This window comes from Vigna unguiculata, chromosome 1 (genome assembly GCF_004118075.2).
Source record: "Vigna unguiculata cultivar IT97K-499-35 chromosome 1, ASM411807v1, whole genome shotgun sequence".
Lineage (NCBI taxonomy): Eukaryota > Viridiplantae > Streptophyta > Magnoliopsida > Fabales > Fabaceae > Vigna > Vigna unguiculata.
The window spans coordinates 17,232,622-17,304,710 of NC_040279.1; the positions used below are offsets into that span (position 1 = coordinate 17,232,622).

The following is a 72,089-nucleotide window of genomic DNA, read 5'->3' on the forward strand; positions in this document are numbered from 1 at the left end:
CTAAACAAATTAACAATCAAGAATAAGTATCCGTTACCGAGGATTGACGATCTACTAGGTCAGTTGAAAGGGGCGGGAATATTCTCTAAGATAGACTTGCGATCTGGGTATCATCAGATCTTGGTGAAGCCGGAGGATGTACAAAAGACGGCTTTCAGGTCGAGGTATGGCCACTACGAATATGTAGTGATGCCATTCGGAGTAACGAATGCACCAGCCATATTCATGGACTACATGAATAGAATCTTTCGACCTTGGTTAGATAAGTTTGTCGTCGTTTTCATAGATGACATACTTATTTACTCAAAGACTAGGGAAGAGCATGTTGATCATTTGAGGGTAGTATTGAAGATACTCAGAGATCATCAGTTGTATGGGAAATTGTCCAAGTGCGAGTTTTGGCTGGACGAGATACAATTCCTTGGGCATGTCATATCAGCCAAAGGCATTGCGGTGGATCCGGCTAAGATCGAGACGGTCCTTAAGTGGGAGAGGCCTAAGACGGTGACTGAGGTGAGGAGTTTCCTAGGTCTGGCAGGATATTACAGGAGGTTTGTGGAGGGGTTCTCAAAGAAAGTGAATCCATTGACACAGCTCACAAGAAAAGATCAGCCCTTCTCATGGACTGAAAAGTGTGAGGAGTGTTTTGAGAACATGAAGAGGTGTCTGACTACCGCCCCGGTGTTAGTGATTCCTGATTCGGAGAAAATGTTTGAGGTGTATTGTGATGCGTCTTATCAGGGGCTGGGGTGTGTGTTGATGCAGGACAAGAGACCGGTCGCATATGCTTCTCGTCAGTTGAAAGTACACGAGAAAAATTACCCGACTCACGACTTGGAGCTAGCAGCTATTGTATTTGCTCTTAAGTCTTGGAGACACTACTTGTACGGGTCTCAGTTCCAAGTTTTCAGCGATCACAAAAGCCTGAAATACTTGTTCGACCAGAAAGAGTTAAATATGAGACAGCGCAGGTGGATGGAGTACCTGAAAGACTACGATTTTGAATTGCTTTATCACCCGGGCAAGGCAAATGTCGTAGCTGATGCATTGAGTCGTAAGAAGATGCATGTCTCCTGCATGATGGTAAAGGAGTTGGAGCTAATTGAAAAACTCCGAGACATGAACTTGGGAATGCAATTTGGTCAAGGGGTCATACGGTGCAGTATGTTGAAGGTTACTAATGACTTCTTGAATGAGATATGTGTGGCTCAGGGGCATGATATGGAGTTACAACAATTTAAAGGATGGTTGGGTACTGATAAAGGAAAGGATTACCAGATGGGGGAAAACGGTATTCTACGTTTCAGAGGTAGGGTGTGCGTGCCTGGAGGACCCATGTTCAGGAGGGAAATTCTAAAGGAAGGTCATCAAAGTCGTCTTAGCATACATCCTGGTATGACTAAGATGTACAAGGATTTGAAAGAGTCCTTTTGGTGGAACAGAATGAAATCTGACGTGGTCGACTTTGTTGCTCAATGTTTGGTATGTCAAAAGGCCAAAATTGAACATCAAAGGCTGGGAGGTACCCTACAACCATTGGAAATACCTCAGTGGAAGTGGGACAGTATCTCCATGGATTTTGTGACACACTTGCCGAAATCGATCAGAGGTCATGACTCGGTCTGGGTAATTGTGGACAGATTGACTAAGTGTTCGCACTTCTTACCTATAAATCAGAAATGGTCGATGGATAGACTAGCAGAAACTTATGTACGAGAAGTAGTGAGGTTACATGGGGTGCCAGAAAGCATAGTGTCGGATCGGGATCCGAGGTTCATCTCACGGTTTTGGTAATCCTTGCAAGCAGCCTTGGGAACCCAATTGAGGATGAGTTCAGCGTATCATCCCCAGACGGATGGTCAGTCTGAGTGTACTATACAATCATTGGAAGATTTGTTGCGGTCATGTGTGTTAGACCATCTAGGAAACTGGAACGATGTGTTACCTTTGGTGGAATTCACATATAATAATAGTTATCATGCTAGTATTGGAATGGCACCGTACGAAGCATTATATGGTCGTAGGTGTAGAACACCACTGTGTTGGTATCAGGATGGGGAAGCCCTTATGCTTGGTCCCGAGTTTCTGCAGCAGACAACTGGAAAAGTTAAATTAATCCAGGATCGGATGAGAGCCACACAGAGTCGGCAAAAGTCCTATGCTGATAAAAGAAGGCGGCCATTGGAGTTTGATGAAGGTGATCATGTGTTCCTACGGGTTACCCCAACCACGGGAGTTGGAAGGGTTCTAAAATCGAGGAAGTTGACACTGCGGTTTATAGGACCCTATCAGATTACGCGGAGAATTGGGCCGGCAGCCTACGAAATTGCCTTGCCACCTCATCTAGCGAACTTGCACAACGTATTCCATGTTTCTCAGTTGAGGAAATACGTTGCAAGTCCAGACCATGTATTAGAGGCTGATGATGTACAAGTGCGGGAAGATTTGACCATACCAGCTGGATCGGTTCGCATCCTGGACTCTCAAGTCAAACATCTGAGGGGTAAGAAGATAAATACGGTGAAGGTGCTTTGGGATGAGGCAACTCAGGAGATGACCTGGGAGATGGAGGATCGCATGAAGTTATCCTATCCACATCTGTTTCCTGGTAAGTCTTATTTTCGAGGACGAAAACTTTTGAAGGTGGGGGAAATGTAAGACCCGGGAAAAAAATTAAATAATTAATTAAGTAATTAAGTGGATAAATGTGGGTAAGGGGAACCTTTAAAGTAATAAATGCGGAGTGTATGACATGGAAAAGTACTAGCTCATGTGATTGAGAGTACTTCGATTGTGTGAAAGGACTTGGGTTCGAGTCCTATGTATGTTATTTTTTTTTTGTGTTATTAAATTTGTATTATTTTTGTGTATATTAAAACGTGTTGTGGGTTTTATGATTATTGAATTGTATTGGTTAGTATGAAATATGAATTGGTTGCATTGGTTAGGCATTGAGTTGGCTTGTGCATGGATGTGGGTTCAAACCTTGGGAGACCCAAAGGAAACTTCATTTTTGCCATTTTAGGTTTTGATTTGAAGTTGAAGGGTTAAGGAAAAGCCTAGCAGAAGTATCAGTTAGGGGAAGCTGGAAAGCAAGCCAATTAGTGAGTTTGAATGGTCATTTTCCCCTCTTAATGCAGTTTTTCGTTTAAGGTTTTAACTCACCATTAAAACACCACTAAAGAGCCTAATTGTGAGGGAAAAGAAAGTTTTCTGCAGAGGGTATTGTGAGGTAGACAGAGAGTGCGAAATTCAGTGAGGAACTAAGAGTGTGGGTGGATCAGTGGGGGCTGAATTGAGAGAAGGCTAGGGAGATCAATTGGAGTTCAAGGAAAGAAGTAGAAGAATATCGGGGAAAGCTTTAATCCAGGTTAGGGGAGTTGTTTTGCTTGTATATATATCTATATATATATATATATGTATATGTCGATCGTGTTTTTCTGGACTATATGAAATGTGTAAATTGATGATCCACTGTTATTTTCTGCGTTTTCTGGAAAAATTCCAGAAACCGCCTGGCGGGGTTGAAGGACCGCCAGGCTGCTCATGCCACCAGCGCTTGTTTTCTGGGTTTTGATATGCACCGCCTGGCGGCTAAGGGTAGCCCGCCAGGCGACACGAACTGGGTTACCCAGTTTCTTTTGATTCTTGGTATTTTTGTGGTGTGCGAGGTTCGGGGAGAATCTGGTGATTTGAATATAACTGATTTGATGGATTGTTGATTTTAAAATTTATAATTGGTGGATTAATACGTGAACTATAATGGAATTGGGAATTTAGGGTTTATGAGGAATTAGAATTGGAAAACATGGTTGATCGCGATGGTGAGTTTTGTTGATTGAAAATAGACAATTAATGTGATTAGGATATGAATGTTGATTGTTGTGTGGAGGTGGAGATATGTTAGAATTAATGCAAAAGGAATTTGGGTTAGTGGTGAACACTGTGAATGCTGGAAAATGTGGCAGTGTGCAAAACTGGTATGAACCGCCTGGCGGCACTTGGGTGACCGCCAGGCGACGCATCAGAGGGGAGAACGTCTTGGTGATGTTGCTGAAAAATGTGTTATGGAGAGACATAGGGGGGGATTTCTGGAAGATTTGGGTTAAAAGTCAGTAAATCTCTTTTCATGAATTAAGTGAACACACTAACATAGGAGGACTAAGGATTTATTTGTGGTATGACTTAGGTGCAAGTGCAATTAGAGAAGAGTACTGCAAACTGTACTTTGTATTGTGGTGAGTGATGAGCTTACTAGTTACACCATAGGGCATGCTCTTGTACTGTATTATGCGAGGCATATCGAGATGAGAGGATTGAGATTCGGGTTTAGCTAATTGTACATATTACATTCTGGTTTGATTTTTCGTCTTGTAAAGTTAAGAATGAATGAGTGATGGAAATATTATGTAAATGTGGGTCTACTAAGACCTGTAAAAAGTGCCAAAAACCAGTAGCATTGCGCTACTGGTATAGCGCCTGGAGCCGCGAGGTGAACCGCCTGGCGGTAGAGTGAAAGACAAGTGGCAGTGGCCACTGTTAGCGCTAGGCGCCTGGCGGCAGGGTGGTGTCCGCCAGGCGGTGACGGAGAATTTCGGGTCCAATCTGGGCCGCAGCGCCTGGCGGTGGGAGTGTTACCGCTGGGCAGTTTTCTGCCAGTATCCGCCTAGCGGTGTCTAAGCGGTACCAGGCGGTTTGTGTGGCTGTACAATTATCTTCTTTTGCTTGATTAGTGAACTCAAAGGACTAAGTTCACTTCTTTTATGCTTGGGTTGAAGGACTAAGTCCAATAGAGGTCTGGGACGTGCTTGAGTGGTGGAACGCATGATGGGCATGGAACTAGATGAGTTCCCGTTGGCTACTATTGGGCGAGGAGTCCTTAGTATGGTGATTGCATGCGTTGTGCGCACGATGGGCAAGGAACTGTGATGTTCCCGTCAGCTACTATCGGGCGAGGAGTCCATAGTATGGTGATTGCGTGTGTGCTAGGGTCCAAGTTGTGTAAGCTTGGATGTGTTACTACAGGCGAGGAGTCTGTAGGGTTGGACTATGAGCAGGATTGGCTCGTAGGGTTGGACCACGAAAGGGATAGTTTCGTGGAAGCACAGTGAAAGTCCCAAGACCTAGTTTCATGCATGAGACTCAGGAAGGAATCTGAGATCGTGGTGAATAACTTGTACTTAACATGTATCTGTAAATTTTTATTGGGATGGGTATCATATTTAATTTGTTTAATATGCATAACTCACCCTATCTGTGTGTGCATGGCGATGATCGGATGATTCGTTATCCGATAGCAGATGACTTGACAGGTGAGCCGGGAGACGCTTGAGATCAGAGAGAGGGATGATTTGGGCTTTTGAAGATTTAAACTTTCTGATGTATTTATGTTTTGGACATTAGCCGTTTTGGCTTTTATGAGTTGTAATGTTTTTGAATTGTGAACGGTTACAATGTTTTGATAGTACGACTTTAATTTCCCGCGTTTTTGGAATCTGCGTATATAAATGAGGAAAATTTTTATATTGTCGTATTTAGTCTCATTTATTTAATTGTTTGTGATATTTTGAAAGTAATATTCCTTAGGGATGTTACAGGCCTGACCCACCTTAGTCATCTAGCCCGTTTCCAAATTTATCATGAACTCAAAACATAATTAAGTCTAAAAAAAATATGGTTAAAATAAAATTTTATCCCGCAAGAAATTCAGTTATTTTATCTAAACAATAAATTGATGTGTATGGTATTTTAAATTCTTTATCCAAACAAGTTATTTAGAAAATGATGGGAATTTAATTGCAAGCAATTCAAATACAATGCATTTCAACTTCTCAGCATTGTTGAAATGCTTATTCCAAACACAACGTTAGTGTTGTTGAATCTGGTACACATACTGATTCATGACTTGGATATGATTTTTTGGTCTGATGTATGAATTATGAAAAGCAATATTGAAGCAACAGATGTTCCCCACTAGCACACAATGTCTCATTCTTTTCTTTCCACTCTCTTTCATTGAAGCAAGTATTCATCTAAACAAAATTACATCTAGTATTTTTAACGCATGCATATTTGACAAGTTATGAAATGTGGGGGCCTTGGAGGTTTTATATTCTGATATTTTATACAATAAACAATGTTACTAATTATGATTTTTTTTATGTTAGGTATCTGATCAAGGGAGGTCAAGATTGATAGTTGAAGAATTTTATTAGACTTTCATTATGTCAGACTTTATAATTATAAGAACAAAGATATTGTAATATTTCACTAGTTTGAACGTTTAAATTTTATTATTTACCTTGAACTTATAGATAATGTTTCTTGTTTTCATGAATGTTATATCTAGTTATAAACAAATGTCCAAATATTAGAATTTTTGTTTTCTATATCATATGTTTTAGGAATTATATGCATTCAAACAGTGTAACAAATAAAATTAAGGGAATTTGAAAAATAAGTAAAAACATCAATAAATAATAAATTGCATTGCAGGGATAAAAAAACATTGAAAAAGGACTTCTAGTACTGTCATATAGTATAAAGGGTTTAAACTATTGACAATTAGGAGAGGTTTGCAAAACTCTCGCAAAGTATTAGGGGTTTCAGAATTGTCGGTAAATAATACGTGTTCCAAAACCGTCGGTAAATACCAGAGATTCTAAACTACTTGTAAATACTAGAGGTTCCAAACTGCCAGTAAATGCCAGGGGTTCTGAACTGCCGGTAAATACCAGGGGTTCTGAACCACCGGTAAATACTAGGGGTTCTGAACCGCCGGTAAGTATTGCTTTACCAAGGATTAGTCAAAACCACCAGTAATTTGTTAACAATGCTGGTTTTTCTAAGGGAAAAGCAAATCGCGAGTAACTCTTTTAGCGGGGGTTAAAACCCGTAGAAATGCCAAAAATAACCCTTGTTAAAAATATTTTTTGTTGTAGTGGTTACTAATAAATAATTTTAATTAACCATACAATATAAAATGTAATAGTATAAATCTTATTTTAGAATGTGTTTAGAAAGATACATTCAAAAGAAAAATTTTTATTACCCAATAAAATTATTTTTATGGTAAAAATACTACAAGAAAATTCTTAAATAATAACCAATTTTAGTGACCAAAAATAGTTTTAGAGATCAATTTAGAGAATAATTTTCTAATTAGAGACCAATGTAAAGACCAACAAATTTAAAGATCAATTCATAATAGAAAGTATTTTAGTTACCAATAATTTTTAATTTATAAATTAGTATCTAAATTGATCATTGTATATAATGAATAATTATTTTTTATTTATGGGTCATGTTAACCAGTGCCCTAAGGACATTGTTTAAGGTGTAATCAATGAATATTGAATGTTGTAAAAATTTATAATTAAGCATAATATTAAATGAATTATGAACCTAATAATTAGGAGAATGTTAAATCGTGCTCGTACTGGTTAAGAAATAATTAATGTTAATTGATTTCATCATTTTTACATTAAAAGTTGGAATAATTAACTCCATTAATTAAAATAATATAAATACATATAACATATTTTATAAAGATAAATATATTCTTTGAAATTTTTAAGCCATAACTCTATGATACAAAAGTATTTTGAAAATTTTAAGGTATCTACTAAAAGGTAAGAAAAAAAATACCTCTATGACATATTACTAACTTTATGTATTTATAATTAATAATTTCAGATATTGAAACATTGTTTATTACTATAATATAAGAGATTTTGTTAAAGTTAAGAGGAATGTTACAAAAGGTTATTGAAAAGTCAAATAAAGGAAAATCAATGAAGTCTCAAATTGATAATTTAATTATTTTTCTTTTTGTTAACTTTTTAGATGTTTAATACTATTTTTTGTATTAATTTAAACCTTTTTATGTTTAATTATATTTTAATTTTTAGCAACATTAAAATATAATTATTAAATAAAATATTAAACACAATTGTATAATACTTATCAATGTTTTTGTCTTCTAAATAAAATAAAGCTGCATTAATAATTGATATGTTAGATTTAATTTAATATAATAATTAACTATGAACTTTTGTTAGATTCAATTATAATTATAAGTGTAATTATATTTTATGTAGAGAACAAAAATGTTCATAAGTCTTATATATTTGTGAATTGTAACTGATAATTTATTTTATGAATACAACAAAAGTCAAAAAAATAATTACACCATAAAATAATTATATTTTAATGTTATTAAAAATTAACATATAATTAAACGTAAAATAAATAATTAACAAAAAATAAAATATTTTTTATTTTTTAATATAAACAATATTATGTTAATTATTTTTTATCTTTTTTATTAACAAAAATAAACAATATTTTATTTTGTTTAATTCAATGTTCATTAATTACACCTTAAAAAGTATCTTTAAGACATACTTAATCTTCTTTCTTATTTTTAGTCATTAAAATTAATTATTATTTATAAATTTTCATTTTGTGAAATATTTTATTAATTAAATATTAATTAGTTTATTAAATATTTATAATTAATGTATATGTCCGTTAAACAGTAGTAAATATTTTCTTATTCAATAAATGTTATTCCTTTATTAATAAATTGTTATATTATAATAGATGTCATTAATACGTTTACTTGTTCTAATTAATGCAAGTCACTTTTACTTGGTCTTGGATTGACAAGAGTTTAAGGTCATTTGTATTATATAATGAAGTTGATTTGGTAGCAATTTTTCCATGTATTGTAAGCAAGATGAAAGTGAGCATTAGAAGAGTATTAGTGTGGATAAGTTTTGGAGTGAGTATATTGGAAGGTGTGGGTGGTGTAGGCGATGATAGGAAGCCAAAAAGGTGGGCTGTTCTTGTTGCTGGTTCACAAGGTTATGGAAATTATAGGCACCAGGCTGATGTGTGCCATGCCTACCAAATACTAAAGAAAGGTGGTCTTAAAGATGAAAACATCATCGTTTTCATGTACGATGATATTGCCTACAATCCTCTAAACCCAAGGCCTGGCATCATAATCAACAAACCAAATGGTCCTGATGTCTATCGAGGAGTTCCCAAGGTATGCATCTCTTTCCATCGTCAACTACTTGCAAATTTTAGGTATCATTACTTTTACATTTCCTACATTTTAAATATGGATCTATGATGTTTTTTCACTTTAAAAAAAAATTAAATATGTTTTTATCACTTAATTTTAAATAAAAATAAAAATTAATTCCTTTTTAAAAGTATGTCCCAATTTAGTTTTTTTAGCTTTATAATTGTGTGAATTTAGTCTTTTTAACTAAATTTTGTTAAATTTATTTATAGTTTCAAATCAATCTCATGAGAACATTTGAGTATTTTACACAGATCAACATTACCTAAGAAACTATCATGAAATGCGTTTAAAATATCAAATAAATTTAACATTTGGTTAGAAGGACTAAATGTACGTAGTTCTAACGTTAGGAGACTAAATTGGGTCAAAATCTTGGAGAGAAACTAATTCTAAGTTTTTGTGTAAGTTAAGGGACCAAAAATATATTTAACCAAAAATTTATAACCAAAAAATTTATAACTCACTTTTTTCATTTAAAATATTTATAACCAAACATTTATAGTGAATACTAAATTTAAAATATTTTATAAATTTAAAATTTCTAATAATGTTTCTAAAATTAATTACATATTAACGTTTATCATCGTTTCAATAAATACGCATGATAATATATTTTTTCATATTATTTAATATATTTGTTTGTATATTTTGATAAAACAAGTATGATTTAACTATCCAGATTATTGAACACCAGTATAAACACAGGCATAATAGCGTATGTGTGTATGATTTTTTAAATATGTGTGATATTATATTATTAGGTAATGATATTGTAACATTATTAACAGTGGCAGATCTTGACTAATAATGTTGGGGGAGCCAAAACAATATACTCAAAATTCAAAATTTATATATTTAATTATTGTCATTAACACAATAAAAATGTATAAATAATTTAGTATAATCGTGTATCTACAAAAGAAATCACATATATACAAAGAATTGTCCTTTGTTTTTCAGATTTTTGAACTCATCCATAATTGAGTCAAAACTAAAATTTTTAACTATTTCTTTTTCAATGTAAAGATAAACATGTTTCAAAATATTAATATAAAACATGTTTCTCTAATAGAACAATATGATTATTTGTATCATGATTCAGGATACATAAAGCTAAGATATTGAATTTGTATTGATTTCATCTTCACCAATAGCTTTCTTTTTATCACTTTTAAGAAATAAATCTATTTTTTTATTCTTCATCAATATACCTATTTCTTTTTTAAGTTTAAGATTAAAAAATAATTTATCATAATTTAATTAAAAAAATAAAAATTAAGTTACTAAAAGAAAAAAATCAATGACAATCAATTCCCATTAAAAGCTGATTATGAAAAAACACATAGTACAGTCATTTTTTTTTTCCTATAATCATAAAAAATAAATACAAGGCTCATGAGGTAAAAAATAATATTAACTATTAAACAAATATTTCACTATCAAGTAATGCGAGAGAGTTACCTTTTATCTTCACAAATGAAAGAGAACAAATGATAAATGAAAGAAAAAAGAATAAGTTTGTATTTAACTGTTTTTTTTTTCTCAAAACGAAAAGAAAACATATGAAAATGTGAAATCAATATAACTTGTGAAAAAATGAAAAATACAATGAAAAAGAAAATAAAAAATATCTTAATAAATATTTTTATTATTTATTACATTTGATTTTATATTTTAATATTTATTAACATTAAATATTATGCCTTATAAAATAAATAAAAATATATCTCATTTAATTTTTATCAATTTTTATATGTTATATATAATAAAAAAATTAAAAAATTGAAAATAATTAATATATATAATATAAAAAATTAAAAATTGTGAGGGAGGGGAGGGGGGCCATGGCCACCCCTGCCCCAATGATCCTCCGCCACTGATTATTAAATTAAATTATAAAATAAAATTATATTTATTAAAAATAAAGTAAAATATATGAAAAAAAATAAGAGAATAAAGATTGATAAATAGGAAAAGAAAAGTAGAGATCGACGGCTTTATAAAAAATGTATAAAAATAACGATCAATTTTTAAAAATTTAATAAATAATTACATTTTAAAGGGTAAAATTGAAATTTTGAATTGTGAAAAAAAAAAAGAGAAAATTTTCGTTATATATTGTAATAAATAAATATTTAATCTATTGGTGTAACACTTGTGAATTACAATGAATTACAGCTAAAAAAACTTGACTTCCAAAATCATATATAATATAAACCAGAGGAACTAAAAGCTTATTGAAGTGGAATGTGAAAATTATCTAGATTTCCACTTAAATGATTTATTTTTAAATATTAAGAGATAATCTTCACCTTTTAATTAGGATTACACTGGAGCAGCTGCAACTGCAGAGAACTTCTTCGCTGTGATTAGAGGTAACCGTAGTGCTCTCTCTGGAGGCAGTGGCAAGGTTTTGAAGAGTAGTGGAAGGGACACCGTATTCATTTATTTTACGGACCATGGCAGTCCAGGTTTCGTGAGTAAGTTTCTTCATACATTTAACACGTTTTTTATGTTACTTTTTTATTGGTTATCATTTAAATAGAAATTAATGTCTCTCCTAGTATTGTGTCGGCTGCTGGTTGGACACACATACATTGGTTATGTCTGTTTTGAAACCAAAATATTTAAGTTTGCAAATAATATCTGATCAGGCATGCCAGTGGGGCCACCCGTAGCGGCCCACGAGTTCGTGGAAGTGTTAAAGAAGAAGCATGCCGCTAAATCATACAAAAAGATGGTGAGTTTTAGTCCTATAGTTAAATTTACACACAAAAAAAAAAAAGTTGATGTCTCTGATATAGATATTTAAACTGATGCATGAATTTATGAAAGGTAATATACTTGGAAGCATGCGAATCTGGGAGCATGTTTGATGGGATTCTTCCGAATAACTTGAACATATATGTGACAACAGCTGCCAACCCACATGAAAATAGTTATGCGTTTTATTGTCCTAATGGCAAACCTCCTGCACCCCCTAACTATACTACTTGTTTAGGAGATGCCTACAGCATTGCATGGATGGAAGACTGGTAATTTATTACTTATATTTGCTCAATTTATACACCTCTCAGCTGCTGTTTTAATTTTCTTTTTATTTGCACTATTTTAATGCTTGTTTCCAAGCTTTGCATCTTTACCCATTATTCATATATTAATGGCCTTGATCGTTTGAATTTCTTTGTGGAGCAGTGACAAAAGTAATATGTGGAAAGAAACTTTGCAACAACAGTATGAAACCGTAAGATATCGATGGACCAACTTTTTAGGACTATAATATTTTGACAACTAATTTTTGATAATTTTTTTTAATAAATTTTAAATGATTTTGAAATATAAAAAAAAATAATAAAAAATTATTTAAAAAATATCACATTAAATTATAATAAAAAATTATTAAAATTTGATTGTTAAAAAATTATTTTTCGATCTTTTATATATATTGTACCGTAATAACAATATTGACACAATGATTTAGAAGACTTAAAACAAATTTAAAATATTTTTGAGTATTTTTCAGGTTCGGCAAAGAATATTGTGGAGTTCTCATGTGATGCAATACGGAGATCAAAAGTTGAACAACGATTTTCTAGTTAGCTACTTTGGTGCACCTTACCAGCCCAGTGATAATGAAAGTGCATATTCCTTTGAACCATCAAGGGAAACTAGACATAGCCAACGAGATGCTCATTTACTTCATCTTAGGCTGGAGGTATACGTAGTTCTTGGTCATTGAAATTGAACACGATAATCTAAAATAAATTATAACTAATTAATCATTTCTTGTTTCAGTTGCAAAAAGCCCCGGTTGATTCTGAAGAGAAGATGAAAGCTCAAAGAGACTTAGATGATGAAATTTCTCATCGGGAGCATGTAGATAATGTTATTCTTCTCATTGCTAATCTCTTGTTTGGGGGAGAGAATAGCTCTACCATGATGCTCCACTATCGTCCACCAGGCCAACCTCTCGTTGATGATTGGGACTGTTTTAAGACCTCTGTAAGTAGAATGATATATATTTTTGAGTTAAGTATGTTTTTAGTTCTTGAATTTTGATTTGAAATTAAAATTTTTTTCTGTTCGAAATTCTGTATATTTGATTTAAAAACTTTAAAAATGAATAAATATAATCATTTTAATCTAATTAAGTTAACTTTTTTTTAGGTATCAAATATATTTCGTAGTAGATATTGAATCGATAATGTGTCAAACGGTGTAAACAAACTCCAATATTAATATGAAATGCATTGACACGTCAAAAAAAGTTAACGTAATTGGGTTAAAAATGACTATATTTATTCATTTTTAAAATTTAAGAATTAAAATATATCGAAATTTCATGGACAAATTTCAATTTTGGATTAAATTTCAGATAGTAACAAAATACTTAACCTCATATTTTTAAACACTTTCTTTGCTTATCGAAAGAAACCGTAAAATTAATTTCTTAGGCACTTCATAGTAGATGATATAGATGATCAAAATTTAATATAAATTTGGTGCAGATCAAAACTTATGAGAGCCTTTGCGGTACGTTATCAAGCTATGGCAGGAAATACACAAGATTCTTTGCTAATATGTGCAATGCTGGCATTTCTGTGGAGCAATTGAAAGCAGCGTCATCGCAAGTTTGTCCGGAGAAAAACAAGACATTTTAAATTTATTTCTTAAGTTGATAATGTAATATAACCAATACCTTAAATAATAAATTGGTTTTTATCCTACAATTGGATTATACTCCTTTGTCATAGGAATTATGATCTTTGATTGTTAGCGAGTTAAGAGTAAATCGAATTATAATAAAGTCATGTAATGTGATTATTCATAAGATATATCCGGATTTTTTTTCTTTTTTTCATAATAATAATAATAAATTATAAATTACCCTTCATTAAAATTATAATAAAAAACAAAATTATATATGTAAGGCCCATAAAATTTGCTGTATTAATTCTGCCCTAAAGTAAAGGGGCTGCTCCTTGTAATTGGGCCTCGGGCTGGCCCAGGTGATAAAATCAAACCTAATCTGACCTAACCCTCTCACTCTCACTATTTCGCAGAACTAGCCGTCACTCCTCTTGGCCCTCACAGAACACTCTGCTAGGGTTCCAGAGCGCACTTTCCGTTCACCTTTCGCTTAACTCCGTTCGTGACCCACGTAAGTGTTTCCAATCCATGCTCCAATAATTTTCCTGGTCCTTTTGTCGTGTGTAGTGTTAGAGCTTCAGTAGTAAACACTCCCTGTTCGTTTTTCCAGCTCTGTGATCTCCTCCTAGAGCTGTGGTACTCCGCTGTTCGGTGTCGGTACACTTTAAACTAGCTCGTTCCAGGTAGGGAAGCTAGAACCCACTCGTGTATTCCATTTTTACTGCTATTTCACTGTTGTACTGAGGATCTTTGACTGATTTGAGGCTCTGTGTGCTAAAAATGTGTTTGGTATGTTGTTTTGGTGTGGTGAGAACGACTGTTGCAGAAGAACAGTGGTGAAGCCTGTTATTCTCGCCCAAGCGAGCCAGTCTCGCCTAGGCGAGATGAACAGGGACTCGCCTGGATCATTTTGCGCGAAAGGTCGCCCAGGCGACCAGCTCAACTTTTGAGCGAGTGAGTACCTCACCCAGGCGAGAGGGGTCTCGCCTAAGCGAGATCCCGTGTGTGCTCCTGCCCCTTTCTTGAGCCCTCGCCTAGGCGAAGAGGGACTTGCCTGAGCGAGCACGTCTCGCTTGAGCGAGACCCTTCAGCCCTGAGCGAGACCCTTCAGCCTTGAGCGAGGTGCTGGGCAAGACTGTATGCCGTTTGAATGCTTGGTTGTTCCTGGATGGTTAGTATTGGTTTGAAATGAATGGTATAAGGAGAAATATGTATATAATGGAATGTTATGTATGCTTGGCATGATTCGTGAATTTCGTATGACGGGTTGGGTATGATCTTGGCATGTGAAATGAATGAGTGGTTTGGAACTAAAGGAACATGGTATTGATATGAGATGAGACCCTAGACTCATGGGGTGGTGATGATTAGAGGCATGGATTCGAAACATGATGCGTATGAGGAATTGATCTCAGGGGTTGGTATGGAATGTAGATATGCTTTTATGTTCTCCTATTGCTGAGTTATGAATGTTGGTCCGTGTCAGCGTATAAATTCCTTGGGGTCTCTAGGTGAGACCTCCGGGGTCGCGCTTCAGTGGTCGGGACGTAATTCCATGGCCCCTGTTAGTGGGTGTCCATGGTGGTGCCCCATCTGTATAACTAGGTAAGGATTCAAGGCAATGACTGCATCCTGACACTCTGAGGGGCCAGTTAGTCTCACTTAGAGCGGACTGACTCCTGTGGTGAGAGTAGCAGGAGGCCTGAAATTCATTAAGGGCTAACCTTGTGGTGAGGGAGATTTGATTCATCGTAACACTTGTAACACATAGCTCGGAGATGAGCAGCTCAGGGTTGAGCTGAGGTATCCACCACAAGTGCAAACATCCGCTGAATCCGACTAAGTTATACGTATCCGGATGAGTCGAGTCGAGTCGTAGTGTATTGAATGAGGAGTCATAATATGCTTGGTTGTATATGGATATGGGATGATGATAATGCATTTGACTGTATGATGAATATGTGTTGGCTCTAGCTTGCCCGTTTTGTTGCATGGTTGTGTTGTATGTGGCTGTTCTTTCTTGCGATGATCATCAACTTGGTTGATGGGAGCAGATGGGCGAGGTTCTCGTGGTTAACAAGGGAATGGCGATTCCGCTACTTAGCCATCCAGGCTGGATCTTATACTTCTTTCCTTCATGCTTTCTGTAGGGCTGTGGCCCCTGTATTCGTGGTTATTAGATTGTAAACTTTTAGTTAAACCGTTATCCTGCTTTTGTTGGCATCGTGGTGTGCCTAGTTTTGTAGGGGTAATGTTGAGAACCCCAGAATTGCGTTGTTATACTATCTTATGTGTGGTGTCTCCTTTAATTGCGTTTATAAATTAAATGGGACGTTACAATATACCCTCCTATTTTTTAATGTATTACTAAATATAGACCGTGTTGTTTTTTTTTCAATTTATATTAAAAGTATTAATGTAATTATTATTATATTTAAATAAATAATATATTTATATCGTAAAACTAAAATTTCCAACATACCGTATATAATTATATTTAAGTGTTGTAATTATAAATTTAATATTTTAAAAATTAATAAGATAAAAGTTTAAATAATTAATTATAATTATTTCTTATAACAAAGTAATTACAAATAAATAATGTATTATTTTAATATTTATTATTTTATGTTTAAGTAATATATTATAATAAACAAAATTAAAAATAATATTAATAATAATAATGGAATAATAATAATAATACTAATAATAAATATTCATTAATATTAATACTAATCATTGTTGGCATAGGCCATATTTTAGGTCTATTTACTTTTGACTCTTAGGATTAACTTTGTGTGTATATATATCACACCTCTTATAATATTTTATACACACTCGATAATACATGTTGGTATTGAGCAGCGGAATGACTAAACAATAGTCAAAAATCAAGAGGGGTGAATTGGATTTTTATAAGTCTTAACAAGTTTTAAAAAAATTTCTCAAAAATTAATTGATTAACTTAAAATCACAGCTACTTTAAATGCAAGTGTAGACAAATAAAAAGTTTAAGAGAGGAAGATGCACATTGATATTTATACTAGATCGGATCAAAAGACCATATGTTCAGTTGTTAATCTCTTAAACAAAGAGATTAACTCAATCACTATAATAATCAGATTACAACAGATTATAAAAGAGTAAGGATTAGAAAACACCTCTCTTGAACAACCACAAGAGATGAACAAAAGTTCCTTCTGAATCACACAGAGGATGACCAGCTTTCCTAGCAACAGCACAACAATCAATCTTCTAAGAACTTACTTAGAAAAAGTTATCACTCACTCACACTAGGCTTTTCAAAGTTATTTTTAAGAATCTCACAAAGCAACACTTTGCAGTCAGGGGCGGAAGAATGAAAGGACAAAAGGGAGCCACGACTCCCCCAACCATTTTTTTTTACTTTATTTTCTATATATTTAAAAAATAATATTTATAAATTATTACTTTATTTATATTAATTGATTTTTATTTTTATTTTATTTTCTATATATTTAAAAAATATATATTTATATACTACTTTATTTATATATTATTACTTTATTTATATATTATTACTTTATTTATATATTATTACCTTATTTATATTAATTTAGTTTAAAAAATCTTTTTTAAAATTTAAAAATCACGTTTTTTTTCTCTATTATAATTTCTTATACTTTTTTATTTGGTTTCTCTCTTTCGTGCTTCCATCTCTTTCTCTCGTTTTATTTTCATCTCAATTTTCACCATCAATTCCTTGTTATTTTCAAAATCAAATTGTATTACAGCAAAATTGAAGAGTTAAGGAACATTTTTTACCGAACAATTTCTTCTTTTGAATAAGTTCATCTTTTCCTCTCTTTTTTTGAAGCAATATGTTTTCCTCTTATATGTGGCTTTTCTATGCTCTAGGCATATCTCTATGTGTTAGAGATCATAAAATCATGCTTTAATTGTTGATCAAATTCTTCTTTGTGTAGATAGAGCTATTTTAGGCTTTGAAGTTGTGTAAGGGAAAAACAAGATTAGGAATCTACTCTAAGGTAAGGGAAGCTAATCATTTAGAAGTTATTAGTTTTCTTAAAATATTGAGTCTTGTTTTTAAGATTTAATTTGGGGTATTCATAATTTTATCTTTTTGTAAATAGGTGAGAGGTGAAAAAATTATATTAGAAAAATTATGATAAAGAGTAAAAGAATTGATTCTTTTTTCAAGAGGAAGGCTTGTGATGAAGATGAAAAAAATGCATCTACGTCATCTAAAATTGAGATACTTCATGAGAATCCAAATATTGAAGAAAACGAAAAACAACTCTCTAAGGTTCCTAAAGTTACATATAATGAATTTGAAAATACTTTAGAACGTGATCCGGGAAAGTGTCTTCAAATTTGGAAATACCCACCAAATCAAATTAATGAGGTACGAAGGGCTTATCTAAAATGGGGTCCATATCAAATGTGTTTAGAAAATTATCCATTGTCTGGTAAAGATGATCATCCAAGAAGATTTCAGTACACAAGGTTTAGCTTATTTCCTTCATAGTTAGAGTATTTGCCATTAAAAGATGCTGCATATTGCTTACCGTGCTATCTTTTTAGTAAAAAATCAAGCGGACGACTTGGCTCAGATGTTTTCATTGTTACAGGTAATTGAGTTTATTTTCATTGAATTCTAATTGGCAATAAGTTTATTGTCATCAACATGTTTTAACTTTTTGAATGTTATTTTGTAGGTTTTAAAAGTTGGTGGAAGGTTAATAATGGAAAAAATTGTGCTTTCCTTAAACACATTGGGAAGGATCCTTGTTCACCACACAATATTGCAGTGTTTGCTTGTCAAGACTTGTTAAATCAAAATTCTTACATTAGGAATGTTTTGGAAGTGCAAAGCTCAGATCAAATTATGAAGAATCGGTTACGTCTCAAGACTTCAATCGACACGGTTCCATTTTTATCACTTCAAGCTTGTGCTTTTAGAGGTCATGATGAAAGTATTGAATCGAGGAACCAAGGTAATTTTCTTGAGATGATAAAACTCATAGCATCATACAATGACGAAGTTGCAAAAGTTGTGTTGGAAAATGCTTCATTCAATTCCAAATATACTTCACCTAAAATTCAAAAGGAGTTATTGAATATTCTTTCTAGTAAAGTGAAAAATCATATTCGTGAGGAAATTGGGGATTCCAAGTTTTGTATAGTTGTCGATGAAGCTCATGATGAATAAAAAAAAGAGCAAATGGCTCTTGTTTTGAGATTCGTTGATAAAAATGATTTTATTCAAGAGCGATTTTTTTATATTGTGCATGTTAAAGACACTACAGCAATAACTTTGAAGAATGAATTGTGTGTTGTACTATCTCGACATAATCTTAATGTTTCTAATATCCGTGGTCAAGGGTATGATGATGCTAACAATATGAGAATGGAATGGATTACAAGCATTATTTTTGACTGATTGTCCTTATGCATATTATGTTCATTGTTTTGCTCATCGGTTACAACTTGCCTTGGTTGTTGCATCAAGAGATGTTATTCCAATTCACCAATTCTTTTCAAAATTGACTTTTATTATCAATATTGTTTGCTCTTCTAGTAAACGTCTTAATGAGTTACAGGCTGCCAAGTTAGATGAAATAGCATATTTGTTAGAAATTGATGAGCTTGAAAAAGGTAAAGGGGCAAATCAAATTGGTACTTTAAAACGAGCTGGGGATACCCGTTGGAGCTCCCATTTCTCTTCTATTTGTAGTTTGATCAATATGTATGATGCAACTTGTTTAGTTCCATAAAAAATTACTGTTGATGGATCTACTTATTCACAACGTGGTGATGCTGATAATGCTTACAAAAGTTTGACCTCATTTGATTTTATACTGATCTTATATTTGATGAGAGAAATTATAGGGATAACAGATGTTCTTTGTCAAGCATTACAACAACAATCTCAGGATATAGGTAATGTTATGCGTCTAGTTTGTTCTACAAAAGGACTTATTCAAAACTTGAGAGAAAATGGTTGGGATAAGTTATTAAAAAATGTGACTTCTTTTTGTGAAAAACATGATATTGAGGTGCCTAATTTTGGGGCTTCTTATGTAGCAAGGCAAGGACGCTCTCATCACCAAAAGGATCATATTACAGTGGAGCATTATTTCAAAGTTGAAATATTCTTTGTTACCATTGATAAGCAATTACAAGAGTTAAATTGTAGATTTAATGACCAAGCAATGGAGTTATTAATTCTAAGCTTTGCTTTGGATTCTAAGGATGCTTATAAAGCTTTTAATATTGATAAAATTTGCACTCTTGTGGAAAAATATTATCCCATGGATTTCAATGAGCATGAGAAGATTAATTTGAATTTTCAACTTCAACATTTCATTATTGATGCTTGTCAAGATTCAAATTTGAAGATTTATCAACAATGCAAGAGTTATGTACATGTTTGGCAACAACAAAAATGTCTGAAGTTTACTACTTGATAGATAGATTACTTCGTCTTATCATGACTCTTCCAGTTTCTACAGCTACAACTGAAATATCTTTTTCTACAATGAAAATAATCAAGAACAAGTTGAGAAATAAGATGGACGCTGAATTTTTAGCAAGCACTATGATAATCTATATTGAAAGAGATATTGCAACTAACTACAGCTCTGATTCAATTATTGAAGATTTTAAGTCATTGAAAGAGTGTAAAGGAGCACTCTGAATAAAGGTAACTTTTGTTCTTTTTTTTTATATATTATTGTTGATGATAAACTTTATGTTACTCTTTCATATATATTATTGTTATATTGTTTGGATTCTATTGTCATGAATGCTTATTTTGAATAAAAAAAATATGTAAAGAAATTAATTTTTTTTAATTAAAAGAAATTATTATTTTTAATTAAAAGAAATTAATTTTTTTAATTAAAAAAATAATTTATATATAACAAATATAATTTGGCCCTCCTAAATTTTTTGGTCAAGTTTCGCCATTGTTTGTAGTCACAGCACAAAAACTCTGAATCTTAAAAAGGTAGTTTGAAGTTTGGAATTGAGTTCTATTTAAAGAGATTTTCGCAAGCTGAGTTAGAAATGAAGAGTTTAACTAAAACTGCCAAGGATAATTGATTATCACTTAAGATAATCGATTATTCCAATGATTTTCGAAAACAAAGTTTTGTAGTGTTAATCGATTACCCAAAATGGTAATCGATTATCTCATGTACATATTTGAACAAATATTTTTATAACTACCAGTGATAATCGATTATTTCGAGTTGTTTTTCAAGAGCCAAGTTATAACTGCCAGTGATAATCGATTACCATTTGTGGTAATCGATTATCTTAAGTGGGTTTTTGAAGAATAGAATATTTTGAGTTAGTAATCGATTATTATAAATTGGTAATCGATTACCGTACTGATTTTTGCGAAAATTGAATTTCTCTTAGAGGAGTTGCGAGCTGACTGTTATTCTAACAATCTTGCACCTAACTAGAAGAAGTTAAGTCTATTACAATAAGAATCTTTAAACATAAAATATATTGTCTTTAATATCTTCAAGTATTTTCTTCAGCATCTTTATCATCATCAAAATCTTGTAATCAATCTTCTTCTTTTGTCAACAATAAATAGTTAGAAATGGCAAATAAACTCACCCCTTGAGTATTTCTCAAATTCGTCCCCATTTTAACAAGGAATTCCCGCATTGGCTGGGTAATGTGTATGGGTATGGAGAATCTCTGACTTTTTCAATTGGGTATGGGAATGTACATATTCCCGCCATAATACCCGCCCCCATTTAAATTATTAAAATATTCACAATTAATTAAGTAACTCCATACATACATACATATATATATATATATATATATATATATATATATATGTATATATATGTATATATATGTATATATATGTATATATATATACATATATATACATATATATACATATATATACATATATATACATATATATACATATATATACATATATATACATATATATACATATATATATATATATATATATATATATATATATATTTCTTCTAATTATTTAGTTTGTCATGAAACTCATTCGCATCTTTACCATATTTTTTATCTTATCATAACCTTTATGTATTTATGTTAAAATGATGTATGTCAATTAAAAAAAATTTATGTCTCACATTTGAATATTTCTATTATTTTTTGATATATTTATTTATTGTGTATTTTCTTTTTCACATGAAAATGTTTAATACTCTCAATTTAAGTATTTAATAGCACAAAACTTTTATTCACTAGGTAATATAAAAAAAGTTCTTTACTTATTATTATTAATTTTTATTTCATTTGAATAACTCTTTTATTTCGCTAAAATAACTTTTGTTATTTCTCAACCATTAAGTACATATGTTGATATTTAAAAAGTTCTTTTTTAAATCTATAAGGTATTTTTCATCTTACTTAATTATACATTTATTTTTCTTTGTGCGATTTCTTTCAATAGTCTCTCAAATTGTTTATAAACATTTGTTAATTTTTTAATATTTTTATTTGTTGTTTATTTTCATCATGTAGAATACTACTTCAATATATTTTATCTAATTATTTTTTATTTTCTAACTCATTATCAATCATACTGTAATTTTATCACTATAATTGTATAAATAACTTTTATTTACTACAATATAAAAATTTAATGTAATTGTCATGAATTTTTTTATCACCATCCAACATATATTGAAGTTCAAAAGATACAAGATCTAAGTTAAAATTTTATTATTATGTTTATTATTTGTTCTTTGCGTCATTTTGATCAAGTGATGTATTATAACTTTTAGGTTTAACCGTGCATTTGGTCCCCATTTTGGAGTCAAAATCTCAACTTGGTATCCGAATTTTTAAAAGTCTCAAATTGATCCCTTTTTTGTTAAAACGTCTTAAGTTTGCCCTTTTTGTTAAGTTTGGGTTGACGCCGTTAAAGGGAGTGCCACGTGTCAGTTCCTCGATTTTTTGAATTTTTTTTTCTATTTTTTTTTGAATTTTTTTAAAAAATAAACATTTTGCCACGTGTCAAGCTGTCATCGTGTCACGTGGCAATGACAGAGTAATGTGGCAGTGATAATGCTAGGTGTCAGTATTATGTCATGTGTCATTCCTTTAGTCTCAATTTGGACCCTATATTTTAATTTTTGTCTCAATTTAGTCTCTATTTTTGTAAAAATAATTCAATTTCATCCCTCTCCAAATTAAAACAAAAATTAATTTTTATATAAATTTTATACAAATATTTTTATTAAATTTGATATTTTTATTCAAATTGATATTTTTATTATATATTTTTAACATAGCTAAGTTTATTTAAAATTGTATTTCACATTCAACTTTACTTAAAATTGTTTTCAAATTTTAAATTTATATGTTTTTTATTGTTACATGAACTAGTTAATTTATGAATTTTTTTTCTATTAACATTATTTTCTATTAACAACTTTAAAACAATTTTAAATAAAGTTCAATGTAAAATATTAATTAAATGAACTTAATTTGGTTAAAAATATTCACTTGAAATATCAATTTTGATAGAAATATTTGTACAAAAAAGCCCTACAACGTCATCCATATAACGTCTGTCCAGAAAAAGTCCCACGTTAAAAATGATCGGTGACATTTTTGTAAATTATTTGACTTTTTTAACGTCTACCCATTCCAACACAGATGTAATTTAACGTTTGACACACAATACTTCGACGTTATGTAAAAATTAACGGCTGAGCTCTCTGCCCCCAATTTAATTTAACGTCTGACGCACTCTACTCCGACTTAATTTAACGTTTGACCCTCTCTGCACCAACGTTAAGTAACGTTTGACCACGCAGCCCTGGCATCAATTTTTGGGTTTTCTTTGCGCTAAACGCAGAAACCCTAACTATTTCGTCGTACTACCAATTTTTCGCAAAGCTTCTCCGCCGGCGACCACCATTTTGAGCTCCTCATGGTAATTTTCGAACATTTTTAACCACCACACTTGTTGGAATTTGATTATGGATTGATTTTAGGCATTTTGAACCGAATATTTTTCGTTTTCATCCCCATTTGCAGTGTTTCGCGATCCTTACCATCAGTGACCATTTCATCATCCTCCATCCATGAATATAGAATTCTATCTCATATCAATACCATGCCACTTTCATAACCAACCATTTCATGTTCATTACATGCCAAGAATTATCCAAATTCATCATTCACAACTCATACACCCTCCCACTCATGCATATTCATTCACCTCATGCCATTATATAATAACCCAATCAATCCATGCCAAGCATCCAAGAACAGAGAAAATATCAAACCATGATGCACTCTCGCCCAGCTCTTCGTTCAGGCTGAAGGGTCTCGCTCAAGCGAGAGGGTCTCTTGCTCAGGCGAGCTCCCTTCGCCTAGGCGAGAGCTCAACACACAAGAACAGTGGCTCCTGCACATTCTTGCTTAGGCGCGACTCCCCACGCCTGAGCGAGACGCTCTCTCGCTCAAAACTGAGTCGGTCGCCTGAGCGACCACTCGCGTGAAATAACCTGGGCGAGCCTCTGTTAATCTCGCCTAGGTGAGGCAGGCTCGCTTGGGTGAGAAAATCAGTGTTCACCACTGATCTCTCGTGCAACAGTCACCCACACACACCCAAGCAGTTCAAATAGGCATTCCCAACAGTTCATATTCACACACAGTTCCCTCAATCACAAAATCAATGGGAAAGCAGCAAGTTTTCACGGAATGTACAGAAGGATCTAGCTCCCCTTACCTGGAATGAGCTAGTATAAGACCTTGACATTGAACAGCGGAACACCACAACTCTAGGAGAAGATTACAGAGCTGAAAAAGTGAAGCGGGACAGATTCAAACGTGTTTATTAGTATGAACCCTAGTAGGAACCATGAAGAGTAAGCTGAAGGGAAAAGAGCTGAGTGCAACTTACATGAGCGAGGAAAAAGAGTTGGACCTTTGCGAAGACGAAGACGTCTCAAACCCTAGCAGAGGGAGACAATTGCAACTCTTAGGACAAGGGATAGTTTTCTGAAAGTGGGTAGAGTGGTTAGGGTTAGGGCATATTAGGTCTGATTTTCCTTTTTGGGCCAGCCCTTAGGCCCAATAAACTAGGCCAACCCTTAAATAAAAGGGGCAGAATGTATGTGGGCCTTACATATACTATACATTTAAGATCTCATACAAAATTAGAATAATGAGAACAAACAATAAAAATAGTAATAATAAAATAACATTAATGCAAATAATAAAAGTAATAATATTAAATATTATTAATAGTAATATTAACAATAATATTAATGATATTAACAATGCAAAATAAAATAATAATAATAATAATAATAGTTGAATAATAGTAATACAAATATTAATAATAATATTTTTATTAATAATAGTAATAATATTAATATAATATAGTGTGAATTATGGATCTCATACAAAATAAAAATAAAAATAATAATAATAATAATAATAATAATATTATGAAAAAAAATTAAATAATTAATCACAAGTATTTTTATTAACAAATTAATTAAAAATAAATAATATTATTTTATACTAATAATAAATTTCATTTATGAATAAGAAAATAATAAGGTGGTAATTTTTTAGTTTTTCATTTGTGAATTTTTATGTAGAAGTACAACTTCCATACTTCTTACTATGGATTCCAATAATCACAATGAAATGTTTGCAATTTTAATTCTTGAGTATGCCTTCTTTCATGTAATAACTCTAGCCAAGACCACAAACATCACTTTTGCTATCAAAGATTTTGGACTGATTAATGACAATCCAAAATATTAGTTAATTAGTTAATATTATACAAATGAAATGTATTTTTACAAGTGTCAACTTAAGGAAATCATGTATTTTGCATAGAGTATTTATCCAAAGTTGACAAAAGCATAAACATGCTCATCATATCAAAGGGTTCATTGACAACAAATTATTAGAGTGCATATTGCAGAATATGTACATAAGAACTTTTAGTTTATGAATTTAGTGAAAAAAAATGAGTCAAATTTAGAAGATAATAAGTAATGGAAACAAAACCTGTATTTGATATGTGAAACTGATGGCATACTTAACAATAAAGGTTAACTTTCTTTATTTGAACAAAATTCATTTAATGATAAAAACACTATGATAAAGAACTATCTCCTAAACTTCAAGTGGTACAAATTTGAAGACAAATTCTCTTCAAAAAGGAAGGTATGATAGAGGACTATCTCATAAACATATATAAGAACTTGGGGAAGAACATTTGCAATTCAAAGGAAATATGACAAGGTCAAAGATCAAAACACGTCTCCTTGAAAAATGTTCAATGAAGGAGGAAACTTAAAGAATAGGAAGATCATGAGCACATTTGAAGAATAGTTATTGGAAAAATTAATTTATGTTTCTATGTTTTTCGATTTTGGATTTTCTTCTAACAATTAGTTTATGTTTTTATGATTTTGGACTTGAGCTTTCTTTTAGAATTTCTAGGTTTTCTTAAACTTATATGTCTATAAATAGAAGTAAAAAAAACTAATGTAAACATTTATAAGTCATATTATATTAAGCAAGCATTAAATTCATCTAACATATTCATCCAATCCTATTTGTACATCTTCTACTTTAAGTACTTGTTCATCATTTGAAGCAAAATTTGAATCCAGTGATAAATCTGAATATATATATATATATATATATATATATATATATATATATATATATATATATATATATATATATATATATATATCATATAAGATTCTGTTACATGAGAATATATCTCTAGTACACACCTCTTTCGAATCAAGTAATCTTTTACTGTGCTCAATAATTTGAATTACTGATGAGGTCTTCTTCACTAATGAACATCTATTTCTTGGTTGGGTTTTGACCTTAAATGCTAATGTAGAGCCCAATAACACATCCAATTAATCAAGAAAACATCTCGAATAATCTTCTCCACCCAAACAAGAAAAAATAGAGTTGTTGATAAGTTGAATAAATCTATAGGAAAAGGTTTATAACTTGAAGTTATATGCAAATGTATATAACTTGAAGTTATATGCAAATGTATATAACTTGAATCATTGCATTCCTCAAGTTAGTGGTTATTGTCCCAATAATGTTTGTGCATTCTTGGCCCCACAAAATAAAGTTACTATAATGGCCTTCACAATAAACCTGCATTTCCAACTTGTACCTAAAATATAAACAACTAATTATATACAATTAAATGTTAATTACCCTTGCCATCTATCTAAAAAATATATTACAATATAATAAAAATATTACTAACTTCACAGTAGGCACTTCATTAAAGATGTCACATTTATTGCACTTGAAACCACTAGTGTTATCAATTCTTCTATTGCAGTACTTGCAACCAAGATAACTCCATCCTTCATTCCCACATTAAATTTAACAATGGTTACAATAGTCACAAAACATAATTCCCATTATGAATAAGCAAAACCAATGTCAAAATAATATAACCTAACTCATATAAAAAAACTTATTTGATGTATACTAACCTCTGTTAAACTTGTAATTTCAAAGATACTCCTCACCATAACTTTATGCATGAATTTTTCTTAGTTAGTATATTGTGTTGATAGGCTTCCTTGGCTTATCTCTTGCATTTGACTCAATCCATTTGAAGGTAATCTATGATTCCAGTAGCAAGAGTAATTATTTACAACAATTAATTTTTTTATTAGAATAATGTTAAAATATCACAAATAAACATACTGGGATAACTTGTCCTTCATTTCTTTGATCTTTGGTATGTCATCACTCAGTAACAACTTGGAACCGTGCCAGAAGTTGGATATTGAAACTGGTTGTGATCCTAAAATATTAAAAATGTTAATCAATCCATACATAACAGAAAATATATAAATCAACCATTACTTGATGCAAGTTTGATCTTAGTTTAAGTCAAGATAATGACCATTGTCTCATAACTTGTACTAGAATTCTAATTAGTCAACAAATTTGTGGCATAGTTATCCCACAATGTACAACCAACTACACCACCACTACACATCAAGACATAAACAATCGTATTAGTATAATACAACATATTACTGATGAACTAAGTATAGTCAAATATACTTACCTTAGATTTGTAACATTGAACACAACATTGCGGGACTGTGGCTTTGGTCTTGCATTATTCACCACACCAATTATATCTAATCATAACAAAATAAAGTGAAACTACCAACATAAGAATTACTTTGTTTAAGAGATCCAATACACAAAAATATATAATACAAATAAGTAATGAACATATACCAAATAACATATCAGAACAATAATCTCCATCAACTATCTTCAAATTTTGAACTCAAAATTTTTCAAAAGAATATTTGGTATTGATTAAGGTTTTATAACTGTGGCACCAATAAATAATAGCTTATACGAATGCTGACATACCCGATATTGGAATTTATTCTTTAAAATTTTAAAATTGTGCATAACATAAGTATCACCTTCCACCAGCTTCGGTTGCCACAAATCAAAATCTTCCTTTTCTTACCATTGCTGGTATTTTGTCACTCTAAAATAAGTTGTAAAAATAAGTATATGTAAACAAAGATATGAAAATAAAAAATGTAATCTACCTTATCATCCATGAGAATCATTTCCATATATTTACTGGTATCATGATTAACCACCACCCACAATTCAACAATCCTAGCAACCAATTCCAAAGTTTCTTGGTTACCATTAATATCCTTAATGGCATCAAACTTCTTTGTCATACGTTTAATATATATGATGTCATAAAAAATGGAAAAATACATTATATTTAAGATCTTTTTAGGACATTTAACATAAAAATGGAGAATATTACACAATATACTATAAAACATAACTCGAGCCCAATGTTAGCACCTTTTTAATAATCACTAAATAAACACACTCAAATAAATTACTTAGCGATGTAATGTTGTTTTGGAAATCCAAACAAATCAGACAAAAACGAAAATGTAATGAACCCAAAAATTTAAGCTTTAAAGTCAAGACAAAACATAACTCAAGTCTAAAGTCAACGCCTTTTTAACAATCACTAAATAAACACACTCAAACAAACTACTCAGTAAGGGAAATCCAGACAAAAACAAAAATGTAATAAACCCAAAAATCTTACCTTTGAAGTCGGGAGTGGCAAAGAAACATAAAAAAAAACAACGACAAACAATAATAGTGACGATTACAAAACCAAAAACCAAACAACAGAGCCTCAAAAGTTGGAGACAGGTTGCAAAACCATAATATCTTCAACCAAAATAAGAAACCTAGAATATGGAGACAACTTGAAAAATCAAAATATCTTGAACCAAAAATCTGACCTTTTAACTCCACGATGATAGTAGAGGCAAATGTCCTCCTTTTTGTTAGTAGGAAAGCAACACAAAAATGAAACACACCCACATTATAAGTACACTAGAGGAGAAGAGGCAATATAGGGTTGTCCATCAACAACAATACTCCCGCCAAAGAATAGGAAGAACATAATGGGACCAAAAGACAAAAAACCAACACCAATTTCAACTCTCCAAGAATAATGAAGGCCAATGAAGTAACTTCTCAATTTTGTGGATAACTACAATAACACAAAACGTTTTCTGTCCTCTACTATATCAACTTAGATAATGTAAAATTACGAAAAGACCATCAACATTTCCAGGTGTTAAACACTACGAATAGGTACTTTTGAGATTTTCACAATGCTAAATTTTCATTTAGGTATACTAGAAATTAGATGGTGCAAATCTAAATTCGAGAATCTAAAATATGAATTTGAATTCTACCACCAATAGTGTTCATGGCACAATAGTCATTAATCTGGACACGTCCATCATCATGGCTAGTGAGAGATTGATTTGCAAAGAAAAAAACCAAAAAAATATAAATCGATGAATCTTTAAAAAAGTAAAGTGGAGGAGCAAGATGGTAAATTAATGAAAAAAAAAAGAGATGAAATGACAAAAAGGCAAATGTTTTACGGCTAACACAATAAAAACAAGATATAAACGAAAAATTAAAATTAAAAATGACAAAAAAAAACTAAAAAAGGACAATTGTCAAAGATTTTTGTAACACCCCATTTAAATAAATACATCAATTTAAATGAAATGTCACATAAATAGAATATAAGAGACAAGTCTTGGAGTATAAAGCTACTCTGCACAATATCCAGAATTTTTCTAGAAGGAACCTAGGCACACCACGATGCCAAAAACAAACAAAATACAAAGTTCAACAGTACTCCAAATGAAATTAAAGGGCAAGCAAATATTGGGCCATAGCCCTATAATAAAACCCAAAGCAGTAGAATCCAGCCTAGGTGGGCTACCCAGCGGAATCATCCCTTCCTTGTTGACCTCGAGTACCTCTCGCATCTGCTCACATCAATAAATTGATGATCATCGCAAAAGGAAAGGAACCACATACAAAGTGTAAGATCCGCAGAATTTAATTAATTAAATAATTAATTAATTAATAAATGCGGGTAGGTAGTGCATTTATTATATTAAATTATGTTGTGTATGATGTGGAAAAGTACTAGCTCATGTGGTTGAGAGTACTTGGTTTGTGTGAGAGGACTTGGGTTTAAGTCTTAAGTATGCCAATTGTGTGTTATTTAGTTATTATTGTTTTAATAATATGTTAGGTCACATTCTATATGAGATAAGGCTTGAATTGTATGTGTTAGCAAGAAACATGAGTTGGCTTGATGGTTTAGAATTGATTTGGCTTTGGCATGGTGGACTCAAATTTAACTTTCTTTTTGCTAAAAAGTGGTGTGGCTGAATATGAATAGGTGAGGAAGACCTTAGCAGAAGGGGGGTAGCCAAAAGGGGCTGAAAAACCATTAAGTAATGGGCCTTGAATAGAAATAAAAATGGCAAAGCTGGACTGTGGCAAGAATAGAGAGCACGAAATTGAGAGTGTTGATGGTTGAAGGAGATTTTGGGATTCAATTGGGGGATAGACGGAGAAGGGGTGTTGTTGGTGTTTTGTTTTGAAGCTTCAAGTAATTCACTACTAAGCCAAAATCTCAAGGTTAGGGGAGCTAAACCCAAAACTGTATGTCTTTGGTCATATTGTATGAATATACTGATTTTAAGTGTGGATTGTGTGTTGTATATGTGATGAATTTGGGGTTTGAGTGATGTGACACTGTTCCATTGAGAATCTTACCTAATTGCATGAACAAGAATGGTTTCTACGCTGAGTATATTGTTACGATGCAAATTTTGGGTTTGGGGTTTTATATTGTGTCTAAATCATGTTTGCAATGTTGGTACAATGTGGTCTGAATAAATTGGTACGAATTGTTGTGTTTTTGGGCAAGATTGCTGCTGTTACGAGCGTATAGCAGTGCCCAGGGTCTGCACTTCTCGCTCAATCAAGCCAGACTCGCCTAGGCAAGAATTGCAGAGACGCAATATCAGGTTCTTCTCGAGCATCTCGCTCAGGCGGGGTGTTTTGATTTTGGGCGATTGGCTATCTCGCTTAGGCGAGTGCGTCTCGCCTAAGCGAGAACCCGTGTGTTTAAGTGTTTTGGATGCACCTCCCGCGCAGGCGAGATTTTTTGTTTTGGGTAAAAATGCGTCTCGCTCAAGAGAGAGATGTGACTCTTGGGCGAAATGTGATCTCACCCAGGTGAGTGTAACTCGCCTAAGCGAGTGTTCGAAGCTGGGTTTGTGTGTGGAGCTCGCTCAGGCGAGGTAACCTAGCCTAAGCGAGATGAACTGGAGTGCTTAGGTGAGAACTAGGAGATTAAGCCTAGATTGGATGGATATTGGCGTAAGGGCAACCAAATTTGGTGGTATTGGATTGATGGGAGTTGAATGGTGATGTTTGGTCTATAAGGCTCCTAAGATATCTCAATGGTGGGCTTGCTGGTGTTCCTTGGGTTGTGGCCCGGAACGTATCCTTGAGTAGTGGCTCGGGATAGGGGTTAAACACGTGGCATTCTACGGGTTGTGCCCTGGAATGACTTCCTTTGAGTTGTGGCTCGGGATAGCGGATGAACACGAGGAACCTTGAGTTGTGGCTCGGGTTGGCGAGTGTGCCGATGTGAGTGTGCTGGTGGTGGCCAATACGGATGGATCCAGATGAATTGACCTCCTCAGTGAGACACTGACGAGTTTGGTAGTCCTGGGACGTTGCGGACTATGTTCGTATTCGGGAACTCCCCCCTGGCGTTACGGTGTGTGATCCGTACCATGGTTCCCGCACGTGCTCTATCGGTTGTGGCCGATAGGTGTGGCAGCAAGGCGCTTTGAGATACTTAATAGGAGATGTAGAACACTGATAACATGGTTGTGGCCATGTGGAAGAACTGGAATGAGTTTTCCTGATGTACTTTAATATACATGGTGGCGGCCATGTGGCGGGAAGGTAACGAGTTCTCCTCGAGGTGCATCTAGGCACATGGTGGTGGCCATGTGATGAAAATGGAGTAATGTTTCTGTAGGAAATGAAAGGATCTTATACATGGTTGTGGCCATGCGGTATAAAGGGAGAGATTCTGTTAATGATATATTCTTTTATCAATTATACATGTATATGTGTGTTTAGTATATTTTTATGTGTTTCATCTGTTAGCTCACCCTATCTGTTTGTGTTTGGCGATGATCGTGTACGCGGTACATGTGAGCAGGTGGTGATGCAGGTGGAGCTGGTGAGGCTTAGCTGCGGAGAGGGGATGATCATGGGATTTTATTACTACGTTTTCTTGGTTGTGGATTTTTAAATGATATGTAAATCTTTGAGAGACACTTGAACATTATTTCACTTTATAAGTTATGGAACAATGTGTTATTATACGATGATAAAAGTTTTAAATTTCCCTCTGTTTTGGGAAATGAGGTTTTATTAATTGATGTGTAATTAATTCCCTTATTTTATTTTTATTAAAATTCGTAATATCCTGACAGGATGTTACACAAAGCAACCAAACAAGCAAAAGGGTAAGCTAGAGTATAAAACAGTTTATCATACAGTTACATGCTATTTCACATTTAAATCCATACATATATCATCCAAACATGTGATGACCTTTCAAATAATACACTAAGACTCAAACTCGACTCATCCAGATACATATAATCTAGTCGGATTCAGCAGATGCTTGCACTTGTGGTGGATTATCATGCTCACCCCCGAGCTAAGTTATCTCAATCCCCCCCACATAAGGTTAGCCCTTAATGAGTTCCATGCCTTCTGCTACTCTCACCACAAGAGTCAGTCCGCTCTAAGTGAGACTAACTAACTCCTTAGAGTGTCAGGATGCAACCTTACCTTGAATCCTTACCAAATTATATAGATGGGGCACCACCATGAACTCCCACTAATAGGGGTCATGGAATTATGTCCCGACCACTGAAGCACCACCATGAGGTCTCACCTAGAGACTCATGGAATTACGTACTGACCACATACCAAACATGCTCAATCAATCAAGTAATATCCATCATGTACTTAAATCTCATGCCAATCTTTATAACCAACCTCTTTCATATTCCAGGTTAAATCCATACCAACTCATCATTCTCAATCCATGAATATAGAAGTGTGTTTCATACCAGTACCATGCCACTTTAATTAACAACCCTCTCATTTGTTTTACATGCCAAGATCACACCAACTCATCAATCCAATTCATAACCATAGTTTATCCCATACATTTCACAGACTCATACTTTAATTAGTGTAAATCAAGCAATCAAACAATCCACAACAACCACCTGAAGAAAACAGTGTGGCCTTTGCAACGGATCTCGCTTAAGCCAGAAGCCCTCGCTCAGGCGAGGGGAGTTCCCTCGCTCAGGTGAGGGGAGTTCCCTCGCTCAAGCTATAGACTCTCGCTTAGGCTAGATCGCGACAGGTCCCTGGGAGGTTTTCGCACACTTGCTTAGGCGAGCCCTCCCTTGCTTGAGCGAGACCACCCCTCGCCTGGGCTAAAACTGCAGCGACACCCCAAGGCTTCCACGCCTTCTCGCTTAGTCGAGTGCCTCTCGCTTGAGCGAGACATTGTCTCACTCAAAACAAGAGCTCTCCAACTGAGCGAGAGTTCGTGTGTAACCCTGGCCTGCTTTTGCAAATCTCGCCTGGGCGAGTCAGTCTCGCTTGGGCGAGAGCAATAGATCTTGCCACTGTCCTTCATGTAACAACCATATTTTCACACCCAAATAGCAATACAAAGCAGTTTGCATATTCACAGCAACATACAGTCCATACAAACACCCAACAGACTCTAAACAGGCCAAAAATCATTTAAAACCCAAAATCCTAACTTCCTTTACCTCGAAACAGCTAGCGGAAAACCCCCGAGACGCACACAGGGAGCACAACAGTCCTAAGGGTAAGCCAACGAGCTGAAAGCAAACGGTAAATCAAAATAGGGAATGGGGTTACTACGAAACCCCAATTGTAATTTCGTAAACATGCCTAGAGAGGAGAAACATGAGCTCAAGATTGACTTACGTGTAGGAAGAACGGAGTTGCACTAACTTGAACGGGACGGAGGAGCAAACCCTAGCAGAGCGTTCCGAAAGGAAGAGTGAGTGTAAGGGGGCTGTTTGCAAAAGTGAGTAGAATGGTTAAGGTTAAGGCATATTAGGTCTGAATTTCCCTTTGGACCAGTCCTTAGGTCCAATAGATTAGGGCAGCCCTCAAAATAAAAGGACAAAGAAATAATGGGCCTTATAATTTTGATACGAGCATTTTGATCTATTCCCTTTGGGGTTCTTAGTTTTTACTGTAGATAAATTGTATAATTTAAGATTTAATGTTAAATCCAAAAATAGATTCAGAATAAAACAACCAAAAATATATTTTCTTAAAAATATATTCCGAAAGATATTTTTAAATCCGTGTATAAAAAAACCATTCTAGTAAATCCATAATTGTAAAGTTAGGATTTCGAAAATGTGAATTTAGAATCTCTCACACCCAACACAGTAGCCTCAGATGCCGGCGCGTAGTGGTCGGAGGAAGTGATTGGAGACCAGTACCGACACCATCGTCCTTCTCTCTTCAATTTTTTACATCACTTGTTAACATCCTTTCTGCAATTTGCTCATTCCAAAACCAGTATAACGGATCTCTCTCACATGAGTTTCTTCCCTTACTTCAGCTCTAATGGAAGTTGCAAGAGTGTTATTAAAGAAGGAGGAGAAAGAGAGGTAGATAAAATATATTTTAAATTTTTGTTAATTTTTGGTATAATTAGTCGTATAGTACCCAGTTTGGGGCTAGGGTGTCAAATAGGTACCCGGTTTAAAAAAAGTGTTAATTGCATCCCAACTTTTGAAAAAGTGCTTCAATTAGGTCCCTTTCAGACAGAGTTGACTAACGTCGTTAGTCAACGTGCCACGTGTCAGTCTTTGGTTTTTTTGATTTTTTTTAATTTTTAATTTTTTTTTAATTTTTTGAAAAAAAAATGCCACATGTCAAGTCCCTATGTGTGACACGTGGCATTGTCAGTGCCACGTGTCAGTATCACTATCAGATGTCATTGTGTTGATTTCGATTTAGTCCCCATATATGTTTTTTTTTGTTTCAATTTAGTACCTAAGTATGTGTATCTGGGTCAATTTTGTCCAAAATGTTTTTAATAATTAAAATCCTTTTTTTATATAAAATTAAAAGTAATTAAGTATAAAAGTTTAACAAAAAATAAGTATTTGATATTTATATTAAAATTTAGTGGTAAAAATCATTTTATTAAGTCATTTTTAATAATAAAAAAAATTAGTATAACATTCAAACCAATAGAAATTTTGGTTTAAAATTAGTAAGAGACAATATTGTTCTATTTTAAAAAAAATTAACAAAACATGAGTACTTAATAGAAAAGTAATTAATAAAGTAATATGTTAAAAAGTCGTTTTTAATAAAAAAATATTAGTCTAACATTTATATAAATAATAAATTTGGTCTGAAATTAAGGGGAAAAATATAAATATTAGTATTTAATTTTGTAAAAATATTTATATTTAATTATTTTTAATCTTATAAAAAATGGATTACCAAAATATTTTAATTATTAAAAAAAATTGGGACAAAATTGAATCAGATACACATACTTAGGTACTAACAATGTCCGTGGCACTAACAATGCCACGTGTCACACACAAGGACTTGACACATGACATTTTTATTTTTTTTTTCAATTTTTTTTTTAAAAAAAATTAAAAATTAAGAAAAATAAAACAAAAAAATAAAAAAAACCAGAGACTGACACGTGGCACGTTGAATAACAGCATTAGTCAACTTTGTCTGAAAGAGACCTAATTGAAGCACTTTTTCAAAAATTAGGATGCAATTAACATTTTTTTAAACAGGGTACCTATTTGACACCTTAGTCCCAAACTGGGTACTATACGACTAATTATACCTTAACTTTTTTAGCACAGGTTATAAAGGTCATTTTCTTATGCCTATCGTGCCTTAAGTTAACATGTCATTGTTGGCATATTGGTAGTGGTAAGCCACAACAACGCCAAAGAGGAGGCAGTAATCGCTTCTTGCACACCGCAATTGCCACTTGGTAGACATAAATAAGCCCAAATAAAGATGAATTATAAGGCCCAATTTCGAGACTTGCTCCCTACTCCTTCTCTCTCTTTCTGTCTCACAACTTAAGCACGCTCTTCATAATCGAACAGCATCGTTACTCCTGCAACCTCTCTCACTTTCTCTTTCGCTCTCTCTCAGGTTTGTTCACCTCACACAAAATTTTCACTGTTTTCTCGCTCATTTCCCTTCCTTTCTTTGCTCCTCACAGATGTACACACTCTAATTTTTATGACAATTGTTCTTTTATCTTTTTTACTAGGGCTGGTATGCAAAGCCACCATTCAACTGTTTCTAATTTTCAATTTTCAATAATGTTAATATAATTATTGATTTTGCTTTATGATTGTAGCTTGCAATTGAGGTTGTTAGTGTAGATTCTCCCGCGGTTTATCATGGGGGATAGTCAATATTCGTTTTCACTCACCACATTTAGGTATGTCTATTGCTGATAATTTCTAATTTAATTTATTTTTTTGTTTATAAAGATAATTTTATGATGTGTTCCTAATGATCCTGTTGTGTTGTGGAACAGCCCTTCTGGAAAGCTTGTTCAGATTGAGCATGCTTTGACGGCTGTTGGGTCTGGGCAAACGTCTTTGGGAATTAAAGGTGATTTGTTATCTCTGCCTCTGGACTGGATCTGTTTATGGCCCTCACTTTAGCTTTTCAATTTGAAATTGATTTTTTTTTGGAGCACCTTTCACTTGTGTTATAAGGGCTGGGGAAGCAAATAGAGGCTTACACTTGTCTACAAGGGCTTTGATATGATGGGGGAATTTAAGATCAGTTGAGAACACTCCTCTCTGAAATGTCGAATTTTTTGGGCTGAGTAGGCTTTAGAGGAACCTAGAGTTAGATATTTCCGTTTTTTTTTTTTTTTATTTCTTTTAATTTGGAGTAAACTTATTTTACATTTCACGGGTCCATTTTGGTTCAAATCTATGTCTGCAATTATTTGTGTTGTTTACTCTCGTATTCCATGGGTTCTTCTGTTGTATTGTAGATGGCTTGGATCCTGTAATATAAGCTGTATATTTTGCTAGTTGTAATTTGTAAATGGATATCTGATATTTGATTCTTGCAGCTGCAAATGGAGTTGTCATCGCTACCGAGAAGAAACTGCCATCTATTTTGGTTGATGAAGCATCAGTGAGTTTATTTTCATTATTTGATCCATTTTTGTTCATTATTCTCGGAAAAGTTTTATAAAATTGTCCTATGCAAATACCCAACGTTTTAAAATCCTTCTCGGTGTCCCTGTTTTGTGTTTTACACATGGGTTTAACACCTTCAGTGATTCATATCCAAATATAAGCTACATTGCTTGATAAGTTCGCCCTTGAAAAAATAAATTGAAGATCAACACCGTTTTGTCCATTTAACTCAAACACTGATGCCCCCCACTCCCACACACACATCTCTAATATTTTTACAATATTTCTTTCATATTTGTGGTGACTAATATTATGCTTTTACTGGATATTAAACTTAGTACCTTTCAACAATCACATGTCTGCTTCATGCAGACCAATTTAGTGTGTTTGGTTTGCAGTTGCTAACCTGCAACTGTCCGTTCAACAGAAAAGAGATGAATTGTTGCTTCCTGTTTTTATGCTTTGGGTGTGTTAACGCACCCATATTCTCTTAACACTGTCACTTCCTTATCCTCTAAGTACTCTAAGTATAACATATAGCACTGTTTTGTTTTACTTTTCTTTGAAAAATATTTGCTTAGTGGAATGGTGTTCTTGCTATATCATAGTTAGGGATCTTTCAAAGTCTGGCTATTGATAAATGAATCTGTTATGTAGTTTTTGCAAGCAATGTGTCAATATAAATTATAAAAAGTGAAGTTACTTAATTCATGATGTATTATGTGCATTTACACTCCCTTGTACTTAATTGCAGGTCCAGAAAATTCAGTTATTAACACCAAATATTGGTGTCGTATATAGGTTTGCTTCTTTGCACGTATTTAAATAGTTTGAAGTTAAATATATTTTGTAACATCAATAATTTATTGTATATTGATGGTGGTTACATGTTTAAATATACTAAAAATATGATAAAAAGAGCGTAAGAGACACCAAAAGCTATAAGAAAAGGCTATATCTAGGTAATTAATGCTAATAAGTAAACATCTCTTTTGTGCAACATATAGTAGTTTTCCAATACAACTACCTATATTTAATAACTATTCTAACACACATAATCATGTAATGCATTAGCTTTGAATATGTTCTTAAACATGAGGGGCTACTTAATTTACCTACACATAACGTGGGAGGCAATAGGAACATGACATAACTATTTTGGTGGAATGTTTTTCTTAAGTTTGTATGGAGTAGAAATTGAAAAGGCACATTTAAACTGATTAAGGACTTACTAGATGCGAAATCAAGAAAAAATGTTGCTGGTGGTAAGCAGCTACCTGTAATACTGATTTAAACAGTCAGAATTATGCCTAAAGCATAGTTGAATGTAGCAGACTGTTAATCCCATTATTTTATTTGTAAATGAATTATGGTGGACTACTATAGGTTTTCAATAGATTCTCTAATTAAAAGAATTTTACTGGATTCAATCTGCAGGACTTTTGACTATTAACCTTCTTTTTTGAGGGAGGACACAAGGTGTTTGTTGAATGTTGACTTTTTAAATATATTTGGTGGCATCTTAAAATGAAATATAGAAATCATAAAATTTCACTTTCTGTGCATCTTTTGCATGTTCTAAGAGAAGTAATTAATTTTATGATGTTTAATTTGTGTTTGACATTTCATAATCAGGCTTATTGTACCTTTTTTCCATTTCTGTTGAGCTTTAATAAATGGAAATAATTATTTGTCATTGACTTTTATTACAACTATTTTATTTACTTGACCTAAATTTGGTCTTTGTTCAGTGGTATGGGTCCCGATTTTCGAGTTTTGGTTCGAAAAAGCAGGAAACAGGCTGAGCAGTATCACCGATTATATAAAGTACAGCATACAAAATTCTATTCCAACGCATTTTTCTTTCTTAGTCTGAGTTCTTGTTCTGCATATACTTAGTTAAGATACAATTCAGTTACAGTGTGCTTCACTTTCAAACCCAACATTTTAATGAATTATAGTGATAAAGATTGTTACTTGGTTACACATCTGTAGGTGGTTTTCATCTTTTTTCATGCAATGAATGTTTTATCTAGTACGTGAATAATTCTAGAATCTTTCATTTTTTGTATACAGTGAGAAGGGAAAAAATAGGATTTTTCCAGGAATAATATTGAATAAAATGCTCTATATGATTAAGATGGACAAACTACTACACAGTCAGTTCAATGCCTTAGCTAGTTATGATGAAAGTATGTCTAGGAGGAGAAATAGAGGATGGATTCCATCTATAATTGTTTTGATTGCATAAGTTCTTCTATTATAATAGGATTAATCAAAACTAGCCACTAATACATTAAGATTGGAGAACTGTTACTATTAAGTTCATTGTTACATTCAAGCTCTAACGCAAATTTTGTTCTTAATAATGCCCATTTATTGAAGATTTTATGTAGACTAGCAAAGGGAAATGTTTCTAGTGACACCTTTTGCCAAATAGTTAATTATTGAAGACCTGGATTGACATTAGAAATAAATCAGTTCATTTTTTTATGTTCTAGTCTACTACATTTTTCCAGAAAGTGAGACTATGTTGTTGATTTGGACAGATAATGGATGTACATTGAAAACAACAAGTAGTTGTAGGTTTAATATCTTTGATAAAGAATTGGCTTGAAAGAGCTATTTATGGTGACAAGAATTAATAGGGTCAAATAGAAGAATCTTATTATTTCTTAAACTATAAGCCTGGAAATCTTGAATTATTGGTGGTGCATTACTGTTGAAAAGTAATGTTTTTTGTTATCATGTATGGGATCCCATCTTTAGGGTTAGGGTTAGGACTGTGCGTTGACTCTTTGTGTTCTACTTATTTGTTCCTTATATAAACAACAGTAAAACATTAACAATGATAAGTTTTCACTGTTTCATTTCTCTAAAATCTCTTCAAGATGGTATCAGAGCCAGAACATCTTCTCTGGTTCATCTTCACTGTTTGTCACAGTGATTGTCGTCATCCGCTACTTGTCTGCCGTCTTCCGCCACCGTCTGTGTGTCGTCTGTTGCCGTCGTCGCTGGTGTGTCCACTTCGGCGAAGTCAGGGTTAGGTGCGCCTCGAGGAGTGTTCACCACACACTGCCTTCCCGGCGTCGGAATCGTGCCCCGTCACTGTCGTTTGTCTCGTTGGAGCCTCCTGGGCCTATTTCTGCTCTTGTTTCTCTGTTTCGGTGGCCATAGCTTGAACCTAGGGTTTCTTCTCAAGAGTTGGGGTTTTTTTTTGGAATGGCTTCTACGAGTGGAATGTCATCCTCTCTATCAGCTACTCCTATTATTACCTCTGCAAAACTGAACTGGAAAAATTACTCCTCTTGGTCAGCTTCGGTGGAGTTGTGGTTTCTTGGTCAAGGCTATCATGATCATCTTGAAAAAGATGTCTCTACTATTTCAGAGGAAGAGAAACCTAAGTGGTAGAAATTGGATTTGCAGTTGTGTGATGTTTTATGGCAATCGGTTGAGCAAGGGGTCTTAGACATTTTGAGACCTTACAAGACATGCTTCTCTTTTTGGAAAAGGGCACAAGACATTTTTGCTAACGACATTCAACGCCTCTTTGATACAACTCAAAGAGTAGCCTCACTCAAACAAATCAATGATGATATGGTCTCTCATATAGGAAAGGCTAGGGCTGTAGTAGAAGAATTAAAGAGCTTTTTTGTGGCTGATTCATTAGAAGATATCAACAAAAAACTCGATAAGTTGTACATGGTCTTAATTTTGAGGAGTTTGCACTTGACTTTTGATCATGTACGTGATCAAGTTTTAGGTGGTGATCAAATCCCTTCGATGGACAACTTAGTTACTAGACTTCTTCGTGTACCTACATTGGTCAAAGATGAAAGTTCAACTGATGTTTTTGAAACATCAGGATTGGTAGCACAACAAGGAAGAGGAGGAGGTCGGAGCAACCATGGAGGATGTGGTGGTCGAAGTGGGTGTCCTCAATGCTCATATTGTAATAGAATGGGTCATACCCAAGATAGGTGTTATTCCTTATATGGTTTTCCTGATAAAGCTGCTCATGTGTCCAAGCCTGATCATTTAGAATCTAGAATTTCTGATGAAGAGTACCAAGAATTTTTGAGGTACAAATATGAGAAATTCAACAATCCTGGCCAATCCTCTTCAATGTCAACTGCATGCATCTCAATCTGTGGAAGGTCTTAGTCCATGGATTCTTGATTCAGGTGCCTCAGATCATGTATCTGGTAACATTTCTTCATTTTCCTCCATTTCCTCTCCCCAAATTCCTCATTTTATTATTGTTGCAAGTGGATCCAAAGTGGCCTCTCAAGTAATTGGCAAAGTTTCTTTATCCCCTTCACTAAATTTAAATTCTGTTTTGTACATTCCTCATTGTCCTTACAATTTAATCTCTTTGAGTCAATTGACTCATTCCTTAAATTGTTCTGTAACCTTTACTACTAATTCCTTTGCTATACAACAACATGGTACGGGTCTCTGATTGGGTCACCTTGTTTCCTCAGTATTGGTCACCCTTTGCTATACACCACAGAGACTTTATTTCCTAAAACCATTCCCTCAGTATCTTGTTTTGCAACTTCATCCCCAAAACTTTTGCATGATGGTTTGGGTCACCCAAGTTTGTCCAAGTTGAAGATGATGCTTCCAAGTCTCAAACACATTCAAGCCTTAGATTGTGAATCGTGTTAGTTAGGAAAGCATGTTAGATCTTCCTTCCCTAGAAGGTCTAAGACACGATGTAATTTTGTTTTTTCTACTGAATTCTGATGTTTGGGGACCAAGTTGTGTCACTTCTTTTGGTTTTAACTATTTTGTAACTGTTAGAATTATTACCTATACCTATTGTATCATTAACCCTATGTGTAGGGGGTTGAGTGTGGGAAACTACCTACTGCCATATCTACTGTTGCATGTAATCATGCCTAGTATCTTAGAGTAGTCTTTTCATATCTTTTCATATGTACGTGCTTGCTTCATTATAAATAGAAGAGGAAGAGAGTGGTACTGTAGTCCACTACTCATATTTTAAAGTCTCAGTCTCAAGTTGGTATCAGAGCGGGTCGATCCCGCTCTGGTTTCCCTCTGGTCTGTCCATTGGCACTTGTTGCCATCGTCCGCGGCTGTCCGCCGCTATTCGTCACTGTTAATCACCGTCTGCAGCTGTTCACTGCCATAAAACACTATCCAAAGCTACCCACTGTCACTGTTCACAAAACCGTCGCTGTCTGCCACTGTTCCGCCGCAGTCCGCCACTGTTCGCCGCCGGCCGCCGTCTCCGGCCACCTCAGTTTTCGCCGGCGACCACTGGATCTGGAGCGCCTCTCCGAGCGACAGCCAACCCCACCGGTGCCGGAACCAGCCTCCCGTCGACGCGCCGCCACGCGCCGCTTCTCTCTCCGCTGCGAACAGGCGCGTGCAGCCCACGCGCCGCCTTCTGCTGCTCGGAACCTCACGGCGCCACCTCCGTAGCTCTCGCCGGAGTCTTCTGCTGCTGTTCCAACCCTCAAAACTCCGATTCAGTGAGGTCCAGACGTCACCCTTGCGGACATCTCCCTCGGTCGTTTAAAAAATCTCCACTGTTTTTTGCGTTTCTGTGTTTCTGCTCTCTGTTTTTTTGTTCCCTTGATCAGAAATGGCCTCTGGAAGTGTTATTTCATTCTCTGGAAGTCCTTCCATTACTTCCGAGAAGCTAGATGGACAAAATTACCTCTCTTGGTCCGTTGCTGTCGAGATGTGGTTCCTTGGTCAAGGACATCATGACCACCTTGAGAAAGACGGAAGCCATGTGCCTCGAGAAAAAGCCGAACAGTGGAAGCAAGCAGATTTTCAATTGTGTGCCTTGTTGTGGCAATCCGTGGAGCCGAGACTATTAATGTCTCTTAGGGCATTCAAAACATGTCACTCGTTTTGGAAGAGGACTCAGAATATCTATGCCAACGATATCCAACGCCTATATGATTCGGCGGACAAGTTGGCATCTCTGAAAATGACCAATCATGACATGATCTCCTTCATGAATGAAGCACAATCAGCCGTGGAAGACCTGCGGATGTTTCTCGAAGTCGACGCTTCAGATGAAATGAAGAAGAAGCTGGACAAATACTATATGGTGATGATTCTTCGCGCCATTCATCCAGACTTCAATCACATTAGAGATCAACTGTTGACCTCTCATGAGGTCCCTTCCATGGACACCCTGATCCAGCGTATGATTCGTGTCCCGAAAGTCCCAACACTTGAAATTCAAGAATCTCATGCTCGAGTAGATTCATCTGTTATGGCCGCTACTCGAGGAAGAGGAGGACGTGGACCTAGAGGAGGTGGACGTGGAGGCCGTGGACGTCCTCAATGCACGTATTGCAAGAGGATGGGTCACACTCAAGAAAACTGTTACTCCTTACATGGATTTCCTGCCAAAACAGCCAATGTCTCCCAGGCAGAGACTACTGACTCCAAGTTCACTGAGGACGAGTATCAAGAGTACCTACGCCTCAAATCCAACAGCTTGGCACAGTCATCTCAAGCTCCAAGTACATCAACTGTTTGTATCTCCCAATCCATGGAAGGTCACAATTCATGGGTAATTGACTCTGGTGCTTCTGATCACATTTCTGGTAATACCTCCTTGTTCTCAACCATTTCATTCCAAGAAAAATCTCACTTTATAACCCTCGCAAATGGTTCTAAAACATCCTCAAAGGGAGTCGGTCAAGCCATCTTATCTCCATCCTTAAATCTAAAATCTGTCCTTTTTGTCCCTAATTGTCCTTTCAATTTAATTTCCTTAAGTCAGTTAACCAAAACATTGAATTGCTCTGTAACCTTCGATGACAAATCTTTTGTTATACAGGAGCGTGGCTCGGGGAGACGGATTGGAGAAGGATATGAAGCGGGCGGATTATACCATTTTGGATCTCGTCCACGTGTGTCATGTGTTGCAGCCCCCAATCCTAAAATGTTACATGATCGGCTTGGTCACCCTCACCTGTCCAAGTTAAAGAAAATGTTTCCTGAACTTAGTCGTCTCCAGACTTTAGAATGTGAGTCATGTCAACTAGGAAAACATGTTAGATCTACCTTTCCTAAAAGATCTCAATCAAAGTGTACTTCTAGTTTTTCTGTCATCCATTCCGATATCTGGGGACCTAGTCGTGTCTCATCTTTTGGCTTTAGGTATTTTGTTACTTTCATTGATGAATATTCGAGATGTACTTGGGTTTATCTTATGAAAGATCGTTCTGAATTATTATCCCTCTTCACATCCTTTTTGAATGAAATCAAGAATCAATTTGGTCAAGTAATTAAAATCTTAAGAAGTGACAATGCCAAAGAGTATTTTTTGTCTGCTCTTTCTAATGTTTTGAGTTCCCATGGTATCCTGCACCAGTCTACTTGTCCTCATACGCCACAACAAAATGGTATAGCAGAAAGGAAAAATCGACACTTAGTTGAAACTGCTCGTACCCTTTTGCTTAGTGCCAACGTTCCTGTCCATCACTGGGGAGATGCCATCTTAACTGCAGGTTTTCTTATTAATCGGATGCCATCTTCCTCTCTCAATCATAAGGTCCCTTTCTCCATTCTGTTTCCAGACAATCCTCTCTTTCACACTTCTCCTAGAGTTTTTGGTTGTGTATGTTTTGTTCATGACATGTCTCCCGGGTTAGACAAGCTTTCTGCTCGCTCTCTCAAATGTGTTTTCTTGGGCTATTCACGACTTCAAAAAGGGTATCGATGTTACTCTCCTGAAACCAAGAAATATTACATGTCTGCCAATGTTACATTTTTTGAACAGACCCCTTACTTCTCTCCATCTGTTCAAGATGTCCATGTCATCCAGCAGGTCCTTCCTATTCCCGTGGTTGAGTACAATATTTCCAATGTGCCTGTCCCTCCAAGTCTCGACCAAAGTCCTCCTGAGCCATCATCTCCACCTATTGACTCTCTCCAACACAGGACGCCGACGAATAGTCCAGTTGTTCAAGAACATGGTGAATCCCCTACTTCAGATTCTTCTCCCTCGTCTCTTGATCCCACGACTCCTGGTGAAGGTGATTTAGGTTGGCCCATTGCTCTCAGAAAAGGTACTCGTTCCTCTCGAAATCCACATCCCATTTATAATTTTCTTAGCTATCACCGATTATTGCCTTCCTATTGTTCACTTTTATCCTCAGTGTCTTCTGTTGTTATTCCCAAAAATGTGAATGAAGCACTTGATCATCCTGGATGGCGACAAGCCATGATTGCAGAGATGCAGGCTCTTGAAAGCAATCATACTTGGGAGCTCGTGCCCCTCCCTTTGGGTAAGAAGGCTGTTGGTTGTCGATGGGTGTATGCAATTAAAGTTGGCCCTGATGGTCAGGTTGATCGACTCAAAGCCCGATTGGTTGCAAAAGGGTACACTCAGGTTTATGGCCTTGACTATTGTGACACCTTCTCTCCCGTGGCCAAGATGACTACTATTCGCCTCTTCTTTGCAATGGCAGCCATTCGTCACTGGCCTCTTCATCAGTTGGATATCAAAAATGCCTTTCTTCATGGTGATCTTGAGGAGGAAGTTTACATGGAGCAACCTCCTGGGTTTGTTGCTCAGGGGGAGTCTGGTATGGTATGCAAATTGCATCGATCTTTATATGGCCTCAAACAATCACCACGAGCTTGGTTTGGAAAATTCAGCTCCATTGTTCAGAAATTTGGGTTAAGACGCAGTGAGGCAGATCACTCAGTCTTTTACAAACATACCTCTCCTGGGAAATGTGTCTACCTAATAGTATATGTTGATGATATTGTTATTACAGGAAATGATACTACTGGAATATCTCAACTGAAGGAGCACTTGTGTAAACATTTTCAAACCAAGGATCTCGGAAGCCTCAAATACTTCTTGGGCATTGAAGTAGCTCAGTCAAAAGATGGAGTTGTAATCTCTCAAAGGAAATATGCTCTTGATATATTACAAGAAACAGGTATGACTGACTGCAGACCTGTAGAGAGTCCTATGGACCCGAATCAGAAGTTAACAACAGTAGAAGGCGAATTATTCTCCGATCCAGAGAGATATAGGAGGCTCGTTGGAAAGTTAGTTTATCTCACTATTACGAGGCCTGATCTATCTTTCGCAGTTGGAATTGTTAGCCAGTTTATGCAGACTCCATGTCTTGGACATTGGAATGCCATCATCCGTATTTTAAGGTACCTCAAGAAGGCTCCAGGACAAGGTTTGCTATATGAAGATAAAGGAAATGTTCAAATCTCTGGGTACTGTGATGCTGATTGGGCAGGCTCTCCTATTGACAGACGCTCTACTACGGGATATTGTGTCCTCCTTGGAGGAAATGTTATCTCTTGGAAAAGTAAGAAGCAAAATGTAGTGGCTCGATCCACCGCTGAAGCTGAATATCGGGCAATGGCGTCTCTCACGTGTGAACTCATATGGGTAAAGCAATTTCTTCGAGAGCTTAACTTCTGTGAAATTCAGACCATGAAGATGTATTGTGACAACCAGGCTGCTCTCCACATTGCATCAAATCCAGTGTTTCATGAGAGAACTAAACACATAGAAATTGACTGCCACTTTGTTCGAGAAAAATTGATGACCAAGGAAATTTGTACTGAGTTCGTTGGGTCAAATGACCAACTTGCAGATGTGTTGACCAAGTCATTAAGGGGACCTCGGGTTGAGTTCATTTGTTCCAAGCTTGGTTCATACAATTTGTATGCTCCAGCTTGAGGGGGAGTGTTAGAATTATTACCTATACCTATTGTATCATTAACCCTATGTGTAGGGGGTTGAGTGTGGGAAACTACCTACTGCCATATCTACTATTGCATGTAATCATGCCTAGTATCTTAGAGTAGTCTTTTCATATCTTTTCATATGTACGTGCTTGCTTCATTATAAATAGAAGAGGAAGAGAGTGGTACTGTAGTCCACTACTCATATTTTAAAGTCTCAGTCTCAAGTGTTCATTGATGAATTCTCTTGATGTACTTGGGTTTATCTAATGAAAGAAAGATCTGAACTTTTATCCATATTTGTGTCCTTTAATGAAATTAAGAACCAATTTGGGGAGACAATTAAAATCTACATAAGTAATAATGTTAAGGAATATTTTTTTGTTGTGTTTTCCTCATTTTTATCTTCCCAAGGAATTTTACATCAGTCAACATGTCCTCATACTCCACAACAAAATGGCATAGCAGAAAGAAAGAATAAACACCTTATTGAAAATGCACTCTCTCTAATGTTGAATACTAATGTTCCTGTTAATCATTGGGGAGATGCAGTCCTCACTGATTGTTTTTTAATCAATAGGATGCTTTCTTCTTCTATTGAAAATAAAGTTCCTCACTCGATACTTTTTCCAAATGATCTTTTATATCATGTCTCTCCACGTGTGTTTGGGTGTACTTGTTTTGTTCATAATGTCTCTCCAGGTCTAGATAAACTTTCTGCAAAGGCTATTAAGTGTGTCTTTTTGGGATATTCTCGCCTTCAGAAAGGGTATAAATGTTATTCTCCCTCAACCAAAAGATATTATATGTCTGCTTATGTTACATTCTTTGAGGACACACCTCTTTTCTTGTCCTCCATGGAGGATAGTTCATCTGTTCAACAGGTCCTTCCTTTACCATCCTGTGATCCCTTGGTTATTCCTGAAACTCAAACTACCACTCAAAATTCCAATGACATTGTTCAACCACCTCTTCTCACATATCAGCGTTGAACTCCAATGACTCCTTCCTTGCTTGAAGACCCCTGGGACTCATATCCTTCTCCACTAGATTCCTGAATTATGGATCCTTCATCCTCCTCGTCTTCTCTTGACTCCGATCATACTTGGTCTATTGCCCTTCGGAAAGGTATTCTCACTACTTGTAATCCACATCCTATTTATAATTTTTTGAGTTATCATTGTTTGTCTCCTCCATATTTCTCTTTTGTTTCCTCCTTGTCTACCATTAAGGTTCCTAATAATGTTGATGAGGCACTTGGTCATCCTGGATGGCGACAAGCCATGATTGATGAAATGCAGACACTTGAACACAGTGGTACTTGGGAACTTGTCTCTCTTCCTCCTGGTAGGAAGCCTGTGGGCTGTAGATGGGTCTATGCTATTAAGGTTGATCCTACTAGTGCTGTAGATGGACTCAAAGCCTGTCTCGTAGCTAAGGGGTATACTTAGGTTTACGGCCTTGACTACTGTGATATTTTTTCTCCTATGGCTAAAACCAGTTTTGTTCGTCTTTTTCTTGCTATGGCTGTCATTCGCTAATGGCCTCTGTATCAGTTGGACCTTAAAAATGCCTTTCTTCATGGTGATATGGAAGAGGAGATATACATGGAGCAACCTCCTGGGTTTGTTGCTCAGGGGGAGTCTGGGTTAGTTTGTAAGTTACATTGTTCTCTCTATGGCTTGAAGCAATCTCCTCGAGTTTGTTTTGGTAAATTTAGTCGTGTTGTGCAGAATTTTGGATTGAAACGTTGTGAAGCGGATCATTCAGTATTTTATGGTTATACTTCTTCTGACAAATGTGTTTATCTTATGGTTTATGTTGATGATATTGTTATCACAAGAAATGATATCACTAGAATTGCTCAATTGAATAACCATTTGTTTAGCCACTTTCAAACCAAAGATTTGGGTCGTCTAAAATATTTCCTTGGTATTGAAGTGACACAATCAAAAGAAGGTGTCATCATTTCACAGAGAAAATATGCTCTTGATATTTTGGAGGAAACAAGATTGACAAATACAAAGTCCATTGATAGTCCTATGGACTCAAATCAAAAGTTAACAAGAGACCAAGGTGAACTTTTCTCAGACCCAGAGAGATATAGAAGGTTGGTTGGAAAACTCATCTACCTTACTATAACAAGACCTGGTCTTTCTTATCTAGTGGGAGTTGTGAGTCAATTTATGCAAAATCCCCACATTGATCATTGAAATGCTGTGATTCGCATTCTCAGATATGTAAAAGGAAACCCAGAACAAGGATTGTTGTATGAGAACAAGGGAAGTACTCAAGTTGAAGTGCATTATGATGCACATTGAGCTGGTTGTCCAATTGATAGAAGATCTACCACATGGTACTATGTATTCCTTGGAGGGGAACCTTGTATCTTGGAAACGTAAGAAACAAAGTGTTATTTCTCGATCTAGTGCAAAGGCAGAATATCGATCTATGGCTCTAGCTACATGTGAACTAGTGTGGATTAAACAACTCCTTCAAGAGTTGAAATTTTTGTGAAAATAAGCTGATGAAGTTATATTATGACAACCAAGCAGCCCTTCACATTGCCTCCAATTCGGTGTTTCATGAGAGAACAAAGTATATAGAAATTGATTGTCATTTTGTTAGAGAGAAGTTACTGTCCAAGGATCTTATTACCGAGTTTGTCAGCTCTAATGAACAACTTACAGACATTCTAACTAAATCTTTAAGAGGGCCTAGAATTCAATTTATATGTTCCAAGCTTGGAGCATATGATCTATATGCTCCAACTTGAGGGGGAGTGTTGAAATGTAATGTTTTTTATTATCATGTATGGGATCCCATCTTTAGGGTTAGGATTGTGCCTTGACTATTTGTATTCTACTTATTTGTTTCTTATATAAACAGTGGTAAAACCGTAACAGTGATAAGTTTTCACTGTTTCATTTATCTAAAATCTCTTCAAGATTCCATCACTGAGTCTTGTAATTATTGCCTGTTAATGCTGATTTACATATAATAATTAGCTTTTCCATAAAACACCTTTCTTTTTATTTTTGCTTGATAGTTTTGAGTACTTAGTTATTATTGAAGTTTGTCACAACAAAAATATAATTATTCCCTACTTGTGATCTTGGTGAATATTATACATTTGCTTTTCTGTCTCTTTCTGTTTGCTTTTGGTATTCTATGTTGGATCATATGTGAATTGTGGGATATATTTCATAATATGATCAAAATTTGCAGGAACCAATTCCTGTGACTCAACTTGTCAGGGAAGTTGCTGCGGTAATGCAGGAGTTTACGCAGTCTGGGTAATTATTTCCTTGTAAACTGTACTCTTACCACTGAAATTTACCTTGTCAACTCAGTTATAAGTTTATTTTATGCTTATACATAAATTATTTACAATTTGGTGTCTTAAATGAGTGATTTCTAGCTCTGATTTTTTGTTTTTTCTTCCTTCTCCCCTCATCAGCATTTCTTAGCTACGGATTCTCTCATTAACTTTAAGTCATTTATTTTACAGTAAACTCAAATTTTCAGAATTCTCAATTCCAGTGTTGTGGGGGATTAATTGTTGTAATTAAATGTGGAAGAACTGATATGCCAAAATTTCTATCGTCATGAGCTTCTGGACGCCAGGAGCATAATTATAAATTATAACTCTTTGGAGATTGGAAGCTTGAAATAAGTACAAGTGTAAATGCCTAAAACAGCTTTATCTTTACTAAAAGAACCAGAATGGATCAATATTTACAGAGCTTTGTTTTCTTTTCCTCTGGAGGCATAAGTTAGATAAATTGGTAACGTTGTGATCCATATAGAAATTTCTTGTAAAATGCGCAAAACTTGGTTTGATCCTCTGATTGTCTCTCTGCGTGCACTGAACTACTTTTACTTACCATTTTTACCCTTTATCATGCTTTTAATTCTGACATTTCTGTTTTGATTCTGATAGTGGTGTTAGGCCTTTTGGAGTGTCACTGCTAGTTGCTGGGTTTGATGATAATGGGCCACAATTATACCAGGTCTGCTGATATTCTTTTTCTGATGTAACTCTTTACGTATTTACTATTTACACCCTGGTAAATGACAAACGCTTGCATATAGCAAGTCTAGAATTCTGAACCTCACTCGATGGTGAAATGAATAAGTGCTCCTTAGATTCTCTGAAGATATTTGATCTATGAAACTGTATTCAATTGCATAAATTCTTTACTACACCTGAATTAGTTTTTCTTCAAATAATTGCAAATTTCTCCCTGTTTATGTGTGTTCAATTTCAAATATTTCAGAGCATTGGTTGTCTATATTGCTACGATCTGGACTCGTTCAAAATTACTTTGAATTTTAAGGAAATAATAATTTAAGGTTGTGATTTGATGTAATTTTTTTCTCTAGGTGGATCCGTCAGGTTCATATTTTTCTTGGAAAGCTTCTGCAATGGGGAAAAATGTATCTAATGCAAAGACGTTTCTTGAGAAGAGGTAAGCTTTTCATCAATAGGAATACTGAAAGCAAAAAATGTGTGGAATGCATAATGATTAAAATCTGTAAAGATACTCAAGTACATAAATAGAGCTTAGAAATCCTTTAAATATGCTGAAATGACTCAGATGGTAGCTACTGACATCTTAAAAGGACTTCTAAACCATAGTAGCTGTAGTCTTTTTGGGAATGCACGCTTGAGAAATTATTTATATATCATTTCTATGGCTGACTTGATTGTCGACATATAGGTACACAGATGATATGGAGCTTGATGATGCAGTCCACACAGCAATATTGACTCTGAAGGAAGGGTAGGAGAACATAATATTTCAAGTTTATGCACTAAATAATTAGAAAACCATAGTGAAAATAACATGTTTAACGATTACTGTTGATTAGGAGGTGCAATAATGATTTTACCCTTTTGCGTCATTTTCATCTCCTTTTGGTTAAGTGTTATTCTCCTACAACAAGCAGCAGTGCATAATAGCTCGTGTCTCATAATTATATAGTTTGGAGGAGGAAAATCCATCTAACATTGGCTTATTGGTTGACTTGACAGTTACCTATGGCACATTCCTCCAAACCATCATCATATCGTTTATTTTATTCTTGCAAGTTATCAACCAAGTTTATTGATAGTTTTCATTTTATTGTTTTTTATTGCCATATGCTTCTATATTTGAAACATGTGATCTTTGTTTAGTCTTTTGAAACGTTCCGTTAGGCAGGGAAATAATGAGAGAAAGTGGAATGTGTATTATGGAAGGAGATTCCAAAATAAAAGGTAGTTGTGTAGTTAGTTGTTTTGGGGGGAGAGCTTTCTGAGAAAGTCTTTAGATTGTTGCCATCAGGGAGGAGTTAGGGTAGTGTTTGAAAATGGAGTCTTTGGCTGTGTAACCAGGGAATACCCTGTGTCAAAAGGAAATACCTTCCTTTGTGTGCGGAAGTTATTTGGTTTGTGTTCCTTATTTCTTAAGGAAGAACCTAACACGTTCTCAATTTTTCTCTTCTGCTTTCTATTGTGGGTGTTTTCCAGGTTTGAGGGACAGATCTCAGGGAAAAACATTGAAATTGGCATAATTGGTGCTGATAAAAAGTTCAGGTGCGTATGTGTTCCTAAAATATACCTAGTTTGCTTTTCACCTTCCATATTATATTATATGAACCTTGGTTCCTCTTGTTACTGTAATCAGTACAATTGAGTTGATTTTTGGGATTTTGGTTTGTTCCGTCTCAATTAGTAAATTACGAGTACTTCAAAGTACATGGAAAATTGCATCATAAAAACGAGGCTTCCAATCCTAGTTTTCTGCATCTCATCCTATCTGGGTCTCAGACTACAAAATCATCGTTGTATACTTCTATTATTTAACTGGTTAACTTAATAATAATGTGTCTATGGTGCAGGGTATTGACACCAGCTGAAATTGATGACTATTTGGCTGAAGTAGAATAAATAGTGTGCAATGAAGAAATGCTGTGTTCTTGAAATTGTTTGCTTCAAAGTGGAGTTTAATTTGTAGTTTAAAACTGACTTTGTGATGACAATAGTGAATTTGCGAGATACTTGTAGTTGTGACCAGGAACAAGCCTTGAGATAAACCTTTTTCCTAAGTCATCAACATCATCAAACACAGTTTGTCTAGACGATGCGGCAATGGTTTCTTAGTGAAGATTCTTAACTTATTATTTTTTTCCTTTGAGAATCTTATTGATCCATATCTCTACCATTTTATACATATTGCCGGTTAAGTTCAATGCAATACAATTGCACTACAATTGTACTGGCATCTCAAATTCCTTTCCTCCTTCACTTTTCCTTTCGAATGAGATCTTGTCCATTTACTTATGCAGAAGTAGACATATTTTTATCCTTATGATTTTGTTGTTTTATTATATTTGTGGCTTTTAAACATATTTCTCCATTATTTAATTTTTCTAACGTGTTAGTAATATATGTTTTTGCTCAATAATATTTACAAAAATAACGGCCAGTTAAAATATATAAATTTTTTAAAAAACATATTATTGTTTACTATTTATTTATACTATTAAGTTTATTCGCAATGAATTTTTCTAGCGTGTTTTTGTTTATAAAGAATATCTTGCTGTGTGTGAGTGCCCAAATTATGGTATTCAAATTATGTAATTTTATATTTCAGATATGGTTTTCATTTTTTGATTTTGATTTTTTATTTCTTAACGTGATTTAGTGTGGATCATTAATTAATATATTGTTATATCTTTTTTTAAAAGAATTAATGACTTATATTAAGTCACGTTAGAAGTTAGAAATTAAAGCATGAAAGTTAAAAAATGAAAGTTTAATTATGCCTTTGGTTCCATTTTGGAGTCAAAATCTAATGGTACCCAAATTTTTAAAAGTCTCAAATTGGTCCTTTTTTTGTATTAAAATGTCTCAAGTTTGCCTTTTTTGTTAAGTCTGGCTAGATGGTGTTAAATGGGGTACCGTGCCAGTTTCTCGATTTTTTTGAATTTCTTTATTATTTCTTTTTGAATTTTTTTTTTGAATTTTTTTAAAAAATTAAAAAATTGTCATGTGTCAAACTGTCATTGTGCCACGTGACAGTGATAGAGTGATATGCCAGTGATAGTGACACATGTGTCAATATTATGCTAGGTGTCATTTTCTTAGTCTCAATTTGATCCCTTTATTTTAATTTGTCTCAATTTAGTCTCAATTTTTGTAAAAATTTGCAATTTTGTCCCTCTCCAAATTGAAATCAAATTTAATTTCTATATAAATGTACACAAATATTTTCATAAAAATTGATATTTCAAGTAAATATTTTTAACCAAATTAAGTTCATTTAATTAATATTTTACATTGAACTTTATTTAAAATTGTTTTAAAGTTGTTAATAGAAAATAATGTTAATAGAAAAAAAAATCATAAATTAATTAGTTCATGTAACAATAAAACACATATAAATTTAAAATTTGAAACAATTTTAACTAAAGTTGAATGTGAAACACAATTTTAAATAAACTTACCTATATTAAAAATATATAATAAAAATATCAATTTGAATAAAAATACCAAATTTAATAAAAATATTTGTATAACATTTATATAAAATTAATTTTTGTTTGAATTTGGAGGGACAAAATTGCAAATTTTACAAAAATTGGGACTAAATTGAGACAAATTAAAATAAAGGGACCAAATTGAGACTAAAGAAATGACACCTGGCATAATACTGACACATGTCACTGTCATTGCCACATCACTCTGTCACTGCCACATGGCACGATTATAGCTTGACACGTGACAATTTTTTTGATTTTTTTAAAAAATTCAAAAAAAATTCAAAAAAAATAATAAAAAAATTCAAAAAATCGAGGAACTGACACGTGGCACTCCCTCTAACGGCGTCAACCTTGACTTAACAGAAAGGACAAACTTGAGACGTTTTAACAAAAAAGGGGACCAATTTGAGACTTTTAAAAATTTGAGTACCATTTTGAGATTTTGACTCCAAAATAGGGACCAAAGGCATAATTAAACCAAAAACGAAAGTGATATATAATTTTTCTTATATTTTTTGTCTATTATGTTTATGTATTCTTAGAAGATGATGTCTATGTATTCTTAGAAGATGAAGTGTGTATGTATTTTTAGAAGATGAAGTTAAAAGCTTTTTAGGAGTTGACGTTTTCCATTATCTTTAAGAAATTTAATAATCAATTTAAATTAAAGAATTTTAAACTATCGATCGATCAGCAAATACTGTTAATTTGGTGGTTTTAAGATGAGATATTAAAATACCTGTTACCAACCACTTGCGAATAATAAATATCAACTATCCGTTACCAATTTTATTAGTATTTTTGTCATCCATACAATTATTCTTCATCCTTGTTTATTCCTGAATATTGATAAATGTGATGAAAACACAAGATATTATATATATATATATATATATATATATATATATATATATATATATATATATATATATATATATATATATATATATATATATATATATATCATTGATGATGGAGATAATTATTTATAATTGTGACAAAATGAAAAAAATGTCACATTAAATTTATTTTAAAATTAAAATATATCTTACTAGTTTTTAAATTAATAATTAATATTTATTAAAATATTAAAATATTTTGTCTCAAATAATAATGTGTTATAAATTCATTTTATATTTAGTAAAAGATTCATAATATATAAATATATATATATATATATATATATATATATATTGTTTTAGGGTCTCTAGCACACTCCTTAATCGATGGAAATGGTCTTTTCTAGACACACTATGAATGAGTATGTCATTAAAATAGACCACCACAAATTTTTTTCAAGAAGGGTCGAAGCACATTGTGCATGAGTCTCATGAAAGTGCTTGAGGCATTGGTCAAGCCAAAAGGCATGACTAACCATTCATATAAACCAAACTTGATCTTGAAGGAAGTTTTCCATCCGTCACCTTCCTTGATCCTTACCCACTTTTCAAGTCTATCTTATAATCTAGGGATGGGGTGCCCATATTTGGCCTTACAATCTATACACATTCTCCATTTCCCATCTTTCTTTACAACTTGGATCACGAGCATAACACAAGGACTCATACTATGTTGCACCTACCCCTTTTCTAACAATTCATTTACTTATTTTTGAATCTCCTTAGCCTCCTCGGGATTGGTCCTATAGGTTGGCCTATTAGGCAACATTGACACATCTCCCTCAATCAAAAATGAGGGAACAAGTCTTTTTGTTGATTAGGCACCTTGTATGAAAAATATTTTCCCTTTAAGATTCTAATTCCTTTGGGATTTGGCCCAAGATACACCTAACAACCAAAAGACCTCCTTCAAGGGGTTTGATTTCATCCTCACTTGAAGGGGAAGAAGTGTGTGAAGAACTACTTTTTAAGGAAGAGGGAGGGAATGCTCACTTGATTTCTCCTTTAGAGTTCAAGAACATGTTCCTCCTAGAAGGACAATTTTCGGCTATGTGACCAAAGCCCAAGCATTTAAAACATTTGATGGAACTAGTTCTTGTCTCTTGAGGAGAATTTGGTTTATCATTCATGGTTCTAGACAAATTTGCCTTAGGTGTAGGGTCTTGGGAGGACTTGGAAGTTGCTTTGACTTCCTTTCTTTCTTTACCTTTCCAAGGTTTAAAGTAATATTCATTGAAGAGGTATTCCTCTTGGCCTCATGTTTTCTTTTCAATTGGTTTTCAACTTTCAAGGTCAAGTGTAAAACTTTGCTAAGGGTGGAGTACTCATACAAATCAACCACATCTTGGATTTCCCTCCTTAAACCACTCACAAACCTAGACACATTTTCTTCTTCATGTTCAACATGGAGTCCTACCTTTAAGAGCATGGACTCCATCAATTTGAAATACTCTTCAACACACATGGACCCTTGTTGAAGCCTTTGGAGCTTCAAAAGAGTCTCCCTTCTATGATAAGAAGGAATAAAGCGTTCGCGCATTTTAACTTTAATGTCCATCCAAGAAGCTGCAGGTGGCTCTTGGTTATAAGTGTCCATACAAACTTGATGTCACCAAGTCATGGCATACTCTTTAAATTCTAATAATACTAAGTCAACTTGCTCTTGCTCACTAAATCTATGAATATTAAAAATTTGATCCACTTTTTCCTCCCACCCCATGTAAGCATTGAGATCATGCTCTCCCTTGAACTTTGAGATTTTGATGGGAGAAGGTTTCCTCAAATATTGTGTTTAACGTCTCCTATCACCACTACCATCAGGCCTTCTCCTTCTTCCTTCACTACCATGGAACTTCTCGGATGGGGACCTTCTTCTTCCTCTCCCTTCATCAATTTGTTGAAGTTGTAGTTGCAATTGTTGTTGCATATTGAGTTGTTGTTGCTGCATGTATTGCATATGAGCTTGAAGGGCCCTCTCACTATCGATCCTATCCTCCCTCCGATTGAGCTCCATTTGTTGCAAAAATCTTCCAAGATCCCCCACTGCAGCTTGAGTGGCCACAAGTATAAAGAAGGTGAGTAGGTGACTCCAATTCCTCCTCATCCTCTCAGACATCCTCTAGCACGGGACTTAGGTCCATTTGTCCTATCACAAACACCAAAAATAGAAAAAGAGATGAAGTGTTAGATGGTGCCAATGGTTTTCCCGAGAGCAACCACGTCCTAATGGTGTAGGGAAGTTAAAACCCGAGGCAATCAGAGGTGTAAGCACAAGCAAGGAATAAATTCCAGAAGTGCCTGAGGCCTAAGCTGGCCACAAATCAAGTTCCCAAGTGTTTATTGGTCACTCTCCCAACACAAAACAAGGCCACACTCAAGCATCTTCCAAAGGAAGTGAAATAACTTTTAATATTTGAGAAAAACCTTATTAAGAACATTCAAGGAAAGCAAGGAAAGAAAACAACTATGACAAAACTTGAGAATCCTAAAGACAATCAATAAAAGAACAAATCAAAGAAAGTGAAACTTCTAGGAAATTTATAGATGACAAAACTTTCAATCAACACAATCAAGAAAAGCACATTTGAAGACTATATGGAAAGTACTTAAATCATGCATCACCACTTCTTAACTCGCGCATATACTAAAAAAGATGATAACCATTGTCAACACTCGGAACTAATAAGCCAATATCACCCACACTCAAGCTAAGAAACTAGTAACATAACACTTAGTGAAAATTGCAATTTTAATTCTTCAATAAGCAAATTTGGTCTTGGCCTTTTGAGCCAACGTTTTCAAAACTTCCTTCTTCTTTCACAACTAGTTTCCAAGGATGATTAGCAATAAAGTGAGGTGTCTTGGACACGTAGTTCCCTCTTTCTAAGGCCAAAATCCATTTCAAGGTACATACACCAAGCAAGATATATGGTTCATGCAATCTTTCAAGCACTTGGAATACAATAAAAAGAAAAATTCAATTAGCATTGACATATGACTCAAAGTAAAATTCATAACAAACAAAATATTTCAAGACAATTTTGGCATGGTGACTCTTAAGCAAAGCTATTAGTCAATAATCCATTTAGCAACAAAAAAGGCATGTTCTAACTTCACCAATCAACAAGAGAATATAAATGTAAAGATTACGAATACTTGAACCTTGACTGAAGTGGAAATGTGTGCCCACCAAGTTGCTATCACTCTAAAACTAAGAGTCTCCCCCAAGATATCAAAACACACGGAACAAGGTTAGTACATGAAAAACACCATATTCAAAGACAACCAAAGCTCAAAATACCAAATGATGTAGGATTATCTTGTTCCTTTTAAAGATTTATGAATATGGTGATGATTTATTAAGAAAGCCAAGTGAAATTTCCACTGGACATTAAGATAACAAGCTATCTAGATGTGAAGGTTCCTTTCACAAGGCTCTAGATAAAAGAAGAATGGATTAAGTCACAATATAAACAAAAGGATAACACATGAATAACATTAAAACCGAACCAAATAAGTGAATGAAAACATAGAAAATGGCAAAGCAAAGGAAGGGGAAAGATGAAAGGGGTACACCACTTTAGAGGAGAGGCAAAACCATGGACTCCTTGAAATAAATTCACTCCCTAAGGAGGAAAGCTCTCACAAATAGTTGAAAGACAAGGTGTATATTTTCTCCAAAATGATCAACCCTTGTACAAGTGTTAGCGATCCCCTTAAATAGAAGAGTCTAATGGTCTCTTAGCAAAACAACAAAGTCTAAGGATTACGTAATAAACCTAGCATTTTAGAAGGTAGGTCAACATAGGTGCACATGGGATGCTTCTAGAATTGCCTCTCGGCCAAGCACATCCTAGGTGGCAAAACTTCACGGCCAAAGCTCCAAAGGTGTTCTTTTAGATGCTTCTAGAAGTCTTGGTGACCAAGGCATGTGGGCCGCCCCTTTTCTAGATGTTTCTAGAAGGTCTTGCTCCTTCTCTTTCCTCCTAGTTGTGCCATGTGTAGCCTCATGCGTCCCCACCTTTCATGATCCTACAAAAGCAATTAAATAACATTAGCATGTTTGTTAGGGTCAAGCTAATATTGGGTCAACAAGTCAATCCCAAAGTCAAGGTCAATAAGTCAACTTAAAAATAGTCAACCATAACCAACTTCATGGAATGGAAACTAAAGTGATGAAAAATAAAGATAAAGAGGATTATGCCTTCCCTTTTGACATGCTTCTAGTGACTCTCCTAGGGTTGGCATCCATGGAACTTGATGAGGTGGTCACATCTTCATCATCTTTGCTTCACCTTACATAGATGAATCTAGCTCTTTTTGAATGTTCTTGCGCCATAGCTAGGGGGTGATGAAGGCATGACTATCTCCTTAGAAGCTCCATCAAGAAGGATCACTAGAAGCATGTCTAGAGGGGAGTCTTCTATTCCATCACCTTTATCTTTGTTTTGCATTACTTTAGTTTGAATTCCCTAAGTTGGTTTCTAGTTGATTTATTTTGGTTGACTTGTTGACTTTAATCCAAAGTTGACCTTTGACCAAGATTAGATTAACTTAAACCAACATGCTAATCCTTGTTTGTCTTGTTTTGTAGGTAATTAAGAGAAAGTAGAGCATGGCTAGGTGGCACTTGGTGATTGGAGCACTTGGATGAAGTGGAAGAGAGAGGAAAGCAAAAAGCATAAAGCAAAAGCAAAAGTAGACATGTACCTTGTCTCCTTTTGCCTTTGTGGTTTATGCCTTAGAAGGTCACTTGGTCTCCTTCCTCTTTTGGCCTAGAATCCTCATGGGAATGCCTCCACCAATCATCTCCCTTCACTTGGCCAAGACTCACTCTCACATTAGGTTTAGGGTTTGCTAGTTAATCCTTTTTCATGTTTTTGTATTTGCTAAAGGACCCCTATGAACTCCTATTTAAAGGGTGCTCCTTGTCTTGTAAAAGGGTTGATCATTTTGTTTCTAAACTATTGTGTTTCAACCTTTAAATTTTTGTGAGCTCTCCTTCCTAGAAGTGAACTCACCTTTGCCTTATCTTGCTTGCAAGTGGCGGCACCATCACTCATCTCTAGGGCTTGGTTGGCTTAGATCCCCCCCTATGAGTGGCGTGCTTCTTCCATTCTTCATCTTCTATGCTTTCCATTTTTATTGTTTCTTCTTTCATTTTGATCTTTAGTGTTGTTATTGCCGTGTGTGTTTAAGCTTGAATCCAACTCTTTTCTTCCTTTCATGAGCTTGAGAAATGAACCTTCACATCTAGATAGCATGCTATCTTAATGTCCAGTGGGAATTTTCAAAAAGCTTTCTTAAACAACTTCACCATATTCATAACTCTAAAAGGGAACAAGATAATCCTTCATCATTTGGTATCTAGAGCTTTGGTTGTCCTTGAATATGGTGTTTTCATGTTCTAACCTTGTCTTGTGTAGCTATCTTTGAGTGGTCCACATAAAAACAGTGTTGGCAGCAACGTGTGCGTTTTTGAAAAAAATACTGCAGCTAGCTCAGTGGTCTAAAAGTAACGTTCGTTATATCAAAAGAAAGCTCTGTGAGTCTAGTTTCCAACAAAAAAAGAATTAACGCATTTGGAGTTCTGTGGAGAGAGTTATGATCAAATGAGTGAGAAAAGGTCAGAGTTGCCGAGAATACGAAAAACAACGTTTTCAGGTTATGTTGTGGCAATTTTGGCTTCGGTTTTGTGACTCTTTTGCTCCTAAATGTGGTTGGATAACATGTCTTTTGATACTTACTCTTTGAGCCTCAAATCCATGAGTTTAAATGCATGATAGCTACATGTTTGTGTCTTTGTGTATGTCATGTTGAGTCTCTAAATGTGTCTAACTTTTGCTTGAGTCTCTTGTCATATGCTTCTTTGAGTTTTCTTGTTCTTGTTTCTAAGTTTTTGAACTATTGCATGAGATCTATGCCTTGTGTTGTTGTATGCTCCTTGAAATTGATTTTGACCTAATTTTAAGGAACTAAGTGTTCAAGACACCCTAAAACATCCTTCTCATCATTTGAAGTACCTAGTTTTGAAAAGAAAAAGTGTTTTCAAGACCAAAAACAGTTTGGCCGAGAGCTTTTACAATGCTTGGTGAATCCATTTGGCCATTTTTACTAAGTGTTATGCTACCAAAATTTATACTTGGATTTTGGGTGATATTGGCAAATTAGTTCCATGCTTTGACTTGGTTATGATCTTTCATGGTGTATGCATAATTTGAGGTATAATCTTGGCTTGTTCAAATGCTTTCCATAGAGTCCTTAAAAGTGCTTTTCATTGTTTTAGTCTTGTTCAAGTTTTGTCTTTAAAAACAAGTTTCCTTAGAAGTTAAACTTTCTTGTTTTTTTAGCTTTGCTTGCTTGTCTTTAGGTAATCTTTGTTTTGTCTTAGTAGTTTTCTTTTCCTTGTCTTCCTAGAGTGTTGTGGCCGAGCCACTTGTTTGAGCTTTGAAAAGGTTTTCATCTCTTTAAAGGTGTTTTCACTTGTTTGGAAGGTTTTTGAGTGCTAGCCTTGCTTGTGTGCTTTGGGAGTGTGATCAAAAACACTTGGGTGCTTGAGAAGACCACACTTGGTCTCGGGTTTGGAATTGTTTGTTAGCTAACCTCTTCCTTGTCTCGGTTTTTGGTGTAGGAACATGAATATGGATCCAATCTTGGAGGTAGAAGAAGAGGAGGAGTCGGCCTCACCTTATTCCCCTCCCATGGTGACTCCTATGGCCCAAGAAAGTGGACAAATAACCCTTGCCAACATCTTACGTGAGATGGAAGTGAGTAGGAGAGAAACTTTTGACCAATTGAGGGCGGATAGGAGGCAAAGTGAGATCTTCCTACAAGAGCACATCCAAAGACTTGAGCTTAGGGAAGATGAGAGGAGAAGGAGGAGGTCCTCTTCCGAGGACTCTAGCCATGGTGGAAGAAGAAGAAGACACGGCTATGATGGTGGTGGAAGGCGCAATCAACTCCCACAAAGACAACCTCCACCAATCAAGATTACAAAGTTCAAGGGGAAGAATGATCCAAACCTCTACATAGAGTGGGAGCAAAAAGTGGACCAAATCTTCAATATTCATTTAGTTAGTAATCAAGAACAAGTAGATTTAGTAGTTTTAGAATTTGAAGATTATGCCATGACATGGTGGCATCAATTGTGTATGGACAATATTAACCAAGAGCCACCCGCGGCCTCTTGGATGGACATTAAAACTTTGATGCGCGCTAGATTTGTTCCTTCCTACTATAGGAGGGAGACTCTTTTGAAGCTCCAAAGGCTTCAACAAGGGTCTATGTGTGTGAATGAATATTTTAAAATGATGGAGTCAATGCTTCTCAAAGTAGGACTCCAATTTGAAAGTGAAGAAGAAAAGGTAGCTAGATTTGTGAGTGGTCTTAGAAGAGAAGTTCAAGATGTAGTTGAGTTGTATGAGTATTCCACTCTTGACAAAATTTTACACTTGGCCTTAAAAGTTGAAAGTCAATTGAAAAAGAAACAAGAGGCCAAGAGGAATACTTCATACAATGAATACTACTCTAGAACTTGGAAAGGAAAAGAAATAAAGGATGAGAAACCTCCTTCCAAAGACCACCCACCTAGGACCAATTCGTCTAGAACCTCCCATGAAAATGCAAACTCTTGTCAAAGTTCAAGAACTAGTTCCATCAAATGTTTTAAGTGTTTGGGCTATGGTCACATTGCTTCAAATTGCCCAACAAAAAGGAACATGATCTTGAACCCTAAAGGAGAGGTTGAAAGTGAACATTCTTCTCCCCCCTCCCTTAAAAGTTCTTCCTCCCACACTTCTTCCCAATCTTCAAGTGAGGATGAAATCAAACCTAATGAAGGAGGTTTGTTGGTGGTTAGGCGCATGCTAGGCCAAGTGCCTAAAGAATTTGAAAACCAAAGAGAAAATATTTTTCACTCAAGGTGCCAAATCAACAACAAAACTTGCTCCCTCATAATTGATAGTGGAAGTTGTGTTAATGTGGCTAGCACAAGGGTTGTGGACAAGCTTGGCTTGAAAACCATCCCTCATGCCAAGCCCTATAAGCTTTCTTGGCTTAGTGAGAAAGGTGAAATTAAAGTGGACAAACAAGTCCTTATTAACTTCTCCATTGGAAACTACAAGGATGAGGTATTATGTGACTTAGTGCCCATGGAAGCAACTCACATTTTATTAGGAAGGCCATGGCAATTTGATAGAAAAGCTTTTCATGATGGCCATGCTAACAAGTTTACCTTTAGCTTCCAAGGCAAAAAGATCACATTACTACCTCTTTCACCAAGAGAAGTCAATGAGGACCAATTGCAAATGATTAAGAAAAGAAAAGAAGAGAAGGCGCAAGGGCATGAGTCCAAGAAGAGCATGATCACTCTCAAGGGGGTGAAGAAGGTAATGCTTGCCCAAAAACCCATCTTCCTAGCTTATCCTAGTGAATCTTCCCCCTCCTTCCAAAACCCTCACTCTAGATATCCCTTAGACTTGTCATTAGTCTTAGATGAGTTCAAAGATGTTTTTCAAGAACCTCCAAAGGGTCTCCCACCCCTAAGAGGTATAGAACACCAAATTGATTTCATACAAGGCTCATCTTTGCCTAATAGGCCAGCCTATAGGACTAGTCCCGAGGAGGCTAAAGAAATTCAAAAACAAGTGAATGAGTTGTTAGAAAAGGGGTGGGTGCAACATAGCATGAGTCCTTGTGCAATGCCCGTGATCCTAGTCCCCAAAAAGGATGGAACATGGAGAATGTGCATAGATTGTAGGGCTATCAACAACATAACCATCAAGTATAGGCATCCCATTCCTAGGTTAGATGATTTGATTGATGAGTTACATGGTGCAACCATATTTTCCAAAATAGACTTGAAAAGTGGGTACAATCAAATTAGAATCAAAGAAGGTGATGAATGGAAAACCTCTTTCAAGACTAAGTTTGGATTATATGAGTGGTTAGTCATGCCTTTTGGCTTGACCAATGCACCTAGTACATTCATGAGACTCATGCACCATGTTCTTAGAGAGTTCTTAGGGAAGTTTGTTGTGGTATACTTTGATGACATTCTCATTTATAGTATGTCTCAAGATGACCACTTGCATCATTTAAGGAGTGTGTTAGAAACCTTAAGGAAGGCATCCTTGTATGCTAACATGGAGAAATGTGTGTTTGGGATGGATCATGTGATCTTCCTAGGTTTTAAAATAAATCAACATGGGGTCCATGTGGACCAAGAAAAAGTGATGGCAATCAAGGATTGGCCTTCCCCAAAGAATGTAAGTGAGCTTAGGTCTTTCCATGGGTTAGCTAGTTTCTATAGGAGGTTTGTGCCAAACTTTAGCACCATAGCTGCCCCTCTCAATGAATTGGTCAAGAAAGGTGTGGCCTATAAGTGGGGCAAAGATCAAGAAAAGGCTTTTGAAACTTTAAAACAAAAATTGATCAATGCACCACTCTTAGCCCTCCCTAACTTCTCCAAAACTTTTGAAATTGAGTGTGATGCATCCAATTTAGGCATTGGGGCCGTGCTTCTCCAAGAAGGGCACCCCATAGCTTATTTTAGTGAGAAACTCAAGGGGAGTCACATCAACTACTCCACCTATGACAAAGAGCTTTATGCTCTTGTGAGAACTTTGCAAACTTGGCAACACTATCTTCTTTCAAAGGAGTTTGTGATACATAGTGACCATGAGTCACTCAAATTTTTGAAAAGCCAAGGCAAGTTAAACAAGAGACATGCTAGGTGGGTAGAGTTCTTAGAACAATTTCCATATGTGATCAAACATAAGCAAGAAAAGGCTAACATTGTGGCGGATGCACTTTCAAGAAGGCATTCCCTCCTTTCCATTCTTGAAACTAAATTTCTTAGTTTTAATCATATTAAGGAATTGTATCCAAAGGATGTTGATTTCTCCCCCATTCTTAGTGAGTGCCACCAAGGGGCTTACAAAGACTTTTACCTTCTTAATCAATATCTTTTCAAAGGTAAGAGACTTTGCATTCCCCAAGGTTCCTTAAGAGCCTCACTCATTAGAGAGGCACATGAGGGAGGATTAATGGGGCATTTTGGGCCAAACAAGACTTTGGAAGTCTTGAAAGAACACTTCTATTGGCCTCACATGAGGAAGCATGTAGATAGGCATTGCAAAGGTTGCATAGCATGCATGAAAGCCAAGTCTAAAGTCCAACCCCATGGTCTTTACACCCCCTTGCCTATCCCTTCCAAGCCTTGGGTTGACATTTCTATGGATTTTGTCTTAGGTCTCCCAAGGACCAAAAAAGGTAGGGATTCCATTTTTGTAGTGGTGGATAGGTTCTCTAAGATGGCCCATTTCATTCCTTGCCATAAGATTGATGATGCAACTTATATTGCAAATCTTTTTTTCAAGGAAGTGGTAAGACTACATGGCCTACCTAGGTCCATTGTAAGTGATAGGGACTCCAAGTTCCTAAGCCATTTTTGGAGAACCTTGTGGGGTAAACTTGGCACCAAGCTTCTTTTCTCCACCACTTGTCATCCCCAAAGTGATGGCCAAACCGAGGTGGTTAATAGAACCCTAGGGCAAATGCTAAGATGTATGATAGTGCAAAACATTAGAGAATGGGAGGAACTTCTTCCCCACATAGAGTTTGCCTACAATAGGGTTGTGCATTCCACTACTTCTCATTCCCCTTTTGAGGTTGTGTATGGGTTCAATCCCCTAACTCCCTTAGACCTCTTTCCCCTACCCACTCATGAGGCATGGACTTGCCAAGATGGTGAGACCAAAGCCAAGTACATCCAAGACTTGCATTCACAAGTTAAGGAAACCATTGAGAGGAGAGTTAAGAAACAACAAGAGGATGGTAATAAGGGAAGAAAGGAAGTCATCTTCCAAGAGGGAGATTGGGTTTGGCTTCACTTGAGAAAGGAGAGATTCCCTACTCAAAGGAAGTCTAAGCTCCTCCCTAGAGGGGATGGCCCCTTTCAAGTCATTAGGAGAATTAACAACAATGCTTATGAGTTAGACTTACCTCCAAGCTACAACATAAGTAACTCATTTAATGTTTGTGACCTTTCTCCTTTTGATGTAGGGTTTAAGAATTCGTGGTCGAATTCTCTCCAAGAAGGGGAGGATGATGAAGGCATGACTACCTCCTTAGAAGTTCCATCAAGAAGGATCACTAGAAGCATGTCTAGAGGAGAGTCTTCTATTCCATCACCTTTATCTTTGTTTTGCATTACTTTAGTTTGAATTCCCTAAGTTGGTTTCTAGTTGATTTATTTTGGTTGACTTGTTGACTTTGATCCAAAGTTGACCTTTGACCAAGATTAGATTAACTTAAACCAACATGCTAATCCTTGTTTGTCTTGTTTTGTAGGTAATTAAGAGAAAGTAGAGCATGGCTAGGTGGCACTTGGTGATTGGAGCACTTGGATGAAGTGGAAGAGAGAGGAAAGCAAAAAGCATAAAGCAAAAGCAAAAGTAGACATGTACCTTGTCTCCTTTTGTCTTTGTGGTTTATGCCTTAGAAGGCACTTGGTCTCCTTCCTCTTTTGGCCTAGAATCCTCATGGGAATGCCTCCACCAATCATCTCCCTTCACTTGACCAAGACTCACTCTCACATTAGGTTTAGGGTTTGCTAGTTAATCCTTTTTCATGTTTTTGTATTTGCTAAAGGACCCCTATGAACTCCTATTTAAAGGGTGCTCCTTGTCTTGTAAAAGGGTTGATCATTTTGTTTCTAAACTATTGTGTTTCAACCTTTAAATTTTTGTGAGCTCTCCTTCCTAGAAGTGAACTCACCTTTGCCTTATCTTGCTTGCAAGTGGCGGCACCATCACTCATCTCTAGGGCTTGGTTGGCTTAGATCCCCCCCTATGAGTGGCGTGCTTCTTCCATTCTTCATCTTCTATGCTTTCCATTTTTATTGTTTCTTCTTTCATTTTGATCTTTAGTGTTGTTATTGCCGTGTGTGTTTAAGCTTGAATCCAACTCTTTTCTTCCTTTCATGAGCTTGAGAAATGAACCTTCACATCTAGATAGCATGCTATCTTAATGTCCAGTGGGAATTTTCAAAAAGCTTTCTTAAACAACTTCACCATATTCATAACTCTAAAAGGGAACAAGATAATCCTTCATCAGGGGGTATCCATCAGAGTCCTTCAGAAATAAGATTTTGCCTCTTGTCCAAAGTTCACTTGATTGGGCTTCTATAAAATGTTGAGTAATGGAAAACACATAGTCATTGCCTTGATTTAGTGAGCTCACAGTGGTGAAAATTTCATTTAATAAGCGTAAAGTAGCTCTTGAACATCAAAAGCATAATCTGGTTCAATTTTGAAGAGAAGTTAAGGTTGATTTGGTTGTTAATTTCGGTATTTTTGGATTTTACATTCATGAATCAATTTTTATGTGTTTCCATTTGTTCTTTTTGTAGAATTCTGTCACTTCTATGCTTAACATGCTTCGACAAATCTCTTGGCTTTAGTTCTCACAAATTACAACTACGAATTTAGTGAATTTCACTTTGACAATTATTTTAGTTAATTAGGGTACGTAATTAAGGATTTTCGAATTGCTTGATTTTAAAATGAATTGTTGGTTCTAGTTCATTTTTCTACACATGTGTAAGTGTTTTTCATCATCTCCGACGTCTAATTGATTATTAATACAATGTATATTTCATTTTCGATTCACGCATCAACCATCATTAGCTCATTTTATGACACTTTTTTGTGTTTTAGTTCAAATTAGGTATTTTTGGTAGATTTTAGTAGTTTGGAGCATATATTTTAGTTGCATTTAATGTTGTTAATAATTATGTAGCTTACCATAGCATAATTCCACTTGTATTCATTCAAACATTTTATCAAACACATAGGTTGAATTAGGTTTTCATGTAGGAATTTCATCAAACATATTGTAGACTAGCTTTTATACATCATTTTATGTACTGTTAAGATTTAGATTAGCTTAGGATTAGTTAGTTTATTCATTTCCTACACCCATTTCATGATTTTATACATCAAATTTGCATCTAGGAATTAAAGACAAGAAATTAGAATTCATCTTTGCATTTAACACTAGCTCATGAGCAAATTTAGCTTGTATTCTATTTTAGCAGTTTTAACATATCATTTAGTGTGTGTATATGATCGAGGTCGTACCCAACCAAATAAAATAGTTTAAAATGTAGGACTATTAGTTCTTCCAAGGTTTTCTCCTAGTGACCATTATTTTCAATCAAGGATTCTAACACAATCAAGGGGTGTCAGATTCAGAAAAACAAAATTAAAATGAAACAATAATTAGTGAAACTAATTCCCTGATTTGAAAACAACTCATTTTGATGGCATTGACCCAGCCAGAAGCCAAGCTAGAGGACCAATCTCTATGAGCATGACTAAAATATTACAAGAAGATTGGGAGGACACTGAGTCAAGTGGGCCTCATGGGCTTAAGCTATTATTTACTTGGGCCAAGGAGGATATTAAAATTTGATGGGTTTGTATTTGGGCCAGTAGTATAGATTTAATTTTGGCCATGTATTTGGGCCTTGTTCTAAATAATTTGGGCTTGAACTTGAGCTTGGATCATGAGAGATCACCTATGATTTTAATTGGGCTTCTAAAGCCCAATAAAACCCTAGGTCGTCCTGATGAGAGACCTCTAGCTAAGGTGCCAACTATTAGAGCCATGGCTAGGAGGATACAAGAAGAATGGACCCCTTCTGAGCATGAAAGGCCTAAGATGAAGTTCACATGGGCCAAGGAGGATGTGAAGACTTAGTCTAGGACTCTTTATTTGTAAATACTAGATTAGGTTTTAATTTTGGGCTTTGTATTTTGGGCCTTGTAGAATATGAATTTCTTTGGACCATGTATTGAGCCTATGAGGCTTTTTGGGCCTTGAAAGTGTTTTGGACTAGGAAAGATTTGGGCCCATTTTCGGGCCTTAATGTCCCATGTGACTTGCTTAGTTGGCAAGCCACAACATCCTCATGCTCTCTTTATGGCTCCAAATATAACATTCTAGATCCTTTTTACCTCCCTTTTTCTAGACCACCCAACTCTTCTTTTTTCCTATAAATAGAGAGCTTAAGACCTTGTAAAAATCATTCATGAATATAGTAAAGAAACTCTATTGAGATGACTCCAGGCACCTCTCCTTTTGTAAATCAACTTAGGCTAGAACTCCCTTTAGTGGCTTCCTCTAGCCTCCTTCCTTGAGTGTTGGACTAACCTCACTTGATAGCCCCTGCCAAACACCATAACCAAACTTCTTCATCCTATCTTCATCTTGCTTTCACGCCTTCATCAACTCCATGGAAGCCTCCATTTCTTACGCAAGGCTTCCCCCTTTAAAGATGGACTCATCATGTCCACTCTTGCAAAAAACCTATCACATTTAACATAATTTGAACATGTTGTAAAGCATGTACAATTTTAAGCGCCACATATCACTTGATCCATGAAAGGTGCCACACATTTAACACATGGAGCAAAGCATGGCATGTGTGATATGCCACATGGCTTTTGATTTACATGATTGACTTATGATTAAGAGCATGTGAGGAAATTCGATTTGAATTTCCTTCCTCCTTTTGGTCGAGAGTTTGAGTCCCCTCTCCTATAAATGCAGACCTCCACCACTTGTTAAAATACTCTTGAGCATAATAATGAATTTCTGTCAAGATTACTCCAGAGATTACTTCTTCAGAGTCACCTTGCTAGACCTCATTTCTGGATCTCCGATAGCCTCCTTGCTCTATAATTGGCCTCACCTTTCTAGAGTTCATCCAATCACCATAATATTTACACCAACAATGAATCATCTTCTTCTAATTTGCTTCTGTACAACATCCAATTGAGCTTCCATTTACATTAACACATGAACATGGACCTTATCACACTTATCATAAGTTTAAAAATTGATGCCCTATTATACTCTCATTCTACTAGAAATTAACTAGCTAAGCGAATAGTAACACGAGTTTCATCATGCAATTAAGCAATGCACACATCATATAATCTCACCCACATATTAAGCAATTGTGATAGTGTCAATAACATAAACCACATTTATTAAGCATGGATAAGAGCTGGATTAACACAAATACACCAAACTACATATTAAGCATACATAAATTCATTTAATTCATTAAGTATAGATTAAAAGATAAAGCTCAAATAGAAACACAGAACAAATAACTAAAAAATACCTCAAACCTTCGTTGCATTCTCCTCAAGAAATAAATACACAGTTCAACCCTCCATAGAAATGGAGTTACAACAAAATAGCAAAATGAAATACATCGTTAAAGTGAAATGAAGAGAAGAAAGCGTGAACTAGAGGAAGGGTGGAAGAGAAAGCACAAAACCCTAGTGGATGGATGTCTAAGGCTCTCCATAACATGAATGTAACTGCAAAGTGTAAAAGTGAATAGTGTCAAGTATGTGGGTTATGTTAAAAAGACGTAAAACCCTAAGAGTGGAGGCTATAAAATGTTGTCACATCACAACACTATGAGAAAATCCTAATTTCCCGTAGCTAGACCGATCAAATGTTCAAAGCTGGTCCAACACTAATGCTGACATGGCAAAGCTGCTAGCATGGCACAACTAACGTGGCAAAGCTCTCTTCATCCCAAGAAATATTGGCCAAGCCTAAAACTACTTCACAAGTAAATTCAAATTAATAAAAATCCAAATTACTAGTCCAATGAAGCCTAATTAATATAAAATGCACTATCAATAGACAATTATGCACAAATAAACAATTAAAGATAGGTACAGAAAGGTAAGAAAATAGAGGAAAATAATGGCTCATTGGTGTATATATGGTAAATAATTTTAAATAGATTAAAATTAATTATTTTCTCCATGCAAATCACATAACACACACTATAACTAGTTAATTGGTATCTCTATCCTTGTATTGATTCTTGGTTTAGCTTAAACTTGAGGTGCCTTAGTGCTTATCAAAATAAGTTGATCACTATCTCTGAAGAGACAAAGTGCTGAGAAATTTCCATGTCAATAATGTTTAATGATATTGGGTTAAGAGCTTATTGTAAATCCTTCACCAAGTGAAGTTGTAACAATTGAGTTGAATTGTACACTCATGTTGTGAGAGTGTTTTTATGATTATTCATTGTAATTGAGAGTTCTTTATCTTATGGGGAGATTGAGATGGATACTTGGAGAGGTTGATACTCGGTGTAGCCAAAAGAAGTTTGTACTTGTGATGAATGCGTGACCAACCATACCACCTCCTTAGAAGCTCCCTTAAGAAGGATCACTAGAAGCATGTCTAGAGGGGAGTCTTCTATTCCATCACCTTTATCTTTGTTTTGCATCACTTTAGTTTGAATTCCCTAAGTTGGTTTCTAGTTGACTTATTTTGGTAGACTTGTTGACTTTGACCCAAAGTTAACCTTTGACCAAGATTAGA

At 35.0% G+C, this 72,089-nt stretch overlaps 3 protein-coding genes across 4 annotated transcripts; all 3 read left to right on the plus strand.

Moving 5' to 3' along the window:
- Positions 1–8,712: 8,712 nt before the first annotated feature.
- Positions 8,713–13,908, plus strand: LOC114196266 (vacuolar-processing enzyme-like). The gene is made up of 8 exons (XM_028086859.1): positions 8,713–9,055; positions 11,421–11,577; positions 11,752–11,837; positions 11,933–12,132; positions 12,293–12,341; positions 12,621–12,812; positions 12,893–13,099; positions 13,606–13,908. The coding sequence occupies exons 1-8, from the start codon at positions 8,741–8,743 to the stop codon at positions 13,756–13,758; spliced, it is 1,359 nt and encodes a 452-aa protein (XP_027942660.1). The 5' UTR covers positions 8,713–8,740; the 3' UTR covers positions 13,759–13,908.
- A 22,449-nt stretch (positions 13,909–36,357) lies between these two features.
- On the plus strand, positions 36,358–53,490 carry LOC114181391 (proteasome subunit alpha type-2-A). Of its 2 annotated transcripts, XM_028067840.1 has the most exons (12): positions 36,358–36,499; positions 36,711–36,794; positions 36,894–36,970; positions 37,446–37,510; positions 38,270–38,316; positions 39,267–39,342; positions 50,461–50,528; positions 51,176–51,245; positions 51,619–51,704; positions 51,957–52,019; positions 52,748–52,813; positions 53,119–53,490. In XM_028067840.1, the coding sequence occupies exons 2-12, from the start codon at positions 36,754–36,756 to the stop codon at positions 53,165–53,167; spliced, it is 708 nt and encodes a 235-aa protein (XP_027923641.1). In that variant the 5' UTR covers positions 36,358–36,499; positions 36,711–36,753; the 3' UTR covers positions 53,168–53,490. The 2 variants fall into 2 exon arrangements, with proteins under 2 accessions (XP_027923641.1, XP_027923649.1); XM_028067848.1 differs by lacking the exons at positions 38,270–38,316; positions 39,267–39,342.
- Positions 40,055–44,508, plus strand: LOC114181384. Its single transcript, XM_028067828.1, has 2 exons — positions 40,055–44,111; positions 44,348–44,508. The coding sequence occupies exons 1-2, from the start codon at positions 43,130–43,132 to the stop codon at positions 44,383–44,385; spliced, it is 1,020 nt and encodes a 339-aa protein (XP_027923629.1). The 5' UTR covers positions 40,055–43,129; the 3' UTR covers positions 44,386–44,508.
- Positions 53,491–72,089: the final 18,599 nt, after the last annotated feature.

Bases quoted from the DNA above. Each gene is read 5' to 3' on its own strand.
- LOC114196266 (XM_028086859.1), top strand. From the start codon at position 8,741: ATGAAAGTGAGCATTAGAAGAGTATTAGTGTGGATAAGTTTTGGAGTG. The intron at 12,342-12,620 runs GTAAGATATCGA...AGTATTTTTCAG, and splicing joins TGCAACAACAGTATGAAACC to GTTCGGCAAAGAATATTGTG. The intron at 13,100-13,605 runs GTAAGTAGAATG...AATTTGGTGCAG, and splicing joins GGGACTGTTTTAAGACCTCT to ATCAAAACTTATGAGAGCCT.
- LOC114181384 (XM_028067828.1), top strand. From the start codon at position 43,130: ATGGCCTCTGGAAGTGTTATTTCATTCTCTGGAAGTCCTTCCATTACT. The intron at 44,112-44,347 runs GTAATACCTCCT...TTTGTTATACAG, and splicing joins TGCTTCTGATCACATTTCTG to GAGCGTGGCTCGGGGAGACG.
- LOC114181391 (XM_028067840.1), top strand. From the start codon at position 36,754: ATGGGGGATAGTCAATATTCGTTTTCACTCACCACATTTAG. The intron at 36,971-37,445 runs GTGATTTGTTAT...TGATTCTTGCAG, and splicing joins AACGTCTTTGGGAATTAAAG to CTGCAAATGGAGTTGTCATC. The intron at 51,705-51,956 runs GTAAGCTTTTCA...GTCGACATATAG, and splicing joins AAGACGTTTCTTGAGAAGAG to GTACACAGATGATATGGAGC.